Below are 72,089 nucleotides of genomic sequence, written 5' to 3'. Positions count from 1 at the left end.
GAAAATTTAGGGAAACTTAGTGAACATATATTTTCCATATATAAGAGTTTCAACACATGGTCATGTTCAAAATATTGGACAAATCCCTCCAAAACCCTTTCTGTTCATTTCAAATATTTGAAATATTTCTATAAGAAATATTTTCAAATAATTCCAAGGAAACTCTAGCAAATCACACATGATATATGTGATGATCTTGCCAAGTTTCATATCAACCCTAATTGTGTTCGTTCACAAAAATATTCTTAAACCCTCTCTGACCAGATGCAAACTTGAGCAACTTTACATTGCCAAGTGCCTCCATTTGTTCTCAAATTTTGTGGACATGTTCTAATACCCTAACAATGCATCCACACCAAGTGGTGCATCCAGGAGAGCATATCCACTTGTCCAAATTCCCTCAAAACCACTTTTCCTGATTTTTAGAATTGGGGATATTTGCATTGTCAAGTTTTTCCAATTAGTCCCAAACTTTTTGGGTATGCTATAATACCCAAATTATGCCACCACACCAAGTGGTTCATTAAGGAGAATAGAATTGCATGGATGGATATAAGAAAAACATTTCATGTCCGTTTCTAGAGTTTATAGAGTTTACATTGGAAACTTTCATCACCAAATCCGAAAATTTGGTGATCAACCTCATTTTCACCCAAATTTGGTCCTGTTAAATATCATGGCAAGTAGAATCCATTTACTTGCCTAAGACTACATCAAACACCTTCTGGTGATTTAGTAAAAAAAACTGTTTTGACCCCTTTTACTATTCTCCTTGGTCTCAAAATTGTACCAGAGCACATCCCAGTAAGCAATGGCCATGCCCCACACGCCAGAGGCATGCCACGACATACAATGGTCGTGCTTTGGAGTGCGCTACAGTGCCAATGTGCACTGTGGCCACCGCCCAATCTAATGCCCACACAACATTGGAAGGCGGGGTCACGTCCCCCAAGGCGCCCTCTATGTCCGGGATACTCCACCATGTCGCCCCCTCCTCCTTCCCTTCCTATCGTCCCACCTCGCACGCGCACCAGGCACCCGAGGGCTCCAATGAGTAGCATCACACGCTGTGGGGACCCCGACTTACGAGTCGAGATCGCCGAATGAACGTGCTCAGTGATCCCATAGATCAATGCTCACCGAACACACAGAAACTGAATAACAAGAGTCTTACATCCATACATACCGTTTGATACAATAAATGACCATTGCGGTCAAGTCATACATATACATAGGGCCTTGAGGGCCGACACACTAAACTTTGACCAATAGCAGAAATATTGGTCGAAAGCGTGAACCCATGCCATCAGCCTTAACCTACACGCGTTCTGACTGGGAAGCATCCTAGCTCGTAGGAACGTCACCAAGTTACACTTCACCAAATCATGTTCTCTCATACCTGGTCAATGAAATAACTGGTGGCAAGCCAATGAGTACTTTGAATGTACTCTCAAACATCCCATGATATGGATAATGCAGTTGGTATGGTAACAAGTAATATGCAGTATTGGTGGATAGCAGCTTAACTGTAAATAAACATAATCATAGATGGATGTGCAACATAAGCTAGATGGTATTTAGAAGAACATGTTACAGATATCGACATATCTGTTATGGGCTCAACACTTCGGGTTCACCCAATATGCCAAGTCACCAAACTTGGTCATATCATCTCTTACTCAGATAACTCCTTAAACAAATACACACACACACACACACTTGGTTTATGCGTAAACGTCTGGACGTAGTTTAAGCAGCACCACCCAACTGTCCTGGACCATGGACACGACTATTCGAATAACACTCTTTAGAGGTTGTATGTTGTACCCACGAGATCCGGGAAACTTTCGTGCCATCTACGACTCGCGGTATATAACATACCCGAGGTAACTACCCGATCAATGCCTTTCCCTTGACGATACTAGATAAAGAGATCCACTCGATTGGTACCCATCCCACATGATGTACATCTTACGAGCATCGACTCTGGACAGTATCATCCACGCGAGGACCAACGGTGTGCCCGGAACACATAAAAACGACATAGTCGACCTACCTGGTATGACCCCGTCATGAGAGTGACCACATATCACTCCCGCCACTAGTAATGTGGCTCTTTGCTAGCACCAACCAGAGTAATCAACAAAGCCCCGTCCCATAAAGGGGTAACGTGGTCGCACATATAAGGTTGGGACGGTCGACACATCATAAATGTAATCCATTTCCGAAACCACTCACACCAAAATATACCCGGTGCACCACTTATTCACAAGTGGCCACCTAACTCATCATCACCCTCGGGCATTAGTGGCACCCGACGGGTTTTTCATAAACCTTTGATATTTACCATCATCATGCTCATGCTTTTACTATTCTTAGCTCTACTTGCCAACATGTTATTAGTGTGACCCTCATAGGTGGTAGGATCATGCTCAAAACGCAAGTGCTTCGGAGGAGCCATCGAAAACATCATATCGATGGTTTACTGAATATTCATGATCATATGCAACGGGAATATCTTCTCTACTAGCGTGTAATATAATATATACTCAAACATGGTCAAAGGGCTGCTTGACTTCGCTCACATAAGTTCTCGGGGTCTTCCAAGGTCTTTCGGTCCAACTCCGGGTACTCCATCTACTTCGTCCACTATCGTCGGAAACAACACAGTAAGCCACACATCAAGCAGAAACAAAAGTGCTACATAAATAGGAGTTTTATTTTTCTTCGACCTCTCTGGTCATAAGAAAAATACCTGAAGCTTTCCGTCGGAGATTTGGATCATCGGGGAATTTTGAATGTATGAAAGGGGGAATATATGATCTTAAAAGAAGTCTACAGACAATATTATGATAAAAATGAGTGGAGGCACTCATTTAATAGAGCATAATCTTAGAAACATTTAGGAAGTTGTTTCATTGGATTTGGAGGTGAGGTGGATATTCTAGGGATTTCCTAACATTGCATAAATAGCAAAAGGGAGCTTTTTATTTATTGCAACACAAATATGCCAGATAAAAATGTTGACCAGGGATTCAAAAATAGGATATGATATTAGAAGGCTCTGGAATTTGGAATCACTCCATTGGGAGTTGATTTGAATACCATAGGAATTAACAAAGTGGGGTTTAAAATATTCAAATGGGCATTTCAATATTAATCCCACAGAAAGACTTGTGGAAAAATGTGTAATGCACATATATGCATAGGGCATGATTTTAGGGACCTGCAGAAATTTGAATCATCAATTTTGGAGCTCGCATGAATTAAATATGGACTTATGAAGTTCTGACAAAAGGAAAAATGAATAAAAGGGCTCAACCCCAATGGGCTATCCTGCGCCCATGGCGTGAGAGAGGGAGGTGGGCCGGCCCAGCAGCTCTCAGGCGCCAGCAGAGGGCCATGCCGAAGGTGCCTTCGCAGAGGGCGTCACCGCAGTCGGGGAGGCGGCTGGGGCAAAGCCCGCCTCCACTTAAACAGGGCGGGGCCACCTGTCTATGGCTCGGTCTCCGACCAACAAGCGGGGCACGCAGGGCCTCTTCCTCCTTCGCCCTTCTTCTTCCTCGCGATAGGGACAGGGAGAGAGCCGGTCGTCGCGGCTCCGGCTTCCTCGCCACACCGGAGGCCGAGCTAGGGCTTGGGTGGCTGCCCTGCTGCCAGCTGAGCCCAGGGAAGGAGCCCCGTTGCCGCAAGGAAGGCAGGGAGAAGGCCTTGACAGGGGCGGACAGTGGCGACGACCGCAGCTGGCCGGAGGGCCACGACGACTGGGAGGACGGCCCGGGGTGCCAGAGAGATTCGGGTGGTCGAGGGGTTCCAGCAGAGGCGGAAAGGAGGCGAGGACGAGCTCTGGGGCGCGCTAGCCCGAGTGGAGGCCGAAGCACCACCCCGCGTCCATGGGGAAGGGAGAGAGCTCGAGAGGGGAATAGGGAAGCTCTGGGGTTTCTAGGAGGGAGGAGGAGCTGAGGTGGAGCCAGAGAGGGATCGGGGAGGCTTCAAATGGAGGGGGTGGCAGGGAGAGCTCGGATGCTCTCTGTGCATGGCGGCCATGCATGCCTAAGCCACCTTGGCTGCATATTGGCATCAGGGAGGGGTTGGAACGGTCAAGGAGAGGTCCGTGGCACGCTGGGACACGCGGCCATCGATGGACCCGAACCGCAGCAACAGCTCAATATGCAGAGCACCATTTCTGCATGCCACGGAGGTGGTCACCGCGGCCACCTGTGTCTATAGGGTCTTTTCGACCAGTCAAACATGTCCCGTGCATAAGGCACACATGCAGGAAGATGAATCTGGAGTTTAGTTGCATCTAGGGCTGGTTAGGTGGGGTTTTGACTGAGTTTAAGTTTGCAACAACAAACTTAGAGCTAAGAAAAGTGGGTCTCAAATGGGGAGTCTTGGAGAAAATCAATGTCTCACAGTGTTAGCTATGCAAGGACTACAACACTGCCAAGTTTGAGCTCAACCAAAGAAGGGTAGCTAATACTTGTTGTACAAAGCTACATTTCAGCCAGAAATCAACTTGTAGACGTGCTGCTCATTTCCCCACATGAGCATGCCATATCTTGGTTTAAAATGATGTATTGACATATTAGAGATGCCCTGGAAGAATGTGGGAACTTTGGATTAAGCAGAAGCATAGGAAGAGAGGTAAAGAGGGTGCTGCCATGGTGAAAATGAAGGGTAGCTACAAGGAGTCTCCCTCCAATAATAAACGAGAGGCCATGGCAAAGCTACTAGAGGTAAAAGGTAACTAGGGGAGGATGTGGTAGAATTTTAAGCTCAAGGGTAAAAGTGGAAGGGGTCAAAGTAGCCAATATGGTGAGTGCACACAAGGTGTTTGATGACTATCAGGGCAACCACATGGACTTCAATTGATATGAAACTTAACAGGATCAAATAATAGATGAAAATAAGCTTGGACACCAAATTTGGGATTTGGTGGAGAAGTTTTCCAATGTAGACTTGGAAAACCCATGAAATGGGCAGAAATGGCCTTCTGCTTACAAAACTATTCAAATCAATTCCCACAAATCCAATATTTGGTGTCGGGCATTATTTGAGCATTAAAGCATGCCCAAAGAGTTTTGGGTCAATTGGATAAACTTTATATTGTAAAGTTTCCCAAAGTTAAAAATCAACAGAGTGGGTTTTGAGGGGTTTGGGACAAGTTCCTCTATTCTCCTTGATGCACCACTTGGTGTGATGCATTATTGGAGTATCACAACATGCCCACCAAATTTGAGCACAATTGGAGACACTTGGCAATGTAAAGTTGCTCAAATTTGGATCTAGCCAGATAGGGTTTTAGAATAATTAGGGGACTCAAATCAACTTGGATTGAGATGGAACTTGGCATGATCATCACATACATCATATGTGACATGCTAGAATTTTACAGGAATTTATTGAGAATATTTCTTATAGAAATATTCCAAAAGCTTGATATAGGCAGGAAGGGTTTAGAAGGGTTTTGCCTAATATTTTGAATATGACCATGTGTTGAAACTCATATATATGGAATATATATGTCCACTGATTTTCCCTAAATTTTCTCAAATATTTTGAAAGCAATAAAAATAACTTTCCTTCATAAGGGACGATTTGTGGCCTCACAGGAAGGTATTTAAATAAAATAGTAAAATAACTTCTAAAATAATAATATTGTGGTTTTGGGAAGCCATTTTGATAATGGGTTTTCCATAAAATAATTGGTGCAAAATAAATTCCCTAATTTGAGGACTTGTAGCACAAATCCGATCTTAGGGGTTTTGAAAGCTTAATTCAAAGAAATGCTTTTTGGTGAAAATAATATTTGGTAAAAATAGTTTCTCGTCCTAAACACATGGCATGATCATTAGGCGGGAGTTTTGGGCTAAGGAGGTGAGTCTGGAGAGTAACAAGAATTATTGAGAATCAAATACAAGCATACAAGCAAGCAAGCGAACAATAGTCACTTCAAGCATCACAAGCATTCACAAAAAATTTAATTGGTCCTAATTTTTTGGGAAAAGTCAAATCAGTCACGAGAGTTAAAAACAGGGTGTTACAGACCATACCCCCTTAAGAAAATGTCGTCCTTGAGATTTCTAGGCTAGGGGTTGGAGAGATACAAAATCTTGAGTCGGGGGTAGTCTTCATGTCCCCATGTTGCTTCTATGGGTCTTGAGGTGCTTGATGATACAACTTTGAATGCTCCGCACTCCTTGCCTAACTGTGAGCGGGTTCTAGCAATAAGTTAGGCTTGACCGAGGGTCGAGGGCTTGGTGAACTAAGTTCGTGCAAGGTTCTGGCTTGCAAGTGCATTCCAAAGTCTGAATACGTGGCAAGATAATGTGTCTGGGTTTTGGTCTCGGGCTGCTCATGCCAGTTAGTGACATCTATATATCTCGTGTTAGAACATATGGTCAAGGTCTTCACGTAGCTCCCTGCTGACGGGGAAGTCTTTGACTCCCTTAAGGCACACAAGCTATGGTCGCAGATGGTCTTCATCCTCGAGGGTGTTGCAGTGAGTCTTTGATGGCTTCATGTGAAAGGGTCTGGGTCGGGTCTCGCTCATGAGTCTAAGCTCAGAGACTCGGTGTCCTAAATAGGTCCTACCATCTCGGAAGGTTCGCAAGGGGTTCTGGATGAGCTGGCTACCCAAGAGTATAGACCAGTCATCCACTCCCAAGGTCTGCGGCTCGACAAGCGGTGAATCACATTTAGCAGGTTTTCACCATGATCCAATCAATACTCTCGTCCTTGATTTGGATCAAGGACAGGCCGTCTGATTTTCTTGCTATCCAAAGGCTTCATCGGCTTGAATCGTCGAGGCTTCTTTGCATTGTTGATGTAGTCGGTGCAGGATCAGTGGTTGAGTTATATTGCTTCTCCTTCATTGTCGTGGTTTCCCAACCATGGTGGTTCGTCATCTTGTCTTGGGTAGGATAGAATTCCTCTGCCTTGAGGTTGCTTCGAGAATTCTGCCTTCTCGAGATAACACCTTACTCTCGAGGGGCATAGCGATCGGCATTCCTAGGGCTCGTCCAAACAGGACTAAGGTGTTCATCCTCTTATTAGGCGAATAAGTATGTCATCCATGAGGATAACAACATATTTTCCCAAGCATCACATAAGCATAGTGCTTATGAGACAAGTGAGGAGAGCGGGGACTTGCTATGGGCGATCACTAGCCGAGAGGTTCGTGGTCTGACATGATCTAGTTCTTCATGCCCATGTTTGTCATAGACACAATGGGTGGTGATCGGGCGGAGTACTGGCCATATTCCAACGACTTAGAGCCGTTTCTTATGGTCGTAAGCCGACCACCTTATGGCTCGGTGAAGCTTTGGATTTTTCAAGGAACTTAGGTCGTGGATGAACATCTATCATCTTATCGCTAAGCACAATCCTCGGATGCCAATAGTCTGACCTCTAACTCTAGACAAATCACTATATTTCATCAAAGATACCATCTCACATGAGTCAACTCCACACCGCTTATGCTAGTCAACTCCGGGGTTGAGGGAAGGACTAAACCCAAACACCACAAGTATGATATAGCATACATTGCACATGCGTACCAAGCAAGAACCTCGGGGAGGTATACAAGCTCCTAAGCTTGAAGTAAGACACCACAAATCTAATTGTCCGGGTAGATCATCCAATAGACATGGTATTTCATTCCTATATTAAGGAAACACGTAGTATGTCAATCCAAGATCTTGTTCCCTTTCTACGAATCAATCCAAGATCTTGTTCCCTTTCTACGAATCCGATTAAGTGCTCCATCAATTCGGCTGATCATCACTGGACCCATCACTCCTACAACTCCAATACTGATGGGGTTCTATATGATCACTTACAGTCCTCATGTTCCACATATTATTACCAGATCCACGTCATCGTATATCCACCAATGTTCAATACCATGGTAAACTAATATCCGAGGCCATGATTACACTGATTCGTAAGTTAATTCTACAACTCCAATTGCTACTACTTGTTATCCACCGAGAAACATGGTATCATGGTCAATATCGTCTGACTAAATCTGACTAACTCCGAACCATGTGGTCTGTGTCAACATCGATACTCTATTGAGACTACCTATTTAAATCCAAAACTCAAGTCCAATAAGAACTTTTACTCGTTACTCCAAGTCTTTATGGTAAAAGAATCAAACCATGTCAACTACCCGACAAAGACAATTATACCACCAAGAACTATTGCTCGTGATCATAATCATCCTACTAAATCCAAGCTTACTCCAGGAACATGTAGGTTATGCTACTATATCAACTTGTTCCGCCAAATTCACCTACCTTATAAGGGTCTTACGATCCACCAAGATAGTCTAGTTATATCCTCAAGACAACTATCATCATCACAACAACCTTAGTCTAATACTCTTATATCCGAGAACGGTCCTTCTTATGGCATCAGGGTTATGGTGCTAGTTTAAGAATGAAGGATACTCATTCACCGTGATCACTTGTTCCACAAGGAACCTGATGCTAAACAGGGGTTTATCGGGGCTCAACGGGTGTTCTGGCAAATCCATGTATTAGACACGCAACCAGAAATTTGAGCCGGAAAGGCTTGTGGAGGTTAGGCTAGGCTAGGGGGGGTTTCCAATCTTGAGGGAAAGCATAACTCCTACGGGTTGCGTGGTTAAGCATTGTGACGCCCTCGATTTAATCGTACGCTAATCATACACGCAAATGCATACAATCAAACCCAAGGGCTCACGAGAGATATCACAACACAACTCTAGACACAAATATACAATACAAGCTTCATATTACAAGCCAGGGGCCTCGAGGGATAGAATACAGAAGCTCGATAACACACGAGTCTGCGGAAGAAACAATATCTGAGTGCAGACATAAAACATGGGTTGCCTTAGAGAAGGCTAGCACAAAATAAAACACGATCGAACGAGGCGAGGCCTCCTGCCTGGGAACCTCCTAACTACTCCTATTCTTCAGCGGCCTCCATGAAGAAGACACCATCGGGGGGCAGACGTTGGCAGGAAACTCCATCTCCTGGGCTCCATCATCTGGTCGCAGCAACATATCAAGGGGACAAAGGGGGGAGCAAAGCAATGGTGAGTACTCATCCAAAGTACTCTCAAGTCTTACATCAGAACTATTCTAAGTATGCATCAGTATCAAAGAAGGGGGGTGGTTATATGTGGACTGACTGCAGCAAAGCGAGAAATAGAGAGAAGGCCTAGTCCTATCGAAAACTAGCATCTTCAGGGTCTTGCAGCAATAGACGAGAGTAGAACAAGGTAACACAATTAATAGTCATATTGTTACAGTAATATTAAAGTGAGTCACGCCTAGAGATCCTCCCTCGACACCCTGCGAGGAAGCAATCCCGGGGCAACTAAATCCAACTAAGTAACAGTTGTAGTTGTATAAGATCAGGGCACAACTCCAAGTCGTCCTCTAACCGTGGACACGGCTATTCAAATAGATAAGTTCTTCCCTGCAAGGGTGCACAACATATTCCCCGACGCGCTCGATAACACTCTGGTTGGACACACTTTTCTGGGTCCTGCCCGGCCTCGGAATATCGACACGTCGCAGCCCCACGATGTGCACCTCTCATTGGTGTGACACGAAGATAAGCCTTTTCGCCAGGTTGATAGACCATATCTTGATGATGACGGTCATACTGACTCTTCTGACGGGACTGAGCAGCCTTCAGATTTCCATGAATAATGCGGACTTGATCTCCAGCATGTTGGATAATATCTGGACCGAAGAGTGATCGGTACATTGAACGATGGCTCGAGAATTTCATACGAATCCAAGTGTAAGGGATACCTTGGAGTCAAAGATGTACAGGAGAGTCAGGTTTCAATCCTGTGGAACTTTGGGTTATGGGTCCACCATGTGGGCCGAGAGTAGGCATAGGGGTGACATATTATACGGTCTTGGTAGCAAAACATGACAGAGGATAGCCTATCAGTTATGTTGGAACAACATCGGTACCAAGGGCGGGGGACGAATAGAACCATTTTCCTGCTCACTGAAACGAGGCGGACCAATAGGCAAAGTTCTCATCCACCGGCGGCTACCGGAATGTTATCCACAATAGTAAGAGGGTCTTACTGACAGAGTTGTATACCGAGAATTTTACTTAAGCAGGGAATTAAACACTGCTTAGATAAGTTATGCCACAAGAAAGGTCAAACAGACCAATGGGAAGGCAAAATGTGTTCACACACACAAGTATTAGAGTATACCATTTCCGAGGGGAAATAGGGTATGGTATACATGATAGGTCATCAAGTACATAACCTTTTAGATAAAAACGAAGAAGAATCATGATGTTTACCCATACCACGCGGTCTGGATAATTGACCAGGAAGAATTTAGCATTGCGCTTCCAATGTTCCGGTTGAAATTTGAAGTACCACATCCGTGCTTTGAGGTAGCATCGACATGGTCATCAGATAAAGGTTGGATTTGGTTACACAAAGGATTCATCAAAAACAACTTATAAAATAAGCCATTTAGTTTCTGCATGGTAGAATGTCTAACCTTACGTATGGAAGAATTTATAACAATAGGTCCTTCGGCCCGGTGTGCTAGACAAGACATCACCGTAGCAGATTACATAAGACCAAAGTTATAAATATTGGAAAATGTTCCAACCATCATATCTGCCCGAGATTCAAACCTGATTGATGCCGGGACACCTCAGACTCAAGATGCCTGAGAAGAAAGATGAATATGCAAGAGTCTCATGATATTAGCTACACAAGCAATTCTTGAATCATGAGTTCGATTGTAAGACATATGAACACAATGTCAAGACATTCGTGCCCACATAGAATCCTAACCTCAAAATGCAACTGAGTTCTCATTTGGGAACCATCATCGAGTATCACAAGGCCCCATGTGTAAGTCCCGATTAGCTCTTATGACGGAACTTAACTTCCCTTGATCAAATCAGTCAGTGGCTTGGTGTGCTAAGAGAAGTTATATGAAGTGAAGATAACAAATCTTCAAAACACATAACTCTTCGCACATGCGTGAATGATATGGTATTTCCCAAGAGGAAGCGAAACAAAACCTTCACGTATTCACGACGGAAAGAGTGCAAGTGAATTTTGGGAAATACACTTCTTCTACCCAACATATTCTTCATGAGCTAGGCACAAGGATAATGCTTTCAAGAGCTTCATCGTGGGACATGGAGAAGTTGAGGGTGTGGCTGATGGGCTCAGCAACAATCCCTGAAGATTTTCACAAGGATGAATTTCCAAAATTATAACATCAAGGAGATAGCATTCGTCAAATCAAATGGTATAATGTCGTATGCTCGAGGGAACAACAACAATTAAACATTGGTCAAAGGGTGCACTCAGACTGAATGAGTAGCACGACCATTGCTAGAATGGTGAGTCAACAACCAACACACCAAGAATTAAGCAATCAGTTGTTAACCTCAAGGCGATAGGGTTGACAGAAGGATTGGAATCATACATCAGAGTTCACTTGTTGGTATTCTGGTTTGAAACAACACGGGACCAAGAAATGAATGGTGATGGCGAGAAGTATTACTATATCAAGAATTCTTAAGAGGTGTGCAATCCTCATGACATTCTTGACATAAAAGATAGTAATACTCCAAGGTAGAAGATAACATAAGCTGATTTAGCAAGGAACTCAAAGGACAACACAACACATAAACAAGTGTGTGTTGGAGGGAAGGCAAGAAGGTTGCCGATGATAACACAGATCATCGAGGGGCAAGGATGGTATTTCTCAACATGCATTCGATTGATACCCTGCAAGAGCTCGGGGTGCTAATGATGATCACGACATATTTCTCGAGAAGCTTCATGAAGATGTAATCGTTCAACGACGACATCACGCAAGGGAATGATGAAGCAAGAGGTTGTCGGAATCACAGATAAGGCTTCTAGCTTAGAATTGAGATTGCCTTTCAGGACAACCAACATGATGTGGTAAGCTCGATGCAAACTTAACGCACAGTTGGAATTGTGTTCCAGGGATGAAGGGTATAGATAGCATGGTCGAGCTCCAACACGACGATGATGATGTAGCTTAACAACTTGCAATGACATGATCGAGTACAAACTCGTAAACAAGGAAGATTACTAAAAAATTGTTAAATCGCAATGCATACTCGATTCAGTTATCGATGTACTCGTGTGTCCAACAACTCAAACACGAGGAAACTAGAATTAAAGAAAATTATCATAGTTGATGAGGAGCTCACAAGAAGTTATGCAGCTTCGTGATAATTTTCGGGGTACGAGGGATAATACTCAGAGGTAGATCATCATTAAAGCTCGGACCAATGTATTGATCTGAAGAAGACAAGTACTTTAACTCGTCTGAGAATGAAATCAAGGTAGGACAACATGGTCGGAACCACGATTGCAAAGGACAAGATCAAAGATACCAGATTTAAACCATAGAATGAATGATTATTGATACGAGAAGTTTCTATGATAGGATCAACGTTGTTTCCATCGGCATGAACACAAAGTTCAAGGTCGACTCCCACTTCATCAATGTATCACCTTCCATTTACTCCTCGCCTTTGATCAGGTTGCAGCTTGGAAATATTATCTGGCAAAGACACCAGAAGAGCAAGACTCATGAAAACTTTTCGAGTCATATTGATTTAGGAAGGCATAGGTTCAACCCATCGGGGCATCTTAGGAACATATAACGCAAACTTTAAGAGTAATTAACACATTCTTGACAATAGAGCATGGCCGACAAAAGCATGGGATACAGTTTATCAGAGGGAGAAGACACAATTTACCAATGGCATTATGTATCAAGGGAACAATCATAAGAATTTTTGAAAGCAAAGGATGTCATTGGATAATAACTCAGAATGAGTCTCGCAGTCCACAAATGATCTGATGTGAGTATCGGTGCTCAATCAGAGGGAGATAGGATGCAATGCATCAGGTTATAGAACATCTGAAAAATATCGATACTTAATTACCAAAGGAATTAAGATTTCCAGATTGGTGTATCATAATCAGACGCTCCGATCAATTACAAATAAGTAGAATGGACTTAGATGGACAATCAACCAAAGTTGATTTGTCGAGAACTAGCTCTGTCTAGAAGGATGTCTGAGCCATAAAGATAACTTATGAGTATCAACACATGATTGTGCGCATTCACACAAAGGTAGAATCAATAAGAACACAGGAAAATTGCAAAGGATTTTAATGAATACGGCTAGATATATGGATTTAACCATAATGCAAGCAGGTGAGAAAGGTCAAGAGCAATAGGCTACCGTGGATTTCGAAAGATCGAATAGCAATTCGAAGAACTTTCGAAACTCATGACAACTGATGATGGACGAATTCCTGATAAGATAATTTGTTGCATCCCGTAAAACAAGAGCAATTGGGAAGAAAGGTATGAACGACATTTGTACGTTGTCATCCATAGGGGTTGACGGAGGGAGGGAAAATTGCAGAAGCAATGAGCACAAGCTCTCAAGAGAACCTCGAAGAGTAACTGCAATTCTTCTGAGGGATAAAGCCATCGTCTAGAATACGGGGCTCTCCGGGAGGAAATATTTACGAGAACCAAATGTTATAATTAGCAAAAATCTTTAACCCGAAAGAGAAGAGAGATAGAGCCCAGAGCATAGGAAATGAGTAAAAGATACTAATACCACCCAATTGAGATGTGGGCCCGTAAGCCACAGCATCAGTGTTAGTAAAGTTCTTCAAACACTAGACTCAACTTCAGCCAAGGAGTTGGAAAGGGGGCTACCTACAGGCAGTCGGTTCTGATACCAACTTCTGACGCCCTCGATTTAATCGTACGCTAATCATACACGCAAATGCATACGATCAAACCCAAGGACTCATGGGAGATATCACAAGACAACTCTAGACACAAATAAAATAATACAAGCTTCATATTACAAACCAGGGGCCTCGAGGGCTAGAATACAGAAGCTCGATAACACACGAGTCAGCGGAAGCAACAATATCTGAGTACATACATAAAACATGGGTTGCATTAAAGAAGGCTAGCACAAAAGAAAACACGATCGAACGAGACAAGGCCTCCTACCTGGGAACCTCCTAACTACTCATATTCTTCAGCGGCCTCCATGAAGAAGACAACATCGGGGGGCAGACGTTGGCAGGAAACTCCATCTCCTGGGCTCCATCATCTGGTCGCAGCAACGGATTAAGGGGACAAAGGGGGAGCAAAGCAACAGTGAGTACTCATCCAAAGTACTCGCAAGTCTTACATCAGAACTATTCTAAGTATGCATCAGTATCAAAGAAGGGGGTGGTTATATGTGGACTGACTGCAGCAAAGCAAGAAATAGAGAGAATGCCTAGTCCTATCGAAGAGTAGCATCTTCAGGGTCTTGCAGCAATAGATGAGAGTAGAACAAGGTAACACAATTAATAGTCATATTGTTACAACAATATTAAAGTGAGGTCAGGCCCAGAGATCCTCCCTCGACTCCCTGCGAGGAAGCAACCCTAGGGCAACTAAATCCAGTTAAGTAACAGTTGTAGTTGTATAAGATCAGGGCACAACTCCAAGTCCTCGTGTAACCGTGGACACGGCTATTCGAATAGATAAGTTCTTCCCTGCAGGGGTGCACAACATATTCCCCGACGCGCTGGATAACACTCTGGCCGGACACACTCTTCTGGGTCCGGCTCAGCCTCGGAATATCGACACGTCGCAGCCCCACCTAAGCTCAGCAGAGAGGCCAACCGTAGGTCTAAATCCTAAGCGCAAAGGGTTCATGGGCCCACTTCCCCTCCGCGCTCCTGCACGATGCAAGGGCGGCCGACGTCAGTCCTAGCACCCCTTAATCACAAGCGCAATGCACCTTGGGACCACTCGGGCGCGCGCTGCTACATCGCTGACGTCTGAAGAGCTTCGGCTGATACCGCGACGTCGAGTACCCATAATTCTTCCCACGCAGATGGTTAGTGCGTAATAGGGCCTTCCGACCAACCCAGATCAAATACCCAAATCCATTATCATTTTAATTAGGCCATCGACACAATGTCGCGGGAATCCACTCGTCTTAACAACTAATCACCAATGATCCCAGTAACATGGTCGAGTAACTGTGTGGTTGTACATCGGGGGGAATCCAAGGTACCACCCTCGTTGGATTCCGACGAACGATGTATCCGTCAAGGTGGGCTTAGAGGAATCACCCTCGGGGGTCCCACACTTGAGGGGTTGCACGACAGAGGCATTGCCGGGAACGGAGAAAGAGGAATCACCCTCGATAACCACGACCGACTAGTTGTACTATAGAGATATCATCAGGAGTACTTAGCGAGGTATCACCCTCGGTACTCGATAGTATCTCTGTAGCGTCGTACAACTAAGGGGGGTGTATATGCTGTGTCGGGTCTGGCTCGTCAATCAGAGATCGAGATTTGAAAACAAAGCGGGGCAACTGGACTACGGGGTCAGGAGGGATGACTATTCCACCTATACTAAACAGATTTAAAGTATAATACTGAAAGTAGCAGTTCATCAAAAACAGGCTATGCATCAGACATAGGAGCTAACTACAACAGTAGCAAAATTCTAATGCAAGCATGAGGAAGAAAGAACAGGCGATATAGGAATGATCAAGGGGGTTTGCTTGCCTTGGTGCTCTGCGGCAAAAGGCTGGTCGGCAGGGTCGTAGATGTACCCGGCAGCAGCGTCAGTCTTGGGGTCTACCGGTGAGAAGAGGGGGAAGAAACAATAAATGATAGCAACGGTGCAACACAAAGCATGACATGGCAAGATGCAGGCTAGACATGAGCTAACGCAGCAACATCCGTCATAGACGGGTTGGAAGAATATCACACGATATTTTCCGGGCCTCTGGCTACTACCGGTGAGATGGAAAATGATGGAAATGTTCCATGTCTGCTATGCTAGGGACGCGTGACAGACGAATGGACCGTGTATCCTGGTTCGTCTCGTTCTGCTCATCAACTTTCATGTTGAAAATATTTTGATCTCACTTACGGTTAATTTAATATTAGTTTTTAAAGTTTTATTAATTATTTAGGAATTAAAAACAGATTTAACTAAATGTTATTATGACATCAGCATGATGTCATGCTGACATCAGCAGCTGACTGGTCAACTCACCAGTGGATCCCATGCATCATAGACTGAGTTTTTAATTAAGATTAAATAGTAATTAATCAGATTAATTTAGTGATGGACCCACGTGTCATACTCTAATTATTCTAATTACCTATTTAATTTATTAACTAATTAATTAAATAATATATCTAATTAATTATAATAACATATATTTATTTTTATATTTTATTCTTATTATCATTTTTTTAACCGCGTGTGGGGCCTCCCTCTCAAAGACAGTGGGTGGGCTGGCCCCACAGGTAAGTAGCACAATGGCCACACGCACACAGCCACATATATCTATACATAATGCATTATTTTATATACCTGCATACATACATAGTAATACATACATACATATCTAATACATACACATATTTATTATTATTTTCTCTCTTCTTACATCTCTATGTTCATCTCTCTCTCAACAGAGAGAGAGAGAGGAGGCCATCTTCACCTACTCTTCTCATAGGAAAACGACGGTGCCGGAACGAGACGACGAACGTCGGAATGGAACCGGTACGGGAGGGAAAGGAGGATAGGTGGGAGGAGCCTGAAAAAGGGCTCACCGGCGTTGCCGGGGAACGGGGCGGCGAGGCTCGGTGGAGCCGTTGAGGAGGAGGATGAGAAGGCTGGTGGGGCGGTGAAGGTCGCCGGAGGAGCTCCGGTGGGGGCGTCGGAGGTGACGGCGCCGTGGCGGTTCCGGTAGGAGAGGAGGCGCCGAAGGGTCGGTCGTGGCCGGAGGGCGACAGCCCGGTGCGGGGCTGGCCCTGGCGCGGCGGGGCGACGGGGAGGGCACTGCCGTCGTGGGGAGAGGCGGCGCGGTGAGGGAGATCCAGGAGGGAGGGGAGGCTCGGCCAGGGAGGTGGTGGCTGGCGAGTGCATGGGGGAACGGGGATCCCGGGAGATGGGGGGTGGCGAGCGGAATCCAGTGGATTGCGGGGGCGAGGGGGACCTGACGACGGGAGGAGAGGCAGGGCGAGCGGGAGGGGTTCTGGTGCGGTGTGCGAGAGAGAGGAGGAAGCGCGTGGGGTGGGCATTTGGTGGATCTGGCGAGGGGAGAGGGGTCACGAGGGAGTAGCACGGTAGGTGGGGGTGTGGGGGAACGAGCGCCAGGGAGGTTGGTGGCGAGGGAAGTGGGTTCCCTCGTCCCAACGGCGGCGGCAGGAGGGAGCTGGGAGTGGCGTGGCGTCTAGGGTTGCCCTGGTGGGAGTGGGCCAGCCAGGCTGGGCCGATGCCAAAGGGAGAGGGGGGTTTTTTCCCTTTTTTTATTAGTTATTAATTTGCACCACACTTTTGCATTTAGTTCACGTAGCAAACGATTTTTTATAACTGAAACTTGGCACGTAAATAAAGCACAATATTTTGGGGTGCCACAAAAAGATTCAAAGTATTTTGTAAGGTTTAGATATTTTTAGAAATTGAAACGATCAATTTAATTGATGTTGTCCCACGTTAAATTTCCTAGGGGCACTTTGGTAGTTGAGGTGATGTTGTTTTCCTTAACATAATTACCTATGGAATATTTACAACCAAACCAAGATTTTTTTCTTTTACGTTCTGAAGAAATAATTTATTTGAATTGATATTAAATTTGAAATTTGGCTTTGATTTTATTAAGTAACAATCTCACTCAGTTAAATATGAGGACCCAGCATCATTAGGTGCGGTTACTGTAGCTTAACTACCGGGGTGTCACACCTAGGGCGGGGGATGAAGAGAACCGTTTTCCTGCTCACTAAGGTGAGGCGGACTAAATGGCGAGGTTCTCATACACCGGTGGTGGTCGACACAACCTTGAGTATCGTAGTCTTGCTCTTATTATGTCCTGAGTATCGTAGGTGAAGGTGGCATCACTCCTGGACACTGTTGAGGGTGTCGCCATCTTCTGGATCTTGACGTCCTTGTTCCTCATGGAGGTACTTCTGTTGGTGTCGTCTGGTCATAGCGTTGTCATCCTTGTCCTTCAGTACATGGGTGGTCGCTTGGGAAGATTGCTTCCTTCCGAGTTACCCACGAGGATTTTATTTATTTATTTTTGGTAATCTCGTGGTCAGAGGGCATAAGGGTGCTAGCGACCATTTGCAAGTTTTTAAAAAGTAGACAAGAGGTGTCAAGAGAATAAGTGTGGAAGTGCTAAGGCAAAAACCTTGCTTCCTTTGAAAATTTATGAGAGGTGAGAAAGATACAGGTTTTGTAAGTACTTTTAAAAGGTCTGGAAATCAGCTTTATCCTAACTAACGTCCGTGCTAACTAAGGGCTTCCCACAGTCAGGATGGCTCTGATACCTGCTCTATGGGGACCCCGACTTACGAGTCGAGATCGGCGAATGAACGTGCTCAATGATCCCAAAGATCAATGCTCACCGAACATACAGAAACTGAATAACAAGAGTCTTACATCCATACATACCACTTGATACAATAAATGACAATTGCGGCCAAGTCTTACATATATAGGGCCTTGAGGGCCAACACACCAAACTTTGACCAATAGCAGAAATATTGGTCGAAATCATGAACCCATGCCATCAGCCTTAACCTACACGCATTTTGACTAGGAAGCGTCCTAGCTCACAGGAACATCACCAAGTTACTCTTCACCAAATCATGTTCTCTCATACCTGGTCAATGAAATAACCAATGGCAGGCCAATGAGTACTTTGAATGTACTCGCAAACAGCCCATGATATGGATAATGCAGTTGGTATGGTAACAACTAATACGGAGTATTGGTGGATAGTAGCTTAACTGTAAATAAACATGATCATAGATGCATGTGCAACATAAGCTAGATGGTATTTAGAAGAACAGGTTATAGATATCAACATATCCGTTATGGGCTGAACACTTCGGGTTCACCCAATATGCCAAGTCACCAAACTTGGTCATATCATCTCTTACTCAGATAACTCCTTAAACACACACACACTTGGTTTATGCGGAAACGACTGGACGTAGTTTAAGCAGCACCACCCAACTATCCTTGACCGTGGACACGGCTATTCGAATAGTTTGGCACTCTCCAGAGGTTGTACGTTGTACCCACGAGATCCGGGAAACTTCCGTGTCATCCATGACTCGCGGTATACAACACACCCGAGGTAAGTACCCGATCAATGCCTTTCCCCTGACGATACTAGACAAAGAGATACACTCGATTGGTCCCATCCCACATGACGTACGTCTTACGAGCACCGACTCTGGACAGTATCATCCATGCAGGGACCAACGGTGTGCCCGGAACACGTAAAAACGGCATAGTCGACCTACCTGGTACGACCCCGTCATGAAGTGACCACATATCACTCCCACCACTAGTAATGTGGCTCTTTGCTAGCACCGACGAGAGTAATCAACAAAGCCCCGTCCCATAAAGGGGTAACGAGGTCGCACATGTAAGGTTGGGACGCTCGACACATCATAAATTTAATCCCATCTCCGAAACCACTCACAGCAAAATATACATGGACCACTTATTCACAAGTGGCCACCTAACTCATCATCACCCTCGAGCATTAGTGGCACCCGACGGGGTTTTCACAAACCTTTGATATTTGCAATCATCATGCTCATGCTTTTACTATGCTTAGCTCTACTTGACAACATTATATTAGCGTGACCCTCATAGGTGGTAGGATCATACTCAAAAATGCAAGTGCTACGGAGGAGCCATCGGAAACATCACATCGATGGTTTACTGAATATTCATGATCATATGCACTAGCAATTTCTGCTCTACTACCATGCAATATAATATATGCTCAAACATGGTCAAAGGGCTACTTGCCTTTGCTCACATAAGTTCTCGGGGTCTTCGAGGTCTTCCGGTCCAACTCCGAGTACTCCGTCTACTCCGTCCACTATTGTCGGAAACAACACACTAAGCCACACAGCAAGCAGAAACAAAAGTACTACATAAATAGGAGTTTTATTTTTTGGACCTCTCACGTCATAAGAAAAATATGTGACGCTTGCTATAGGAGATTTGGATCATCAGGGAATTTTGAATGGATGAAAGGAGGAATAGGTGATATTAAAAGTAGTCTAAAGAAAATATTATGATAAAAATGAGTGGAGGTACTCATTTAATAAAGCATAATCTTAGAAACATTTAGGAAGTTGTTTCACTGGATTTGGAGGTGAGGTGAATATTCTAGAGATTTCCTATCATTGGATAAATAGAAAAAGGGAGCTATTTATTTATTACAATAGAAATATGCCAGATAAAAATGTTAACCAGGGCTTCAAAAATAGGATATGATATTACAAGGCTTTGGAATTTGGAATCATTCCATTTGGAGTTGATTTGAATACCATGGTAATTTACAAAGTGGGATTTAAATATTAAAATGGGCATTTGAATATTAGGATAGGGATTGATTTTAGGGACCTCTAGAAATTTGAATCATCAATTTTGGAGCTAGCATGAAAATATGGATTTATGAAGTTCTCACAAAAGGAAAAATGAATAAAAGGGTTCAACCCGAGGGGGCTATCCTGCATCCATGGCGCAAGAGAGGTAGGTGGGCTGGCCCAGCAACTCTCGGGCACCAACAGAGGACTACGTCAAAGGCGCCTTCGCAGAAGGCGTCACCACAGCCGAGGAGGCGGACGGGGCAAACCCCGCCTCCACTTAAACAGGGCGGGGCCACCTGTCTGTTCCTCGGTCTCCGACCGACAGGCGGGGCCCGTAAGGCCTCTTCCTCCTTCGCCCTTCTTCTTCCTCGTGATAGGGGCAGGTAGAGAGTCGGCTGTCGCGGCTCCAGCTTCCTCTCCACACCGGAGCCGAGCCAGGGCTTGGGCGGGTACCCCCGCTGCCAGCTGAGCTCGGGGAAGGAGACCCGCTGCCGCAAGGGAGGCAAGACAGTTTAGATTTCTCTAAACCTCAGTCTATACTGTGTCATCTCAACGAAAATACGCGGTGCCCTATTTAAAGTGAATGCGGTTGTCTCTAATGCATAACCCATAAACGATAGTGGTAATTCGATAAGAGACATCATAGCATGCATCATACCAAATAGTGCGTGGCTATGACGTTCAGACACATCATCACACTATGATGTTCCAGGTGGCATGAACTGCGAAACAATTTCCACACTGTCTTAACTGCGTACCAAAACTCGTAACTCAGATATTCATTTCTATGATCATATCGTAGACAGTTTATCCTCTTGTTACGACGAACTTCACTCCTGAAACAGAATTGAACTTTTCAATATTTCAGACTTGTGATTCATTAAGTAAATACTCTTGTATCTGCTCAAATCGTCATTGAAGTAAGAACATAATGATATCCACTGCATGCCTCAGCACCCATTGGACTGCATACATCAAAATGTATCACTTCCAACAAGTTACTATCTTGTTTCATCTCAATGAAAACAAGGCCTCGCTCATGTGGTATGATTTGCATGTCACTAGTGATTCAAAATCAAGTGAGTATAAAGATCCATCAGCATGGAGCCTCTTCATGCAATTTGTACCAACATGACTCAAGCGGCAGTGCCACAAGTAAGTGGTACTATTATCATTACCTCGTGTCTTTTGGCACCAATATCATGAACATGTGTAACACTACGATCGAGATTCAATAAACCATTGAAGGTGATTATTCAAACAAATAGAGTAACCATTATTCTCTTTAAATGAATAATCGTATTGCAATAAACACGATCCAATCATGTTCATGCTTAACGCAAGCACCAAATAACAATTATTTAGGTTTAACACCAATCCCGATGGTAGAGGGAGCGTGCGACGTTTTGATCATATCAATCTTGGAAACACTTCCAACACGTATCGTCACCTCGCCTTTAGCTAGTCTCCGTTTATGCCGTAGCTATCATTTCGTGTTACTAATCACTTAGCAACCGAACCGGTATCCAATACCCTCATGCTACTAGGAGTACTAGTAAAGTACACATCAACATCATGTATATCAAATATACTTCTTTCGACTTTTGCCAGCCTTCTTATCTACCAAGTATCTAGAGTTGCTCCGCCTCAGTGACTGTTCCCCTCATTACAGAAGCACTTAGTCTCGGGTTTTGGGTTTAATCTTGGGTCTCTTCATTAGTGCAACAACTGTTTTGTCGTTTCACGAAGTATCCCTTCTAGCCCTTGCCTTTCTTGAAACTTAGTGGTTTTACAAACCATCAACTATTGATGCTCCTTCTTGATTTCTACTTTCGCAGTGTCAAACATCGCGAATCGCTCAAGGATCATTGTATCTATCCTTGATATGTTATAGTTCATCACGAAGCTCTCACAGCTTGGTGTCAGTGACTTTGGAGAACTATCACTATCTCATCTGGAAGATTAACTCCCACTTGATTCAAGCGATTGTCGTACTCAGACAACCTGAGCACACGCTCAACGATTGAGCTTTTCTCCTTTACTTTGTGGACAAAGAATCTTGTTGGAGGTCTCGTACCTCTTAACAAGGGCACAAGCATGAAATCACAATTTCATCTCTTTAGAACATCACTTATGTTCCGTGACGTTTCAAAACGTCTTCGGCGCCTTGCTTCTAAGCCATTAAGTATTTTGCACTGAACTATCGTGTAGTCATCAGAAACGTGTATGTCGAATGTTCACAACATCTACAAACGACGCTCGAGGTGCAGCACACCGAGTGGTGCATTAAGGACATACGCCTTCTGCGCAGCAACGAGGACAATCCTCGGTTTTACAGACTCAGTCTGCAAAGTTTGCTACTATCAACTTTCAACTAAATTTTCTCTAGGAACATATAAAAACAGTAGAGCTATAGCGCAAGCTACATCGTAATTCGCAAAGACCATTAGACTATGTTCATGACAATTAGTTCAATTAATCATATTACTTAAGAACTCCCACTCAAAAATACATCTCTCTAGTCATTTGAGTGGTACATGATCCAAATCCACTATCTCAAGTCCGATCATCACGTGAGTCGAGAATAGTTTCAGTGGTAAGCATCTCTATGCTAATCATATCAACTATACGATTCATGCTCGACCTTTCGGTCTCATGTGTTCCGAGGCCATGTCTGCACATGCTAGGCTCGTCAAGCTTAACCCGAGTGTTCCGCGTGTGCAACTGTCTTGCACCCGTTGTATGTGAACGTTGAGTCTATCACACCCGATCATCACGTGGTGTCTCGAAACGAAGAACTGTCGCAATGGTGCATAGTCGGGGAGAACACAATTTTGCCTTGAAATTTTAGTGAGAGATCACCTCATAATGCTACTGTCGTTCTAAGCAAGATAAGGTGCATAAAGGATTAACATCACATGCAATTCATAAGTGACATGATATGGCCATCACCATGTGCTTCTTGATCTCCATCACCAAAGCACTGGCATGATCTTCTTGTCACCAGCGTCACACCATGATCTCCATCATCATGATCTCCATCAACGTGTCGCCATCGGGGTTGTCGTGCTACTCATTCTATTACTACTAAAGCTACGTCCTAGCAATATAGTAAACACATCTGCAAGCACAAACGTTAGTTTAAAGACAACCCTATGGCTCCTGCCGGTTGCCGTACCATCGACATGCAAGTCGATATTAACTATTACAACATGATCATCTCATACATCCAATATATCACATCACATCGTTAGCCATATCACATCACAAGCATACCCTGCAAAAACAAGTTAGACGTCCTCTAATTTTGTTGTTGCATGTTTTACGTGGTGACCATGGGTATCTAGTAGGATCGCATCTTACTTACGCAAACACCACAACGGAGATATATGAATTGCTATTTAACCTTATACAAGGACCTCCTCGGTCAAATCCGATTCAACTAAAGTTGGAGAAACCGACACTTGCCAGTCATCTTTGAGCAACGGGGTTACTCGTAGCGATGAAACCAGTCTCTCGTAAGCGTACGAGTAATGTCGGTCCAAGCCGCTTCAATCCAACAATACCGCGGAATCAAGAAAAGACTAAGGAGGGCAGCAAAACGCACATCACCTCCCACAAAAACTTTTGTGTTCTACTCGAGAAGACATCTACGCATGAACCTAGCTCATGATGCCACTGTTGGGGAACGTCGCACGGGAAACAAAATTTTTCCTACGCGCACGAAGACCTATCATGGTGATGTCCATCTACGAGAGGGGATATTCGATCTACGTACCCTTGTAGATCGCACAGAAGAAGCGTTAGTGAATGCGGTTGATGTAGTGGAACGTCCTCACGTCCCTCGATCCGCCCCGCGAACCGTCCCGCGATAAGTCCCACGATCTAGTGCCGAACGGACGGCACCTCCGCGTTCAGCACACGTACAGCTCGACGATGATCTCGGCCTTCTTGATCCAGCAAGAGAGACGGAGAGGTAGATGAGTTCTCTGGCAGCGTGACGGCGCTCCGGAGGTTGTTGGTGACCTAATCTCAGCAGGGCTCCGGCCGAGCTCTGTAGAAACGCGATCTGGAGGTAAAACCGTGGAGATATGTGGTCGGGCTGCCTTAAAAAAGTTGTCTCAAATCAGCCCTAAAACCTCCGTATATATAGGGGGGAAGAGGGGAAGCCTTGCCTTGGGGTCCAAGGACCCTCAAGGGGTTCGGCCGAGCCACGGGGGGGAGTCGTCCCCTTCCAAACCGAATCCAACTAGGTTTGGAAGGAGGAGTCCTTCCCCCTTCTCCCACCTCCTCTTTTTTTTCTCTTTGATTTTCTTCCTATGGCGCATAGGGCCTTCTTGGGCTGTCCCAGCAGCCCACTAAGGGCTGGTGCGCCACCCCAAAGGCCTATGGGCTTCCCCGGGGTGGGTTGCCCCCCCCCCCCCCGGTGAACACCCGGAACCCATTCGTCATTCTCGGTACATTCCTGGTAACTCCGAAAACCTTCCGGTAATCAAATGAGGTCATCCTATATATCAATCTTCGTTTCCGGACCATTCCGAAAATCCTCGCGATGTCCGTGATCTCATCCGGGACTCCGAACAACATTCGGTAACCAACCATATAACTCAAATACGCATAAAACAACGTCGAACCTTAAGTGTGCAGACCCTGCGGGTTCGAGAACTATGTAGACATGACCCGAGTGACTCCTCGGTCAATATCCAATAGCGGGACCTGGATGCCCATATTGGATCCCACATATTCTACGAAGATCTTATCGTTTGAACCTCAGTGCCAAGGATTCATATAATCCCGTATGTCATTCCCTTTGTCCTTCGGTATGTTACTTGCCCGAGATTCGATCGTCAGTATTCGCATACCTATTTCATCTCTTTTACCGGCAAGTCTCTTTACTCGTTCCGTAATACAAGATCCCGCAACTTACACTAAGTCACATTGCTTGCAAGGCTTGTGTGTGATGTTGTATTACCGAGTGGGCCCCGAGATACCTCTCCGTCACACGGAGTGACAAATCCCAGTCTCGATCCATACTAACTCAACGAACACCTTCGGATATACCTGTAGAGCATCTTTATAGTCACCCAGTTATGTTGCGACGTTTGATACACACAAAGCATTCCTCCGGTGTCAGTGAGTTATATGATCTCATGGTCATATGAATAAATACTTGACACGCAGAAAACAGTAGCAACAAAATGATACGATCAACATGCTACGTCTATTAGTTTGGGTCTAGTCCATCACATGATTCTCCTAATGATGTGACCCCGTTATCAAGTGACAACACTTGCCTATGGTCAGGTAACCTTGACCATCTTTGAACAACGAGCTAGTCAACTAGAGGCTTACTAGGGACAGTGTTTTGTCTATGTATCCACACATGCACTGTGTTTCCAATCAATACAATTATAGCATGGATAATAAACGATTATCATGAACAAAGAAATATAATAATAACTAATTTATTATTGCCTCTAGGGCATATTTCCAACAGGATAGTGGCGCCGGCCGCAGCTGGCCGGAGGCCCACGGCAGCTGGGAGCACGGGCGGGGGTGCCGGGGAGATTCGGGTGGTCGAGGGGTTCCAGCAGAGGCGGAAACGAGGCGAGGGGGAGCTCTGGGGGGCGCTAACCCGAGCGGATGCCGAAGCACCACCCCACGGCCATGGGGGAGGGGAGAGAGCTTGAGGGGGGAATAGGGAAGCTCTAGAGGTTCTTGGGAGGGAGGAGGAGCTGAGGGGGAGACAGAGAGGGCTCGGGGAGGCTTCCAATGGAGGGGTGGTAGGGAGAGCTCGGATGCTCTCTGTGCATGGCGGCCACGCGTGCGTGAGCCACCTTGGCTGCATCTTGGCATCGGGGAGGGGTTAGACCGGTCAAGGAGAGGTCTGTGGCGCGCTGGGACACACGGCCATCGATGGACCTGAGCTGCAGCAAGAGCTCAAGGTGCAGAGCATCGTTTCTGCATGCCACGGAGGTGGTCACTACGGCCACATGTGTCTACAGGGCCTTTACGACCAGTCAAACATGTCCCATGCATAAGGCACACATACAGGAAAATGAATCTGGAGTTTGGTTGCATCTGGGACTGGTTAGGTGGGGTTTTGACCGAGGTTAAGTTTGCAACATCAAAATTAGAGCTAAGGAAAGTGGGTCCCAAATGGGGAGTCTTGGAGAAAATTAACGTCTGGCAGTGTTAGCTATGCAAGAACTATACCGCTTCCAAATTTGAGCTCAATCAAAGAAGGGTAGCTAGTACTTGTTGTACAAAGCTACATTTCAGCCAGAAATCAACTTGTAGACGTGCTGTTCATTTGCCCCACATGAGCATGACATATCTTGGTTTAAAATTATGTATTGACATATTAGAGATGCCCTGGAAGAATGTGGGGGCTTTTGATTAAGCAGAAGCATAGGAAGAGAGGTAAAAAGGGTGATGCCATGGTGAAAATGAAGGGTAGCTACAAGGAGTCTCCCTCCAAAAATTGACCAGAGGACATGGCAAAGCTACTGGAGGTAAAAGGTAACTAGGGGAGGCCGTGTTAGAAAGTTAAGCTCAAGGGTAAAAGTGGAAGGGGTCAAAGTAGCCAATATGGTGAGTGCACACAAGGTGTTTGATGAGTGTCAGGGCAACCAGATGGACTTCAATTGATATTAAACTTAACAAGATCAAATAATAGATGAAAATAAGCTTGGACACCAAATTTGGGATTTGGTGGATAAGGTTTCCAATGTAGACTTGGAAAACCCATGAAATGGGCACAAATGGCCTTCTACTTACATAACTATTCAAATCAATTCCCACAAATCCAATATTTGGTGTGGGGCATTATTTGAGCATTAAAGCATGCGCAAAGAGTTTTGGGTCAATTGGAGAAACTTTATAATGTAAAGTTTCCCAAAGTCAGAAATCAATATTGAGGGTTTTGAGGAGTTTGGGACAAGTTCCTCTATTCTCCTTGATACACCACTTAGTGTGGATGCATTATTGGAGTATCAGAACATGTCCACCAAATTTTAGCACAATTGGAGACACTTGGCAATTTAGAGTTTCTCAAATTTGGTTCTAGATAGATAGGGTTTTAGAATAATTAGGGGAATCAAATCAACTTGGATTGAGATGAAACTTGGCAAGATCATCACATACATCATATATGACATGCTAAAATTTTAGAGGAATTTATTGAGAATATTTCTTATAGAAATATTCCAAAAGCTTGAAATAGGCAGGAAGGGTTTAGAAGGGTTTTGCCCAATATTTTGAACATGGCCATGTGTTGAAACTCATATATATGGAATATATATGTCCACTAAGTTTCCCTAAATTTTCTCAAATATTTTGAGCGCAATACAAATAACTTTCCTTCATAAGGGACCATTTCTGGCCTCACTGGAAGGTATTTAAATAAAATAGTAAAATAACTTTTAAAATAATAATATTGTGGTTTTGGTAAGCCATTTTGATAATGGGTTTTAAATAAAATAATTGGTGCAAAATAAATTCCCTAATTTTAGTACTTGTAGCACAAATCCCATCTCAGGGGTTTAAATCCCATCTCAGGGGTTTTGAAAGCTTAGTTCAAAGAAATGATTTTTGGTGAAAATAATATTTGGTAAAAATAGTTTCTGGTCCTAAACACATGGCATGATCATTAGGCAGGAGTATTGGGCTAAGGAGGTGAGTCTGGAGAGTAACAAGAATTATTGAGAATCAAATACAAGCATGCAAGCATGCAAGCAAACAAGAGTCACTTCAAGCATCACAAGCATTCACAAAAATTTTAATTGGTCCTAATTTTTGGGAAAAGTGAAATCAGTCAGGAGAGTTAAAACAGGGTGTTACACATGTGCAGGTTTATGGATCCCTCTCGCTCCTCCATTTCCCATCCGCGGGCACGGACCACGTCCACGAATGCCATAGACACGGCCTAGGGCGCCCCCGTGGCCTATGGCCTTGCCCTCGACCTCGCCTCGCTCCCATTCCACAATGAGCTCGCCCCCAGGATATTTAAGCCATCCTTGAGCACCCCTCGCACCTCTCTCCGCTCCCTCTCTCCTCCATGAACCCCTCATACCACCCACAGCTCTTCCCGTGCCCTGTAATTTGCCCCCGTGGCCGAAGCCATCTGCCGGACACCGCTCAAATTCAAGCCTCTCGGATGCTCCCCCTCTCAACCACACCAGGGCAACCAGTCATTGCATCGCTCCCTTCCCCAACCCCCATATCTCTTGTTCCCAACCATGACACGCTGTCCAAACTCGATGTCGTCGTTGTCTGTCGCCATTGTGGACGATGCTCTAGCGGGACTCAACGTTTGTGCGATGTGAGGATGGAGGTGCCTCGTCCTCTCAATCTTGCCAGCGGCCGGGCCATCGCCAAAGATGGCTGGTGTCACCGGAGCAGGCATCGGGAGCGCTTGGCCTCACCTCCTGACTCCCTACTGATTGCGTTGGTTTCCCTCCAAGCTTACAGGGTGAGTACCATAGCAACGACAAATATTTTCCTCGGTTATGAAACCAAGGTATAAATCCAGTAGGAAGATCCATAAGACTATGTAAGCGGTACCTGCACACAAATAACAAATTCTCGCAACCCAATGTGTGTAGGGGTTGTCAATCCCTCGTGGATAAAGTAAAATGATAGATTGATAGATGCACATAAAGTGATGGCTGATAAAATGCAGCAATTTATTTTTGGGTTTTTTTATATTATAGATGTGAAAATAAAAGAGCAAATAAAATGGAAACGCGAATAGCAAAATGGTGGTTGCAAATAGGTGATGTAAAATAGACCCTGGGGCTATAGCACTAGTCGCTTCTCTCTAGAAATTAACAAGTGGTGAGTAGACAAATTAATGGTGGGCAATTGATATAAAATCAAGTAATTATGACGATATCCTAAACAATGATCATGTATATAGGAATCACATCCAAGACAAGTAGACCGACTTCTACCTACATCTACTTCTATTACTCCACACATCAACCGCTATCCAGCATGCATTTAGTGTATTAAGTTCATGGAGAAATATAGTAATACTTTAAGAACGATGACATGATGTAGACAAGATATATTCATGTAGGAATAGACCCCATTGTTTTATCCTTAATAGCAACTATACATGCGTGTCATGTCTTCTTCTGTCAATGATATTGAACACCGCAAGATCGAACCCATCGCAAAGCACTGATACGTCTCCGTCGTATCTACTTTTCCGAACTCTTTTGCCCTTGTTTTGGACTCTAATTTGCATGATTTGAATGGAACTAACCCGGACTCGCGCTATTTTTAGTAGAATTGCCATGGTGTTGTTTTTGTGCAGAAATGAAAGTTCTCGGAACGTCCTGAAAATTTACGGAGATTTTTTCTGCAATAAAAGAAAAATACCTGCGCAAAGATCCACGTGAGGGCGGGTGCCAGTGGGCCACAAGCCCACACAGCGCGGCCACCCCCTAGGCCGCGCCATGCAGGCTTGTGGGGCCCACGTGGTACCACCGCCGCCAATCTCAGTCCTATATCTTCTGTTTCACCTGGAAAAAATCAGAGAGAAGGTTTCATTGCGTTTTGCAATACGGAAGCGCCGCCACATCCTGTTCTTCATCTGGAGGGCAGATCTGGAGTCCGTTTCGGGCTCCGGAGAGGGGAAATCGTCGCCATCGTCATCATCAACCTTTCTCCATCGACAATTCCATGATGCTCTTCATTGTTCGTGAGTAATCTCATCGTAGGCTTGCTGGACAGTGATGAGTTGGATGAGATCTATCATGTAATCGAGTTAGTTCTTGACGGGGATTGATCCCTAGTATCCACTATGTTCTAGATTGATGTTGCTACTACTTGGCTATGCTTAATGCTTGTCACTAGGGCCCGAGTGCCATGATTTCAGATCTGAACCTATTATGTTGTCGCCAATATATGTGTGTTTTAGTTCCTATCTTGCAAGTTGTAGTCACGTACTATGTGTTATGACCCGGCAACCCCAGAGTGACAATAGCCGGAACCACTCCCGTAGATGACCATAGTATGAGGAGTTCATGTATTCACCGCGTGTTAATGCATTGGTACAGTTCTTTATTAAAAGGAGAACCTTAATATCTCATAGTTTCCATTAGGACCCCGCTGCCACGGGAGGGATGGACAATAGATGTCATGCAAGTTCTTTTCCCTAAGCAGGTATGACTACATACGGAATACATGCCTACATTAGATCGATGAACGGGAGCTAGCCACATATCTCTCCGTGTTATAGCTGTTACATGATGAATCACATTCGTCACACTCATCCATCACCGATCCACTGCCTACGAGTCTTTTACTACTGGTCCTCGCTACGTTACTTTGCCTAGGCTTGTCCCTTGCTACAAAAGGGATTGGGCCACTTTGATGCTACTGCTGTCACTTTGCTGCTACTGCTACTACTGTTCCTTGCTACTCCGTTGTTACTTGTTGCAAGACTTTGTTGGCACTAACATCCCATCAACAAGGCCTTTTCTAGCGCTGTTGTCAGGGATTGCCAAAGCTTTTTCTGGTGTCGTTGCTATCGTACTACCTTGCTACTGATACTTTGCTTACAGACACTAATCTTTCACGTGTGGTTGAATTGACAACTCAGCTGCTAATACTTGAGAATATCCTTTAGCTTCCCCTTGTGAGCGAATCAATAAATTTGGGTTGAATACTCTACCCTCGAAAACTGCTGCGATCCCATACGCTTGTGGGACATCAAGCACCTCTTCCCATTGCAAGATAAAAGATCAAGTTGGACAAACAAAAACCAAATATCCGAGAAGAAATACGAGGCTATAATAATCAAGAATGGATATAATTTCACAGATCTTCTCATAAACTCACAATTTATTGGATCCCAACAAACACACTGCAACAGATTGAGTTACATCAAATAGATCAGCAAGGGACCATTGTATTGAGAAGCAAAATGAGAGAGAAAGACAACTAGCTATTGCCTACGGACCCGTAGATCTAATATGAACTACTCACACATCATGGGAGGAGAACCTATGAGGATGATGAACCCCTCCGTGATCGTGTTCCTCTCCGGACGGGCTCTAGATTGGATTTCATGGCTTATGGAACTTGTGGCGGCTGGAACGATTTTTTGTCGACTCCTCTAGGGTTTTTGGAAAATTGGGGTTTTTATAGAGCTCAGAGGCGGTGGAGGAGGTGCATGAGGCCCCCAATAGCCACCAGACTGCACTAGGGGCCCTAGGTGTCCCCTGGTGCCTAGTGGGCCGCCTGGGCCTCCTCTGGTGATCATCCTTGGTCCCCAAGTTTCCTTGTGGTCCAGAAAAAATCTCCAAAAAATTTCGTGCCATTTGTACTTCATCTGGTATTGGTTTCCTCTGAAGGAAAAAACAAAAAAAACAACAACTGGCATTGGGCACTATATCAATAGGTTAGTCCCAAAAAATGATATAAAGTTGCTATAAAATGATCATAAAACATCCAAGAATGACAATATAATAGTATGGAACAATCAAAAATTATAGATATGTTGGAGACGTATCATCGTCCCCAATCTTAATTCCTACTTGTCCTCGAGTAGGTAAATGATAAAATCAGAATTTTTGATGTGGAATGTTGCCTAACATGTTCATCATATTCTTTTTTTAGCTTGGACATATGGACTTGTAGATGATACAAAGCAATAGTCTATAATTTGACATGAAAACCTCAATACTCAAGCATATCAACAAGTAACCAAGTCTTTCAAAATATCAATGCTAAAGAATGTTATCCCTATCCCATCATGCTCCATCATTGATCCATTCATGCAACACACCAAATATTAGCTACATCCAATGCTCAAGTATGATAATGGTGTTCCTTAGTTGGTGCTTTATAAGAGAAGATGGTGACTCAAATTCAAAATAAAATTGCATAAAGTAAATAGGTAGGCCCTTCGCAGAGGGAAGCAGGGATTTGTAGAGATGCGAGAGCTCAAAGTGAAAAAATTAAAGATATTTTTTTTTGGGTGGTACGCTTTTCCTGTCAATGAAAACGACTAAGATTTACCAATATCTCCCATGCTAAACAAAATCATAGGCGGTTCCCAAAATGAAAATAAAGTTTCTTCCTTTTTCCACCATTCTTTCACATTCCACGGCTAGCCCCATCCACGGGTGCCATCCATACCAACACTTTCCAAGGAATTTATTATTTGACAGCATAAAATAATTTTTATTTGCATTTTGGGACTCGACATCCCTATTACCGCCATACTCTCGGGCAATGACAAGTGAATAAACACTCATCTTGAGAATAACCTATTTAACATGGAAGATACCGGCCACCCCTCACCGCTTAATGAGCGGTACGGGCACACAAAACAAAAGGTTATTTTACACATTTAGAGTTGGCACTTGCAAATTTACTTAGAACGACATTGAAATACCACATAGGGTAGGTATGGTGAACTCATTTGTCACAACTTTGGTTTTAGGATTTGGATGCACAAGCAGTATTCCCACTTAGTATGAGTGAAGGCTAGCAAATAGATTGAGAAGCGCCCAACCTAGGAACAAAAATCATCATAAGCAAACACTAAACATAACTAACACCGAATAATGCAACACAAGTAGGATGTAGTTTCATAGCATAATTATTGACTTCATGTGCATGCATAGAGAATCAAAAACCTTAACACCAATATTCTTCCTAAAGCATAATTACTCATCAACATAACTCACATATCGCTATCTTCATATCGCAAAACTATTGCAAAGAATCAAGTTTACCATCCAATGATCTTCATGAAAGTTTCTATTATATCTTTCCTGGACATCCATCACTTTGGGACTAATTCCATTTAAAAGAAATTGCCATTGCAAATAACAATCTCTCAAACAAGTATAAGTGAAGAATGAGAGCACAAGTTTCTTTAAAATTTACAACTCTCAAAATAGTATAAGTGAAGCAAGAGAGGATTTCTTCAGAATTTTGACTAACTCTCAAAATAATCTAAGTGAAGCATGAGAGCAAATTTCTTCAAAAATAACAGCACCACTGTGCTCAAAAATATAAAAGTGAACCATTTGAGCAATTCCATGGCTCTAAAAAATTTAAGTGAAGCATAAAGAGTGATTCTAACAAATCATAGCATATTTTCGCTCTCTCAAACAAGTGTGTCCAGCAAGGTTTATTATAAAAACTAACCAGCAAAGAAAACAAAGACACATATAATACAAGACACTCCAAGCAAAACTCATGATATGTCACGAATAAAAATATAGCTTCAAGTAAAATTACTGATGGTTGTTAGAAGAAATAGGGAATGCCTTTCGGGGCATCCTAAAGCTAAGTTGCTTGGTACTCCTTGGATATTACCTTGGGGTGCCAGGGGGCATCCCCAATCAAGATTTTATCGTTCCTTATTCCTTCATCCATCGTGATCTCACTCAAAATTGAAAACTTCCATCACACAAAACTCAATAAAATTTTCGTAAGATCCGTTAGTATAAGAAAACCAAACTTTACTTTAGGTACTGTTGAGAACATATTCAAATTTTGTTTTTGCATTATACCTACTGTATTCTAACTTTACCATGGCTTATACCCCCGACACAAACCACAGAATTATCAAAATAAGCACACAACACAAAGAAAATAGAATCTATCAAAAACAGAACTGTCTGTAAAGATTGGAATTTTACTCATACTTTTGTGACTCCAAAAATTCTGAAAAAATGGAAAAGGTATGAAATTTGTATATAAATCTTGTGTCAAAACTTCACACAGTTTTGACGTTTCTGTGAGTTTCAGGATTTTTTATACTGGATGCAAAATTTTATGTTTTTCAATAGGATTGAAGAAACTAACAGACCACATGATCCCAAAGGCTTTACTTGGCACAAACTCCAAATAAAACATAAAAGACACAATTATAACAGTAGAATAATTGTACAAATACTGAAGAAGAGAAAGCAAAAGTGAAAAATAAATTTTATTCATTGGGTTGCCTCCCAGCAAGCACTATCATTTTATGCCCCTAGCTAGGCATATAGCATAGATTCAAGTATTGTTATCTTTGTTGGTTGCTCCATAGGTTGCCCTCATGATTGATTCATATGGTAAGTTAATATTAGTTCTAGGGAAGTGTTCCATACCCTTTCTTAGTGGAAAGTGAAATTTAATATTTCCTTCTTTCATATCAACCATGGCCCCTATAGTACACAAAAACGGTCTACCAAGAATTATTGGGCAAGACGGATTGCAATCAATATAAGAACAATAAAATATATGGGCACACAATTCCTATTTGCAATAATAATAACATCATTAATTCTTCCCATAGGCTTTTTAATAGTAGAATCTGCCAAGTGTAAATTGAGAGAACATTCTTCAATATTGGTAAGACCAAGCACATCACAAAGAGATTTTGGAATTGTGGAAACACTTGCACCCAAATAACATGAAGCATATCACTCAAAAAATTTAATCTTAATATTAATGGTGGGTTCCCATTCATCATATAATTTTCTAGGAATTGAAATCTCTAGTTCTAACTTTTTTCCAAAGATTTTATTACCACATCTGAAATATGTTTAGTGAAAGCTTTGTTTTGTTCACAGGCATTGGGTAAATTTATCATAGATTGCAGCATATAAATACACTCAATCAAGGAGCAACTATCAAAATTAAAGTTTTTGTAATCCAAAATAGTGGGTGCATCACTAGCTAAACTTTTGACCTCTTCAATCCCACTTTTATCAATTTTTTCAATAGGATTTTTACCCTCCAAAACGTGGGAATGCCCTCTAGCTAAATTTGACTCTTATTCAGTTCCCTCATATTAGTTTTAACATTACTAAACAAGGAATCATTAGAATAAACACCAATCATTTTAATCTCTTCATCATTTTTATGAAAGCAATTGGGAAACGTTGTTTCTAGAAATTCTCTTTTAGCTTCTTAATTTCATAAATGGAAACATATAAAGCTTTAATTGATTCTTTAATATCAACCTTAGGAAAAAATATTCTTGAGATTTTCTACATCATGCGAAATTATATCAATGCTTCTAGACATATCATCAATCTTATTCAACTTTTCTTCTATCGTAGTATTGAAAGCTTTTTGCGCATTGATAAACTCCTTAATATTACTATCAAGATCATCGGGCATCCTAGCATTATTCTTATGAGAATTACCATAATTATTTTACGAACTTCTAGGATACAGCCTAGGATTAAAATTGTTCCTATAAGCATTATTATTAAAGTTGTTTCGCGAGACAAAATTCACATGTACGAAATCATTATTTTTCCCAATCAAAGTAGACAAAGGCACATCATTAGGATCAATAGGAGCATGCTTACTAGCAACCAATTTCATAAGAGCATCAACTTTATCACTCAAAGGATCAATTTCTTCAATAGAATTAACCTTTTTACTAGTAGGAGCTCTTTGTGTATGCCATGTGAATAATTAGCCATAATATTATCAAGCAATTTAGTAGCATCACCCAACGTAATTTCCATAAAAGTACCTCCTGCGGTGGAATCTAAAATATTTCTAGAAACAAAATTCAATCCCATATAAATTTTTTGTATGATCATCCACAAATTCAAACCATGAGTTGGGCAATTTCTTATCATCAATTTCATCCTTTCCTAAGATTAGGCAACATGCTCATGCTCAAGTTGTTAAAAATTCATAATATGATTTCTAAGAGAAATAATTTTCACGGGAGAAAAATACTTCGTTATAAAAGCATCTTTCCACTTGTTCCAAGAATAGATACTTTTTCGTGGCAAAGAAGAAAACCAAATTTTAGCACGATCACGCAAAGAGAACGGAAATAATTCCAACTTAACTATATCATTGTCCACATCTTTCTTATTTTGCATATCACACAATTCTATGAAAGTGTTTAGATGGGACGCGACATCCTCATTAGGAGTACCTGAAAATTGTTCCTTCATAACAAGATTCAACAAAGCGGCACTAATAGCATATGACTCCACACTAGTGGATGGAGGAGCAATCCGAGTGCTAATAAAATAATTGTTATTGGTATTGAAAATATCACACAACATAGTGTTTTCTTGAGTCATCTTGACTACACAAACAAGAATACGAGCAAACAAGAGATCAGGTAAAAAAATGACAAACGAAAAGAAGGAAAATTTGTGTGAAGTGGGGGGAGGAAAATGAGAAGCAAATGACAAATAATGTAATTGCAAGGAGATGAGAGTTGTGTGTAGGAACCTGATAGATCTTGACTTGATCTTCCCAAGCAACGGTGCCAGAAATCTTGACTCTCCGCTGATTGCGTTGGTTTACCTCCAAGCTTAAAAGGTGATGTAGCACAGCGACGACAAGTATTTCCCTTAGTTATGAAACCAAGGTATCAATCCAGTAGGAAGATTCACATGACTATGTAAGCGGTACCTGCACACAAATAGCAAATCCTCGCAACCCAATGTGTGTAGGGGTTATCAATCCCTCGTGGGTAAAATAAAGGATAGATTGATATATGCAAATAAAGTGATGGCAAATAAAACACAACAAAGTATTTTTGGATTTTGGATAATATAGATCTGAAATAAAAGAGCAAATAAAATGGAAACGCGAATAGCAAAATAGATATTGCAAATAGATGATGTAAAATAGACCCGGGGGCATACGTTTCACTAGTGGCTTCTCTCTAAAAAATAGCAAACGGTGGGTAAAAAAATTACCGTTGGGCAACTGATAGAAAAGCAAATAATTATGACAATACCCAAGACAATGATCATGTATATAGGCATCATGACCAATGTTGGGAAAAGCGTTATTAAGCGTACGCCTTGGCGCGCTGAAGCGCTCAGCGACAGCCCATCGCGTAGCCTTGGGCCTAATCGATGATCTAGGCGGGCCCATGGCTAAAGCGGATCTAGGCGTGCGACTAGCTTGTTTGGGATTGCTCTGCTCCTTAAAATTCAGCTCTGTTCCAGAAAAGACAAGCCAAACGGGGTAGCTCCACGATATGCTGCTTCTAAAAAAACTAGAATTTGGTATACAACTTCAAAGTTTTTATGAAGCTCCTCAGAGGGTGCTCCAAAAAACTCTAGAAGCTGAAGTTGAGGGAAAATTACCCACCACTGCCACCAGTAAGTGGATACCCCTTCATTTCTTTCCCCTCAACCAATCAAATAGATTCTTTCCACCAAATTTTCTATTCTTGAAGCTGGAGCTAGATGGAAGCCAAATATTCTTTTGATAGTGCTATAGCTTCTGCATGAAACTGCTATTTGTGTATTTCTCCTGCTACTCATAATTTGACGGAGTGAAGTTGATTTTGGTGAATTGAAGCAGTCCAAACATGGCCTAAGCACGCTGAAGCGGAGAAAAGCGGCGAGCAAGCGGCGCGAGGCAGACCAAAGATGGAACGGGAGAGGTTGCAAGGCTGGGAGGGAAGGTGGCGAGAAGGTCGCGAGAAGAGGGAGAACATTGCGGGGAGTTTGCTGGCTGGAGGAAATGAGAGATTAGGCTGCTTTGGATATATATACAGACAAAAGGGGTGGCGGCGGCTCGATCTATTCCGGCGTCGCTTCGTCCTCCGGTCGCCGAGACGAAGATTCAGCCCATCCTCTCACCACGCAGCCATGACTTCTTCCTGCTAGCCATCCTTTTGCTCGACCACAATCTGAGGTCCGGTCTTCTTCGGTTCTTCCCTGCTGTAGGTTTCGCCAGTCCCTTCTCTTTTCGTGTATTCACTGTGCATGTGTGCTGCCTGTACATCATCCCCTGGATTGCTAGTTGGCTGCTACTTGATACTCTGTCCCTCCCATGAAATCACTTGATCTGCAGTTTATATATTGGTTTTAGTTTACCTAGATTGCTAATTGGATGTTGTTTGATCCATCCCTCACGGGCGGATCTAAGATTTCAGCAGAGGGGGCGCCACTATTTTTTTTTTGCATAGATCTCACAATTGAAATGTCATGTAAGCATCACAAATCCACGTGGGAGTACCATAATCGATTGAACAATAGAAACAATAGTTATTTTGTTCGATCTGCAACTGATTTATACATGCATTGATGTTGTTGTGGCTGAATTTGCTCATTATTGATGTTCATGAATTTCATTCTATGACTAATGAGGGTTTGAGAAACTGAAACTGAAAATGACACCTACTATAACCTGAAATAACTACTAGGTGATAACAGTAAAAATGACACCTACTTAAAATCTAAGACTAATGAGGGTTTGAGAAACTAAAACTGAAAAAATGAGTAGCAGGAGAACTGAAAACCGATATAACTGAATTATGAATCTGTTATAGAACTGATGGAGACATACAAACACTGATCAAATAACTAACATAACTGAATTCTGAATATGCTAACTTATAACTGATGGACACGAACTAGCACTCACGAAAACACCCCTGCCATCATTCATTGCTTAGCACACACAGAAACAGTGGATCCCATTTACAATGGAATTGACGTGCGCCCCCATTTACGATACATATGAGGTGCGCGTACATCCAAGAACAACCTCCCCAACATGCCCTCCAACCACTCGAAGTGTGAAAATGAATAAAACATGAGAAAGAAGAACCTGCAAGTTGAAATCAGTGAAAAATACTCTTGTGTGCGGTGTTTTTCCTCCAAAAGAATAGCTAGTTCATATACCGAATTCTTGTATGCTGGATGTCAGCCTGTGAGAAAAATCTTGCGTAGGTCCAAAGCTGGTTCCCATATCTCCATTATCTTTTTATATGTGCAGGGACAAAAATAAAATTCAGAGAAACTAGATCACGGGGCTCTAATTTTTTACTATTCGATTGACCCTGAGTGCAAAACATAGTGACACTTAAACTCTGTTTAAACCAAATGTTGGTGAAAGAAAAAGAGTATTCATTCTATGACTGTCTCAATTAATAAATTATATACGTGACATGATTGCCAAGATGTGATACTGGACAATTCTATGATTGTCTCAGTTAATTTATATTGCTTTTATTCGGATGTGGACATATGCATAAATGTACAGACATAATTTATTGTGTTTTTTGCTTTCATTATTCTCTGCATTTATGCCTACTTGTGGGCTGGACTTCGTTAGAAATTACTGAGTTATTGCTTGTTGTGTAATTGATTATTTGCAGGATGACCGGGACAGATGCAACAACAACATCGCAGGAAGAGAACGTCCTTAAGAGAAAGTCAGATGATGTGGGATGGGAGTGCGAGAGTCTAGCTGATGCTTCCAACAAGGATAAAGTGAAGTGTATGTTTTGTAACCATGTGAGCACTGGAGGTGTTTATCGTCACAAGCAGCATGTGGCTCATGTTGGTAATGGTGTGGTAAAATGCAAGAAAATCTCTCAGGAAGCTAAAGACAGGTGCAGGAAATCTCTTGAGGAGGCATCAAATAAAAGAAGGGAAAAGATTGTCCATGAGCAAGAGCTCAGACAAAGTGTGAACATTTCTCGCATTGGAGATGATGAAGCAACGTGTATGGAAAGAGCGGAGCCACAAAAGTTAGGTCCCATTGACAATTGGGCACGGCCTATTGATCCTAAATTGACTCACGCTGAAGCCTTGCATCAATAGAAGATAAACAAGGAACTCTGGAAAAAGAGAACACATGAAGTGCGACAATATGTGGCTAGATGGGTGTACAATGATGGTAATTAAATATATATGTTTACCCACACTGCCATTTATTATTTACTTTGTAATTTTCAATGTTGGTTGCCTTGTCACTCACTAATTTTGTTCGTATTGCATTTGTAGCTATACCATTCAATGCTTGTGACAACGATGATTTCAAGTTAATGTGTGAAGCCATTAGGAGCTTTGGTCCTGGATTTGAACCGCCATCTAAACATGACCTTCGAGAGCTTTGCTAAGTGAGGAACATGCAAGAGTGAAATGTTTGCTGCAAGAACGTGATGCTGAAAAGATGAAGAATGGTTGCTCCATTATGACTGATGCTTGGTCAGATAGTAAGAGGAGAAGCATAATGAACTTGTGCACAAACAGTGATGATGGTTCTAATTTTATAAGGTCGAGTGAGATATCGGCTGTATCGCACACAAGTGAAGTCATCTTCCAGTTAGTCAATGAAGCAGTTGAGGAGGTAGGTCCTGAACATGTGGTGCAGGTAGTGACGGATAATGCTTCTAATAACATGGGAGCAAAGAAGATGTTGTTGGAGAAGAGGCCAAACATTTTTTGGAGCTCTTGTGCGATGCACACCATTAACTTGATGTTGCAAGGAATTGGCAACCTACCAAGGTTTAGTAAGGTACTTGAAAAAGCAAAAGCATTCACTATCTTTGTCTATGGGCACACACGGACCTTGGACTGCATGAGGCACTTCTCTTCAGGGAAAGAGATCATAAGGCCAGGGATCACTAGGTTTGCTTCTGCTTATCTAACTTTGGAAAGCCTTCTAGACAAAAAGGATCAACTCAGGAAGATGGTGGTTGATGGTAGATGGGATAAGCTGAGAGAAGTTAAATCAAAAAAGGGAAAGGCAGCAACAGCTACGACGATGAGCATCACTTGTTGGAAAGATTTGAAGCTTTGCTTGAATGTCTTTGAGCCTTTGGTAAAAGTCCTTCGTTTGGTTGATGGGGATGTCAAGCCATCTATGGGTTTTGTTTATGGAGAAATAGTTAAGGCAAAGAAACAGATCAAGGAGGTCTATGGCAATGTGGAGTCACGTTGGAAAGATGTGATTAATATTGTTGAGAAAAAGATGAAAGATCGACTTGACTCACCATTGCACTTGGCTGCGTACTTGCTGAATCCATATTATAGCTTTGCCGATACTAATATTTTTTATGATGGAACAATAACGGAAGGGTTCATTAACTATGTGGAGACCTTTTATTATGGTGATGATGACAAGCAAGATGAAGCTGTTAATTTCGAATTAAAGAAATCCCAGAATAGAGAAGGATCATTTGCAAAGAAGCTTGCGAGGAGTTGTTAGTATTTTGATTTTAATGCAGGTATGCATTGTGATTTTGTGAAGTCAACTTATTCAATATATTGTCAGAGTTTATGCAATACATTGTTAACTTGATTCTCTGCTCTCATTCATAGCATCTTGGTGGAGGCTTTATGGAACTGAAGTACCGTCTCTACAAAAGATGGTTGTGAGAATCCTCTCATTGACCTCAAGTTCTTCGGCATGTGAAAGGAATTGGAGTACCTTTGAAAATGTTAGTCTCCTAACTCTCTAATATCAAGTCTAGATTAGTGAGTCACATGTCAAAACATTCTTTGTTCTTAATCCTTATGTTTTTACCTGTTGCAGATTCATACAAAGAAAAGAAATAGGCTAACTACAGAACATCTAAACTCTCTTGTGTTTATACAATTCAACTCGAGAATGATGGCCAAGAAGCAAATGATCAAGGAGAAGAAGATCATTGATGTCCTCCTATCTGTCGAGACTACTGAAGTTCAAGGTTTTCTTTTCGAGGGTGGAGATGATTATGCAGATGTTGTCTATAGGGATGACGATGAGGAGGAGATGGATAGTACAGAGATGCCAGGGAGTGGAATAGGAGAGGCAATGGGAGGCGATGAATTGCTGGAGCCACGTAGAAGTGCAAGACTAAGACAACTTTATGAAGAAGAAGAATCCGATTCTGAAGAAGAGGAGTTTGATGATGAGGAGGAGATGCATTTCGAGGATGAGAATGACTATTGATAAGTGAAAGATCCAAATGCATGAGTGTCCGTTGTTACGTACTTTTTCTTTATCTTATATGTCTTTGACATCATGTGTCGAACCGTTCGTCTGTGTGTGTTCTTGTGGAATTTCCTCTTTTTAATTTGTGAGAGAAGTCTTCCATATAAGATACTAGAAATTAAGAACTTCATTTTGAAGTGTGAACTGTTGGACATATAATCTATATTGCTATGCCAATTGGGTCTTGTGTGAAGTTTGCATCTCCTCTATTTGAATACTTGATATTTTTATGGGCTTGCTACTTACCATCGAATAGACTATATTTAGTTTTCTTTTGGCAGCCTTTTAGTTTGACAGTCGACTAAATTTAGTTCTTCACATTGTGTGACATATTTTATTTTTGTCAAAAAATTGTCATTCTAACCTCTTGTAGTACAAGTTCTAGGCAAATAATTATCCTCCTGACCTCTTACCATACAAAACGCCTTGGCCCGCCTAGGCAGTCTAGGCGCTAGGCAGAGGGTCACAGCCCGCCTACCGCCTAACGCTTTTTTCAACATTGATCATGACCAAGACAAGTAGAGCGACTTCTGCCTGTATCTACCTCTATTACTCCACACATCGACCGCTATCTAGTATGCATCTAGTGTATTGAGTTCATGGATAAATGGAGCAATGCTTTCAGAACGATAACATGATGTAGACAAGATCTATTCATGTAGAAATAGACCCCATCGTTTTATCCTTAATAGCAATGATATATGTGTGTCATCTCTCCTTCTGTCATTGATATTGAGCACCGCAAGATCGAACCCATCACAAAGCACCTCTTCCCATTGCAAGATAAAAGATCAAGTTGGTGACACAAAAGCCAAATATTAGAAAAGAAATACGAGGCTATAATAATCAAGAATGGATATAATTTCATAGATCTGATCATAAACTCACAATTCATGAGATCTCAACAAACAAACCACAAAAGATAGAGTTACTTCAAATGGATCTCCAAGAGACCATTGTATTGAGAAGAAAAACGAGAAAGAAAGCCATCTAGCTACTGCCTATAGACCCGTAGGTATGATATGAACTACTCACGCATCATAGGAAGAGCACCAATGAGGACGATGAACCCCTGTGTGATCGTGTTCCTCTCTGGAACGGGCTCTAGATTGGATTTCGTGGCTTCTGGAACTTGCAGCGGTTGAAAATATATTTCATCGACTCTTCTACGGTTTCTGGAATATTGGGGTATTTATAGATCTCACATGCAGTGGAGGAGGTGCCCGAGGCCCCACTAGCCACCAGGCCATGCCAGGGGCCCTAGGCGCGCCCTAGTGCCTAGTGGGTCGTCTAGGCCTTCTTTGGTGATCATCCTTGGTCCCCAAGCTTCCTTCTAGTCTAGAAAAAAATCTCCAAAAAGTATCGTAGCATTTGGAATACATATGGTATTGATTTTCTGCGAAGGAAAAAAACAATAAGAAACAACAACTGGCACTGGGCACTATGTCAATAGGTTAGTTCCAAAAAATGATATCAAGTTGCTATAAAATGATCATAAAACATCCAAGAATGATAATATAACAGCATGAAACAATCAAAAATTATGGATACGTTAGAGACGTATTAGCCTCCGCCATGCACCTGCTCAGCCCCGTCGCCACGCCGCCTGGACCTCGTCGTCGGATTGGATACGGTGGGATCTGGCGGATCCCCTCGCCACCCGTGCCCCAAACCGCTGGATGTCCCACCGATGTTGTCCCCTGTTGCCACATCGCCGCCACTCGAGTGCCTCACCCGCTCGGTCCCCTGCTCGTATTGACCTGCGCCTGGGCCAGCGCCCGCGCGTGGGCCCCAAGCCGAGCCGACCCATCTCAAGTCGCCAGCGCCCCGAGCCGGCCCAGCAGAGCGGCTCGGCCAGCCCCGCTGTTGACCGCATGGACCGGTCCAGTTAGCACTGGCGTGCCTAGCTCCTCCATCGACCTTGGGCAAGCCCGCTAGGTGAGCGCCTAGCCGAGCCCCGCAATTCCCGGCTCGTGCATTTTTTTGCTATGTGATGCTATGCCTATATGTGATAATGACTGATTTTGCATAATTGTTTGTGGCATTTTTTTTGCACTTTAACATATTCATGTTATATATGTCTTTGGGGTAGAAAAATTTATAGAATCCATCTACGCAATTAATTTTGTTATTGGAGCAAGTTTGTGTGCATGCTATTTTGTTGTGATGCCCTTTTGTATTTTTGTGGGATTTAATCTGTGCATCGAAATTAAACAAACTTAATATAAAAAAGTTAAGAATTTTGTGTGGATTAATAATATCCCACTTTCACCCATGTTAAAAATATTAAACTTGTTGTTTGCATTGTTTTGCGTAAATTCCATGTTAAAATGATTTATTTCGTAACAAATAACCTTAGCTCCGATTTAAACAAACTTTATATGAAAATGTTTGTGCTTGATATGCTCTACGTGATTGTGGCATTTGCATCCATAGTAGGTTGCATCTACATGCTCGAACCTGTGTTTCAAGTGCTTCATGTATACGACTCAACTATTATTTTGTTCAATATGGCGTGGATGATTGCATCTAGCCCGTAGGTCTTTTGCATATGATTCCTCCGTGAGAATTGCTCTAGGATATGTCTACTTTGATGCCATGCCTCTGGTTACCATGTAGATTATCATTAACATGCTCATTTTTTGCTTTCAAGGTGCTATCATATTAAAAGCTGCAATCTATTTTCGTAAAGTTCCATTTCACGTAGCTCGAATTAAGCAAACCATGCCTCTTTTGATTGTGTGAACCAGAGCGGTTTGTTGTAGGTTATGCCTAGTTGCTGTTAGTAGGTTTCCCATGCCCTGTATGTCATGATTAGCTGTAGTTTTCATCATGTGAACATGCGAAGATGATGTTCTTGTTTGGTAGGGTCAAATATTTCTAAGTCTCAGAATCTGATTATTTCAGAATGTCATGTTGTGTTGATGCTAGTTATGAATGTATGCATATTTAGACCTTGCGAGTGTGGAATGAATTGAAGTGCATCATGCCTACTACCATGAAGTAAAGTTTAATGCCATTATATGACCCATAGCATATGTTTTTCTTGCTGTCAATATGCCAACATAATAAAACTGCTATGGTAAAAACGGATATTTTCACTAAGTCTGAAACTGTGTTTAAGTAGCCATTTTGTGAGCTCATTTCCTAGTGATCCTTGCTTCTATTCAATTTGTCGTTAGGATTTGGTTGTTGTGCATATTGTCCACTACTGCCTCATGTCTTATTTGTGCATTTTAGATTCCTGTAGGTGGTAGTTTTGGGGTGTATAAAATGTCATATTGCTGTTTTTGACAGATTATAGCTATAACTTGTGTTGGTTGAATTTGTTGAACCGTTGCTCCAATATGAACGTGCCATATATGAAACTTGCGTAGTATCTCATGCAGTTTCATAATATCTTGTTGCATCCATGATTTAAAATACTTGTGACTGTCATTTGCACACATTTTGCATTCATGGCATGCTATCTTGTGATGGTCATAACTTTTAGACCGTAACTCCATTTTAGATGGTCTATATATGTAAAATGACTAGAACGACATGTAGAATCACATGGTACACTTTATTTTGCTGTTTAATAAATATAAAATATGTTTAGTTCAGCTCTGGAACAATTTTGAAATTAACATATGGGGTCACTCAGAAATACTATAAGTTGTTTCCGACCTCATTTAATATCCCTAGATAGTGTAGTTTGTTCACCTCTTGCCATGTTTAACAACATTTAACATTGTCATGTACCTAAGCGGGAGTGAACTAAGTAATTCAAATATGGAGTTTCGTCAATATGGAACTCATTGCATATGGAGCTTCACTTAATGTGTAGGAGCTGATTGTGGTGCTTTGCCATACCATGCATAATTAAAATGGACATGCATCATATCATGAATATGTTGTGGTGCTATCGTATGTTGATTGTTTCTTTCCGGGTTGTTTCTTCTCAATAGAGTTCCGAAACTACTTCGTAGTGTAAGGATTCATTCGACTACATGGTTCATCCACTTCACGGATTCATTCTCCTTCCAAGAGGGATCTCAAGCAAGATGATCATTTACTTAGATACCACTACTATCATTGCTATGCTAGTTGTCTCGTTTCTATTGCTATGTCTCGCTGCCTACCACATGTTATGTCAAGCCTCCCAACATTGCCATGAAAAGCCTCTAAACCCCTACACATCCCAGTGAACCCTTGTTTGGCTATGTTACTGCTTGCTCAACCCTTCTTATAGCATTGCTAGTTGCAAGCGCAGTTGTGTTCCATGTGGCAACATGGATTCCTTGTTACTATTTAATTAAATGCGCCTATATACTTGGTAAAAGGTGGAAGGCTTGGTCTTTTGGCTTGGTCTTTTGTTCCATTTTGCCACCCTATTTACTTGTGTACCGATGTTATGTTCCATAATGACCACACCTAAAATGCTTGGGGTTGTTATGCGGACCCCATTGATTTTTGTTTTGGGATAAAACTCTTCTCGTAAGGCCCAACATTGGTACTACATTTGCCTAATAACTAATAAAACTTGCATAGGGACTTTCCGGAACCCGTGGATAATTAATCAACAACCCGGGACAGTGCTTCTCATGAGTGTTGGTCCAAACAAAGCCACTTGTGTGGGCCACCCGGGGCAACTCGAGGGATTTCTATCTGGCCAGATACGTACTGCTCATCTAGTAGTGCCCTGAGAAAGAGATACACACGTCTCCTATTGGGATATCGAGGATACCTGGAGCACCCCTTCAAGGTTAAATCTTTCACAAAGCCGTGCCCGCGGTTATGTGGCAACTTGGAAACTTTGCTTAACACCCGTCATAGCAAACTAGAAGTAAACTCAATTAAAATATGCCAACTGTGTGCGTAACCGTGACTGTCTCTACTCGTGAGTTCTGAATCCAAGAGAGGACACGATGGGGGTTATGTTTGATTCGTAAGTAGGTGGTCATGATCATTTCTTGATCATTATTAGTTCACATCCGTTTATTTGTAGATCACCCCCCTCTTATTCTTGTACTCGTAAGGTAGCTACTCAAATAAATGCTTAGTGCTTGTTGCAACCTCACCACTTAACCATGCCTCACCCATTAAGCTTTGCTAGTCTTGGTACCTTTGGAAATGAGATTCCTGAGTCCATGTGGCTCACAGATTACTACGACAACAGTTGCAGGTACAGGTAAAGCGATACTTTGACGTGAGCGCGATGATTGTTCTATTTGGAGTTTTTATCGTTTGATTTCGTCCGTAGTTGGACCCTGCTCTTCTGACTGGTGACTGGATGTATGGTTGTATTGAGATGATCATGATTAGCTTGTGGCGAGTGCAAGACAATTTCATATACTCATCTCTTCTTTGCATGTACTTGTAACGATATCCATTCTTGCAAAACGACGAGATGCGCTTCTATCCCTACCGAGGCCCTCGTGCCAAAATAAGGATAGGATCGCATCTTGGGCGTTACAAGGCACTGCCCAGATCAACGCGGTCAGCGCCGCCATGTCCCCGCGGTCCTTGACCATGCCCTCGCCGAGCATGGCCTCCTAGAGGCCCTGAGCATGCAGATTGATCTACATGATCAAAGCCCACTCGATGTAGTTCGTGAAGGTCAGCTGCTCCGCTGTCGCGTCTCTATGCGCTCTTGTAGCGTTGCCTCCCAGTCGCGGGCTTGGGCATCCGTGGCTGGCAAGTCATCGATGGCTACCTCTCTATTGCTTGCCATGGTCCCTCGTCGTCGGTGACTCTGATGCCAATTGTCAGGCGATCTGCTGGGATCACTCGTGTTCTCTCTCGCTCGCGACGAACTCAGGAGGACTCAGACAATCTTTTTTCGCAGCGCACAACTTGCTTCTTTTTCTCGGGTTTTCACTGCCTCTTATTCTGTTCGATCCTAACAAGAGTGCCCGGTTCACACGCCGCGACCGCGCTCGTGTTGAACGTGCTATCACACGTTCGCGAGGTGGGCTTGCTCACCGCAGCCACCACCTAGACCTAGTCATGCACGACGCGCACAAGTAGCGGTCTCTGCGCCTTATTCCTGGCGGAAACAAAAGAACCGAGAAAACAGGTCCAACTACGGTTCAGAGTTTAACTAACAAGGAAGCAGTGGCTCTCACGATTTTTTTTGCAAGGAGTGGCTCTAACTGATTTTTTTTGTAATCTAGAACTCTCTAGTTCAGAATCACATCACTCTTTATTGATCACAATTGAAAACTAATCACTGTTGAACTTCTTGGCCACTAAAGCATCAACTGATCATAAACAAGCAGTGGATCTAAAATGTTCACCGAACTGATCACCGCTAAGTTTTATAGTTCCAAAAGATAAACAGGAAACTAATCTGATAATGGGCAGGATCTTCTTCCCGATGAACATGGAGCGGCAGGAGGTTGAGCTTGAGGATGTATTTCCGCTGGGAGCTCGGGGTCAAGGTCCACCGGGAGCTCCAGGTCTCGCGCTTGAGATCGAGGCGCACGCAGGTCCGGGCGACGGTGCATGCCCTGGGCGTCACAAGGGCATCACGGCGGCGCAGTCCTGGGCTGTTGGAGGGCGGCATAGCCCTGGGTTGTAGGAGGGATTGCAGAGGGAGGGGATAGCGACGGGACATCATCCTTCACCCGTAGAACCGTCGTCCGTCGAGGTGGTCGCCACGTAGGAGCAGGTGGGCGGTGGCGCAGGTCCCGCACCGGAGTGGGTGGCTGCGTTAGGCACGAGGAAGCAGTCGTGGACGACGAGGAGGTGTCGCTTGTTAGCCATGGAGCTGGTGCCCGTCGAGGTGTCGCTCCCCGTCAGTCGTGGAGCCGTCGCTCGTTGAGGTGCGCGTAGTTAACGAGGAGCAGCACAAATTGGCGGCCGCGGCACAGGTGGACGACAGGGGAGGCGGTCCTTCGTCGTCGGATGAGCCCTACGGCGGATGAGGCGCATGGTTCGTATAGGAGACGGTGGGTGGGCGTGCGGTGCAGCGATGACGGGAGGTTCAAGAAGCAGACTGAGTTGAGTAGCAACAGATTTAAGAGGATAAAGATTTTTGACAAGATTACACATGAACTAGGTTGACGACAACCTTTTCGGACGAAGGGAGTACCTTGCAAGGGCGGAACGAAAACAGCTCGTAATCGAGTCATTAAAGGTATAGTTATCGCTTAATGCCAATCTTGAAAACAACCAAAGGCATTAGATCATTTCAGCACGTTTCAGTACAAGCCGCAACTGTGTAGCAGCACAACTATCAAAGGACTGCATTTTGACTCCAACATTAGCCACAGCTTGCAACCTTAAGGAGCATTAGCTGGAATCTCAATTAGTGACATCCCCCAGTAGCAACTGTAGTGTGAGAGTGAGTGGTATCCAACCTCCTCTCCTGGTACTTCCGCTTTCACGAACAGCAACGGTCGGGGACCAGCTCGCTGGGCTCTGCCAGGCAGTGACTCGGGAAGATTTGAATTCCCTACCCTGCTCTGTCCACTCTCTCTCATCAAAGCTCCACACTCCTCTTTTTTTTTTTTACTACGAACTGGGACCCTCCTTAATCATCCATCCCATCCTCTTCTTTAGTTTGAACCAACGCTCCACCTCAGACACTGGCCACCGTCTCGACTCGCGCATCCCACCTAACGCCGCCCGCCCGCCCGCCCGCCCGCCTGCGGACTCGGAGCTGCCGCCGTCGGAGCACCGGGATTCGATGGGATTCGACGGGCTGGTCGTCGTGTCCGATCCTTACCTGCAGCGCCGCTTCACGCAGGCGGACCTCCGCGCGCTCCAGGCCCAGGTACGCGCTCTCTGCCCTTCGTCTTCCTTGGCACTGACGGTGGTGTTTGTGACTGCGTTTTTCGATCTTGTTTGCTAGTACGCGGGGCTGCGGGACACGGCGCCTACCGGCAGGCTGCGGCTGCGGGACCTCCCGGCCGCGCTGACCGGCCTCGGGAGCCCCACGGCTACCGCCGGCGGTGAAGGGGGAGCAGTGCGCGGGGGCGCCGGGAAAGAGAATAGCTCGCCGCCCGAGCCGGTGCTCACCGACGAGGAGTGGTCTTCTGTGCTCAAGGCTGTTTCCCGCCCCGACGACAAACCGCAGCTCGACGTCAACTTTGAGCTCTTCCTGCGTGTCTACGCCGAGATGCAGCTGCGGCTCAAGGGCGGGAAGAAGGCGCGCGAGCGCGATGGCGGCCAAGGCATTAAGCGGTCCTCCTCCTCATCAGCCGCCTTCCTCACGGCATCCACCACGACGCTGCTGCACACCATCAGCGAATCCGAAAAGGCTTCCTACGTGGGCCACATCAATGCCTACCTCGCCGAGGATCCGTTCCTCAAGAACGCGCTACCCGTCGATCCGGCCACCGACCAGCTCTTCCACCTCACTAAAGACGGCGTGTTGCTATGGTGCGGTCCTGACCATTCAAATTTATGCTTTCGATCTAATGGTTTTATTTTTTGCTCTGATCTGATTCCTAACCTTTTCGGCTTTTTGGTCCAGTAAGCTCATCAACTTGGCCGTGCCAGGGACGATCGACGAACGTGCTATCAACACCAAGAGGCTGCTTAACTTGTGGGAGAAAAACGAGAACCACACCCTCTGTCTCAACTCTGCCAAGGCCATCGGCTGCACTGTTGTCAATATCGGCACGCAGGATCTGGCAGAGGGGAGGGTAGGACTCTCCCTGTTTCTATTTTTCTTGCTTTTCTTGCAAGTCGCGTTACTTATTTATAATAAAGGTGACCTTCCCTCAAAAAAAAAAAGTTGACCTTTTCAGTCGATTCTTTTTTACTTGGATACTTGGCCCTGTTTGGTTACTCTAACTTGGCTAGAGGTTAGAGTTAGTTTTTAACTCGTGACTAACCGTGAACTAACTCTAGCCAAAGGTGGTGTTTGAATGACAGGGTTAAATGCATTTTCCAGTTCTTGTGTGGTCGGATTTGATGCGGTCGACTCTTGTGTGGCCGGATCTGGTGCGGATAGATAAGAGGGAAAAAAGTAACTTTTTTGTAGGCCTCACCACAACTAGCTCAAATTAACACCTCTTGGATGGGATAGTTTTTTTGGGTGGGTTAGAGGCAACTAGCTCCAATCTAGCCCTCATGTTTGGATATTTTAGGGCTATTTGAACCCCAACTAGCTCAAACTAACTCTAACACATGGATCCAGACAGGGCCTTGGTTCATTCGGATGTTGTTGAGGGACACATTGGAGTGAAGTCCATGTGATGTACACGACTATAAAGCACCCTGTGTTGGTTCTCTCTACTTTTGTTGCTTTATACATGCACTTACTGGTGGTTATCATTGGAACACCATGGAACAATCATTTATATCAAAAAAGTGGCGAGGGGTAACCGATGGTTGATTTGATTGTTCCTGTGCCCTTTTATTATGACTGACAAGATGTTGAAATTTGTGGTGCAACTTGCTATGAAAGAATAAAACAAGTTCAGTCCGTGTCACACTGATAATTTGGCACACATGACATGCTTCATTTCTTCCAGTGCACCACTACATTCTACTTCAGGACACGGAAATACTCGGCATAACTCTGTGTTCTTATTTGTTGCCATTGAACTTATTTATTACTACGTGTCTATACCCCTGTACATCCTCTACTTAATTGTTTGTTCAGATTTAAGCTCTGGTTCTAGCATGTATTTTTCATCTGTAGTTTTATCTTTTCACTCCTTTTTTACATGAAGAATTCTTGTATAATGAGCTTACCAAAGCTTTCTCTTATTACTTGCAGCCTCATCTTATCCTAGGGTTGATATCTCAGATTATCAAGGTAACTTCATATCTTTGCTATATTTCTGTATCTATGTGCGCAACATTGTGTCTGTTTTATGTATGATACTCTCTGTGATAACGTGTTGTTACAATGACTACCAGATACAACTATTGGCAGATGTAAACCTGAAGAGCACACCTCAGTTGGTCGAATTGGTTCAAGACAGCCAGGTAGTCCTAGTTTTAGTTCATTATAATGCACTTTGGAGACTATTTTGGTATGTTTAATAGGCTAGTGAGAGTAACACACCGTCAATGGTTTCATGTACTATTACAGGAGATGGAGGAGCTTATGAGCCTTTCTCCTGAAAAAATACTACTAAGGTGGATGAACTTTCAGCTGAAGAAAGGAGGTTTCCAGAGAACAGTAACAAATTTTTCATCGGATATAAAAGTATGCTCATGTTAGCTGCTAGACCCCTTACACATTTAAATATTTAACACATAAATGCAATTCTCAAGCTGTGCCACATATGTTCCATAAACTATATAACTGAGATATTTCACTTCTTTTTTTGGAAGATCATTTCACTTCTCTTTCAACTAAGTCCTTATGGTTCTAATAATCACCATTGTGGAAAATATAGATGGCTAAATATTGTGTTGTTATGTGTTGATCTGACCCTCATATGGGGTATATATAGAATACATGAGAGGGTAGAGACTTGGAGTACAAGACAAGTCATACATGGTTTAAACCTATTCGATCTCTACTCCTTATCTCTATCTTTAAACCTATACTCCCTCCGTCCGGAATTACTTGTCGCACAAATGTATAAAAATGGATGTATATAGAACTAAAATACATCTAGATACATCCATTCCTATGACAAGTATTTTCGGACGGAGGGAGCATTATATTCTAACATCCCCCCTCAGTCGTAGCGGGAGTGAAGTGGACGATTGCGACTGAATTTAAAATCGTTTCCATTGTCTTCTCCACTGCGTCATCATCAACTGCGTCTCTGATGGGTCGGCACTTAGGGCGGTGACTCTGTCCCATTGTGGTGCCTTCCTATTCCCTCCTGCAGTCACAACGGGAGTGGCGTTGATGCCGTCAACGCCGTCGTCGTGAATGACGCTGTCGATGCCGTCGTTGTGAATGACGTGGTCGATGCCTTCGTCGTGACATGATCATTGTCGTCGTCGTGGTCGCCTCTTACAGTAAAGTCTGACAGAGGACGCTAGGTGTCCATCTTGTGAACGAGGTAGCGGCGGTGTGTTGACGATGATGGTGATGAAGACCACTTTGATGAAGACCTTGGCGATGTCGGTGATGGTGTCGCAGCGACGTGTCGACGATGTGTCGCTTCAAGGCGTCCCTTGCAGCGACGAAGCTTCGAGGCTGTATCGTGTCTGAGAAGTCGATGTACATGTCGAAGTCGCTTTTGTAATTGCGCTCGACGAAGTATATTGGCTCGTAGCCTAGCGCAGTCGTGCAACTTAATGAAGTGGTTTGGCTAGATGTAGTTTGACTTGATGCAGTGCAGATCGCTGGCTCGACGGTGGACGGCGTATCCGTACCGGGACGGGGCCGTGCCGGATCGCGAGGTGCGTCGTCCTGTGTGCGCTCTACACGGCTACACCGGCCGGTTCACGAAAACGGTTGCACGTAGGAGCGACTGCTGCTTGAGGCTGCGTGTGTGCGAGGTTGCCCCTGCAGGTATTTGTCGAGGCTGCAGGGCCCCGGCGCCCCGCAGCCGGTCGATGACAGCCGAGAGGTCCGCAGGCGGGAGTCCGTCTACCCGTGATCCGGACGTGTGTGTGGTTGATGTAGATCACTCGGTGTAGTTGTACGTGCCTCGAAGTAGACTCGTCGGCCCTTCCGGAGTCCCGCGATGTGAGCTGGCTCGATGAAGAAGTAGCGTCGTGGATCGGATCGCTCGCAGACGGTGCTACATGGAGTTCATGCAGTCATGCTCGATGTCGTGGCGGAGTCCGACTCATAGTTGTCATGTTTCTGGTACGGTGGGAACGAGGAACGGGAACGAGGGACGAGAGTCGGTGGCTGAAAAAATAGGGTACAACGGGGGTATACATCTCTCGAACGATTTTTTTTACAGCGGGAACGCGATCCAATCCATTTGGGTACGATGTACTCGGTACGGTATCATGGATCGAGGAACGCGAATCTGAAAGTTGAATATCTAAACTCTGAAGACTGAACTCTGCGCCTTGTGTCCTTGCCTCTGCAACTTCTGAATTTCGACTGCTGCTGGCCGGCGTCTCTGGCAGTCCGGCCACTGGAGTTTGGTGGTGCTCATTGGGCTCATGGCAAGTATTTAAAGGAATAAATCAGTGAAAAATGAACAGACCTGACTGTCAGCATTCCTTGCAGTTAATGGACTCGAGGAAGAACGAGGAGAAAATTGGATATTTGCCACTTTAAACATCTGGCTTCGCAGAACTGCCACTCTCAAGATGGGCTTCGCAAAAATGCCACCTGGCTCGTGGACACCTTGATTACCATGCCATTTTCCCTCTTTTATTGATTTTCCTTTTGCTTTTCCATTTACGTGCACCTAAAAGGACTAGACTGCCCTGTTCGTGCCGAAGCCCCTTCTTGCCTGCTCGTCACTCTCATCTTCTCACCGCCGCAACTCGCCCTTGCATGCTCGCCGTCACAGCTCACCTCTGCTCCGCTCGCCCACACTTGCGCTCGCTGCTGCAGCTCGTCAGGTGACGTGCTGAAGGAGTGGCGGAGGCAGGCACGAACACAAGCATCAGTGATGCAACAACGGCAATAGCTAGACCCTGTTGTACGTTCTTGGAGGAAGGAGAACAATGTACGTGCAGGTAGTGAAGATAAATTTTGGCAGCGTCGAGGCGGTCGACGGCGACGGCGCCCGGGGAATCGGCAGCGCAGCGGAGTTAAGGAGTTTACAGTGGCCACGTACAGGAGATCAGCGTCGGCGATGTCTAGGCGATCGGACTTGGCTAGGCAATTAGTGACTGCACGGTGTTCTTTGTTGTTGTTGTGTTGGCTAGCTATCCGTGCGTCTGTACAATTAGATCAGGTACGTGTACACATCCAAGGGTAGTGTGGTCTATTCAGGTGCACCTAAATGCAAAAGCAAGGAAAATCAATAAAAGAGGAAAAATGGCATGGTAATCAAGGTGTCCACGAGCCAGGTGGCATTTTTGCGAAGCCCATCTTGAGAGTGGCATTTCTGCGAAGCCAGATGTTTAAAATGGCAAATATCCAATTTTTCAAAGAACGAGGAGTTTTTGAGAAAAGAAACAACGGCTTGAGTAAATTGTTCCTGGCGTTTTGGCTGCTGACCGCGGAACCTGAATCGAGGAGAAGGCTGTGGGGACGCCGAATCTTCATCGAATCGTACTGAATCCAACCTCGTTCCCAAATCCGATTTCGAGCCGATGAATTGGGATCGAGGGACGGCCTACCGTTCCCCGTTTCCGGCTACTATGGTCTGACTCGCCCAGAAGGAGGCGATCGATCGGATCCGAGTTGAAGATGATGGCGCGATCGGAGTCGAGGGCGGGTGGCGCCGGTCCATCTTGCTTCCCGGGCCATGCCTGCTAAGTGTTTGCATCGGCCGGCTGCTCCAGCGCGTGGCCATGCATGCAGCTCCTGGATTGCTTGCTGCATGTGCTCCGCCGGCACGTCGTACTTGATTTTTTTATCACCGGATTTGAGGGTGGTCAGGTTTGTTTGTGGCTACGAAAAACTAATCTAATAGATCTAAACTACGGACCAATCTAATATTTGATTGATCGGATGCCTCGCCCCGGGGAGAGAGGATTAATCTCCCTGGGGGTGGCGTGCTGCGGAAGTGGTGAAGGAACCTAGGATCGGCGTCATGAGACTAACCGCTCTAATACCATGTGAAAATTGTGGGATGAATGAATATCGTGTTGTTATGTGTTGATCTGACCCTCATATGGGGTATATATAGAATACATGAGAGGGTAGAGACTTGAAGTATAAGACAAGTTATACATGGTTTAAATCTATTCGATCTCTACTCCTTATCTCTATCTTTAAACCTATGTTATATTCTAACAACCATAACTTTCAAATATTTTTGCCCCTTCACAATTGATCTCATTTTTTATTCTTGACTTGAAATTCTATCTGGTCACGGGGAGTATATACTATATAGTAAGAATGTTAATAAATGAATGAAGATCAATCCATCGATCATGCTTTTAGTTTGAACTGCGCCCTGTATAGGGAATTAATATTTGTTACCTTGGTCAATGGAAACCCAGGACAGTGAGGCATACACTTGCTTGTTAAATGTCCTGGCTCCAGAATGCAGTGCTAAACCATCGCCAATGTCAGTAAAAGATCTTCTTCATAGAGCAAGATTAGTTCTTGAGCATGCGGATAGGATGGGCTGCAAAAGATATCTGGCCCCGAAAGACATAGTTGATGGTTTACAAAATCTAAACCTTGCCTTTGTGGCTCATATTTTTCAAAAAAGGTATGTATTATGAGCACCCCTTCAGCTCAGAATTTATATACTTAAGGTACAGTTTGCTGAAGAACTCACATTTCCATTGATGTTTATCACATTGAGATACCGAAGATCAATTTTTTCTAAGAACTGCTGTTAGCATGTGATAGTTATTCATCCTGTAGTTTTGCTTTTGTACAGTCCTTGCCATCTGCTACTGTTCTTGGTAACATACAATGACATTGACTTCAAAAACAACATCTTGTGCAAACTGGTAGCGTTATGTTGTTAACGTTCTCTCACCTGTACAGCACTAGTTCCTAGGAAAACTCTCAACTCTGAAGTTTTCCTTTTATTGCTGATAATGAAAGTGAAAGAATGTATGTAGGAAACAGTCAGCCATCAGAAGACAATAGAACCATTTTTTCTTGATGTTTTTCTTATTGATTGAACAATGTGTGCTCCTACAAAAAAGAGATTGTTTTGTTACCATGCACATGACATATTATTTTGTGCATTAGAATGACACCCACACAAAGATTTCGAGAGAAGGGCCCGTTTGCTTGCAGAAGTTTCTCTAGCGCAGAAAAGGATTGTGAAGAATCAAGATACAATTGTCCTTGTGCAAGACAACTGAGCAAGCTGAGCACGGCAAACATTGTAACTAGATAATGCACAAATATTCCTGGCCAGTAAAACCATATGAAGTACCCCGTCACCGCTGTAGATGTGCTATTATTATGGGCCCATTCAGCAAATACTTTGGTCATATCTCTTAACTAGGGAGTGGCAATGATTACCAGTACTACAGCTAGATACACATGCTACAGAAGCCTAATGAAAATCCGATGCTTGTACTTAGTAGTGCACTGGACAGTCTAAACTCTATAATTGTTGTCCTTTTATTGCAGGAATGGGTTGTCGAAACAAATGAAACAAGTTTCCTTTGTGGATGGAGTATCTGATGATGCTCAAGTTTCAAGGGAAGAGAGGTCATTTAGGCTATGGATTAACAGCCTTGGAATTTCGACATATATAAACAATGTATTCGAAGATCTCAGAAACGGGTAGGCCATACCTCTGATCATCTATATCTTACTCTTCTTTTAAAATGAAGCTGATTCTATCTTTCATATTTCCTTGTGGGACAATAGATGGGTGCTCCTCGAGGTCATGGATAAGGTTGCTCCTGGTTCAGTTAATTGGAAGTTTGCAAACCGACCCCCAATAAAATTACCATTCAGAAAAGTGGAAAACTGTAATCAAGTTCTGAAGATAGGAAAGGAAATAAAATTTTCCTTGGTGAATATTGCTGGTCATGATATTGTGCAAGGAAACAAGAAGTTGATATTAGGTAAGTGGTTTTTTCATTCTGTTGCAAATAATAAAATATACTTAGATTTTGCACATAACTTGGATGTAACTTACCAATAGGGCCATTATACCTATACAAATAATCGTGCCTTCAGAGATTAGTAAAATTATAATAATCAACTAGATATTCATGATATGTGTTAATTTTTGGTTGATTAAATGGTTTTGCTGAATAGCCCCCGCTGTTTCCGCAAGTATGTCACATAAATATGATTTTTGATGAACTGCTATATGAGCCGTTCTTTCTTGGAGCATGCTGACCAGTTCCAGGATGGAATGACTTTCCAAATTGATGAGGCTTGCCACAATAAATTGTTGGAAGTGATAATCGAAAACAGAGAGTAAGGATGCGATCGAGAGAGAGAGTGGTTTTGCGCTGCTACAACTGCTGCAGCTTTTCTGCTTCGTTTCTTTTATTCAGCGTTACAACGACCTAACTGAAAAAGAGATAAACCAGGCGATGCCCGGGTCATGAGCGCTGCCATCCCAGCGTTCCCCGCATGTCGCTCGTCTAACGGCCTCGACCATCTACTTCGTGCCATCCCACGATCAAGTCAAGGCCGCATGAAAAGCTAACAAACTACGACCGAGACGCAACTCGGTTTATTCTAAGTGAAGAAGGAAATCGACACCTGATTAACTGTCGAAACTGAAACTAACACACGCGAACTGTCGAACCTGACGAAGGTGAACTTCTTCTGACGAGACTGAACTTCTTCTCCAGCAGCTGTTAGAACTAAAAATCTCCCCCTTAATCAGCTGCTGATGTTTACCATGCCCAGCTCCTCCCGCAACTCCTGAAACTTCTCTCGAGGCAATGCCTTTGTGAGAATGTCAGCTAGTTGCTCGCCGGTGTGGACGTAGTCGACGGTGATCCTTCCGTCCTGCACACACTCGCGAACGAAGTGAAACCGAGTCTCGATGTGCTTGGTTCTGTCGTGAAAGACAGGGTTCTTGCAAAGTTGAATCGCAGACTTGTTATCAATAAGCAGCGTGGTCTTCCTTCGAGGTTCTCCCAGAAGGTCACCAAGCATCTGTCGGAGCCAGACACCAGTGCACGCAGCTGTGGTTGCTGCCATGTATTCGGCTTCACACGAGGAGAGGGCGACCACTTTCTGCTTCTGAGATTGCCAACTGATCGCACTCCCCCCGAAGACGAACATTGTGCCTGACGTGCTCTTCCTGTCATCAACATCGCCGGCGAAATCTACATCGCTGTAACCTACCAACTGTGGCTCCACACTTCCTTTCTTGTATCTGCATCCAAAATTCAGTGGTCCAGACACATACCTCAACAGGTGCTTGACAGCCGCCCAGTGCTCTGTCGTGGGAGCCTCCATGAACCTACTGATGTAGCCAACTGCGAAAGTGATGTCAGGCCTTGTGTGCACCAAGTAGCGAAGGCTCCCGACAATGCTGCGATAGAGTTTCTTCTCTGCCGACGGGTTTGTACTCTCCTTGCTCAGCTTCAGCCGTGGCTCCATTGGAACGTGCACAGGATGGCATCCCGTCAGTCCCCCCTTGTCCACAATCTTAGCCGCATAGCTTGCCTGTTTGAGAGTGATGGCATCGTCTCCCTGGTGCACCTCGATGCCAAGGTAGTAGCTTAGCAACCCGAGATCACTCATGGAGAAGATGGACTGCATCTGTTGCTTGAACCAGTGGGTGGCCTCCTTGCTTGATCCGGTGACTATGAGGTCATCGACGTAGAGACCCACCAGCAGTCGCTCGTCGCCGTTGCGCCGCATATAAACGGCGTGTTCGGACGGGCTCCGTTGGAAACCGAGTGACACCAGCGTCTCGTCCAGCTTGATATTCTAGGCACGCGGTGCTTGGCAAAGGCCGTACAGAGCCTTGGAAAGGCGGAGGACCTTCTCTTCTTCACCAGCACGCTCAAAACCTGGTGGTTGCACCACATACACCTCCTCCTGCAGATCTCCATTCAAGAAGGCCGACTTGACGTCGAGATGATGAACTTCCCAGCCTGCCTGTGCAGCGATCGCGAGTAGCAACCGCACGGACTCCAGCCGTGCCACCAGAGCGAAAACTTCGTCATAGTCTACCCCCGGTCGCTGCGCGTAGCCCTTCGCGGCGAGCCTCACCTTGTACTTGACGATCTCCCCATCAGAGTTCTTCTTGAGCTTGAAAACCCACTTCACCCCGATCGCCTTCTTGCCCGGGGGGAGAGTGGTGAGTGTCCAGGTGTGGTTGTCGTCGATGGACTCCATCTCATCCAGCATGGCCGCCCGCCACGCTGCGTGCGGCTCCGCCTCCTCAAACATGTTCGGCTCTTCTCCAGCCACCAGGAGCAGCGTGGCTGCATCCAGTGCACTAGGTTCCGCCTCCTGGAGAACAGCGTCGAGCATGCGGTAGCGGCGTGGCGCTTCATCGCCACCCAACTCCGCATCAGGTGTAGCTCCTGGAGGAGGAGAGGCGTACTGCCTCCTGGCTTCGTCTCCTTCTTCATCGCCTCGCGCAGGAGTGTGTGCGTGCACCGGAGTTGACGGGCGTACTGCAGACGTGGGTGCTGGCGTAGCCGGATCCCCAAGCTGTGACAAGGGCAAAGTTGGAGTGAAATCGATGACGAACGAGCCGTCCGCTTGGACCGGTGCCTCCCAGTCCCAGTTCGTCGTCTCGTCGAAGATGGCGTCGCGAGTAACGTGAACCTGCTTGCCCACGGGACATAGACACGCCAGGCCTTGGACTGCCCGTGCTCGTTGCCGATGAAAGACAGTCCGAAGACTGCGATCATCGAGTTTCTTCGCCCCTGGCCGGATCACCTTGGTGTAGGCGATGCATCCGAACGTGCGGAAGTATCCCACCGCCGGCTTCTCCCCGTGCCACGCCTCGTACGGGGTCATGCCCCGCACAGCTTTCGTCGGTGCGCAATTCAGTAGATGGACGACGGTGACCACCGCCTCCCCCCAGAATTCGTTTGGCACGCCCTTTGACTTCAGAAGGCACCGCGCCGTGCCCACGACAGACTGATTCCGCCGCTCCACCACCCCGTTTTGCTGTGGCGAGTACGGGGCGGTGAGGTGCCGACGTATGCCACGGTCGGCGCAGTATTCCCCGAACTCTGTCGAGGTGAACTCGCCACCCCTGTCGGTCCGCAGTACATGGAGCTTGATGGAGGTCTCAACCTCGACTCCAGCTTGCCAGAGTTTGATCGCCGCCGGGGCTTCATCCTTGCTACTCAGTAAAACAACCCACATAAAACGCGATTTGTCATCGACCAGTAACAGGAAGTACCTCTTCCCGCCGTGCATTGGTGGAGTGATAGGGCCGCAGAGATCTCCATGGACCAAATCCAGGCGATCACCGACTTGATAACTGGCCTCGGTAGGGAAGGGGGCGCGCCTCTGCTTGCCGACGAGGCACCCATCGCAGATCTGATCGACATGTTCGACCAGCGGCATCCCGCGCACCATGTCGCTCTGGGCCAGCTTGCGGAGGGAGTCGAAGTTGGGATGCCCGTAGCGCTCGTGTGCGACGAAGACCACCGTCCCTCGCCCTTCGATCTCCACCACTGACCCATCGCCGAAACGGATAGTGCCGCCGACGTGCCGGTCCAGCTCGGAGAAGACAGTGGGGTTCCCGGTCATGTGGTTGGATGCGCCAGTATCCAGGTGCCAACGGGGTTCCTTGACATCCCCGTCAGCCCCAAGACACACGTCGGTGCGTTCCTCGTCTAGGTGCACAACCTCGACGCCCGGTGCCTCCTGCACGAGCTCGTCAGGGAGTGGGATCACCTGTGCCATGAGGAGCGCAGGATCTTCATCTTCTGTAGCCACAAGGTGCGCCTCGCCACCGCCGCCCTCCTCCTTCAACTTCTTACGGCACTCGCGAACCCAGTGGCCGCTAATACCGCAGTAACGGCAGTTACCCTGGCGTTTGGGGGCAGGCTTGCCGCCGCCAGGGCGGGCGACAGTCTTGCCACGGTCGCCGGGAGCCTTCCCGCGTGTCTTCTTCCTGCCGTTGGCCCCCCCATTGGAGGACCCTCCTTGATCACCGCGCCCGAGGCGCGCGTTCCACTCGTCCAGAGTGAGCAGGAGCTTGCTGCCGCCCTCTTCTTCGGCGTCCAGCTCGTAACGCTCCTCGGCCGCCTTGAAACGGCCGATGATTTCCTCGATCGTCGTCGTGTCCAGATCGACCAGGTTGTCGATGGAGACTGCGAGCTGTGAGTATCATTTGGGGATGATCCGCAACCACTTCTGGATCACGCGTTTGTCGCTGATCTCATCTCCAAGTTCGCCGAGCCGTGCGCACAACCCTGTGAGGCGCATCGCCAGATCGTCAATGGACTCACCGGGCTTGTGCCGCAGCTGATCGAATTCCCCCCGCAGGGTTTGGGCTTTGGCGTCCCGGACGCGTGCGGATCCTGCACGCATGGCCCGGATCGCCTCCCAAAGTTCCTGGGAGGTCTTGTGCTTGCGCAGCATGGGTAGCATGTCAGGGGGCACGGATCGGAGGATGAACTCCATCGCGCCCTTGTCGTTGCGGTAGCCGTACTCCTCGTCGAGGTCTTCCGCGCCCTCGATCGCGCGCCACATCCCCCTCGCCTGCATGCCGATCTCCTTGAGGAGACTCCACTCGGCGTAGTTCGTGCGGGTCAATGGCGGCACGTTGGCGTGACCCGACGTGACCGGAGCAAACTGCCTCGCCAGTGCCAGCTCGCGCCCTTGGCCGGCTGCGTACCTCGGCGAGCTCTTGCTACCGTCGTCGTCGGCGTCCCCCACCTTCTTCTTGCCTACATCACCAGCCATCACAGGGACCTGAACCCTCGCTCTGATGCCACTTGTTGGAAGTGATAATCGAAAACAGAGAGTAAGGATGCGATCGAGAGAGAGTGGTTTTGCGCTGCTACAACTGCTGCAGCTTTTCTGCTTCGTTTCTTTTATTCAGCGTTACAACGACCTAACTGAAAAAGAGATAAACCAGGCGATGCCCGGGTCATGAGCGCTGCCATCCCAGCGTTCCCCGCACGTCGCTCGTCTAACGGCCTCGACCATCTACTTCGTGCCATCCCACGATCAAGTCAAGGCCGCGTGAAAAACTAACAAACTACGACCGAGACGCAGCTTGGTTTATTCTAACTGAAGAAGGAAATCGACACCTGACTAACTGTCGAAACTGAAACTAACACACGCGAACTGTCGAACCTGACGAAGGTGAACTTCTTCTGACGAGACTGAACTTCTTCTCCAGCAGCTGTTAGAAGTAACATAAATTATTTTAATTTTCTTTAAATTTAGGACATTTTAAATTATCAAAGTTACCATTGTTGTTTTGTACAATTCTTTGCATACACAATATTCCATTTAGCATTCCAGTTGATCATACAATGACATCGCACATGCCCCCCCCCCCCCCCCCCCCTCTTCCCCCTCCACAACAGCTTTTCTCTGGCAATTGATGCGGTACAACATCCTGCAACTGCTGAAGAATCTTAGATTTCATTCGAATGGGAAGGAGATCACGGATAATGACATACTATTGTGGGCTAACAAAAAGGTTAAGGATTCTGGAAGACAGTCTCGAATGGAAAGTTTCAAGGTTTGTATACTTCAATATATTTTATTAATGCACTTCATGCTTTAAGAATATCGTGCCATTTTACAGTCTGCGAAGTTGCTTCATCATTTGTTTCTATGAGTTTCCTACAGAATATTCTTCATTACAATGATATTTTCGTATAACTTACAGATATGAAATATGTACTCATAAAAAATACATATTCTAATCAGGGCAGTCAATTGAATTATGTGCTTGGGATGAGTTACAGTTTGTTCTTAAAATAGTATGAAGGCATGAACTCCATTGCCGCATGCACTAATGCTTTTTTCTAGGTCCTATCATAAATCCAGAATAATCTTGAGAGTGGATTTTCGGAGCTCGTGATGAAATAAGCTTTGGTGTGAGCTGCACAAAAAAAAAGTTAGGGACTTTTATAAAGAATAGTGAATGTGCTAGAAATACATGATTTTTTGTGTGTAGCTTTTATCATCATGAAAATTTACAGAGATGTAGTATACATCCCTAGGTTCATGTGTGTTTTTTTTCAGAATTTTTTGGAACTTGAAAACAATACGGTTTTTGAATTTTTTTTTCTCTTATAAAAATAGGAGCTCCAACAGGCACTTATGCTATATTTCTATGTTAGGTTCTACCATAAATCTAGAATAAACTCCTACTCTGTTCACTATTATAAGATGTTCAGATGTATGTAGACACGTTTAATGTGTTTGTTCACTCATTTCAGTCCGTATGTACTCAATATTGAAATATCCAAAACATCTTATAATAGTGAATGGAGGGGTATTATTCAGTTGTAAGCTATCACCCCTGTTCCGAATTACTCCCTCCGTCCGGAATTACTTGTCGCAAAAATGATAGAAATAGATGTATCTAGAACTAAAATACATCTAGATACATCCATTCCTCGGACAAGTATTTTTGGACGGAGGGAGTATAAGATGTTCTAGATATTTCAATGTGGACTACATACAGACAGAAATGAGTGAACAAACACACAAAATGAATATGTATACATCCGACCCAGAAAAAAGCTAGAACATCTTATAATTCGGAACGGTGGGAGTACATTTCAGTTATGTCACTCTGAAGGGTAATAATGCTAGTCTGAAGGGCCACTATTTGCATGAGGAACTGCTGTCACTATCACTTCTAAAGATATGTCAAGTATCATAGTGTGCATATCGCTGTATCTTCCCCTAATTTACTAATTGCAGGATAGAAGCCTTTCAAGTGGCATATTTTTTGTCAACTTACTAAGTGCTGTGGAGCCTCGCGTTGTGAATTGGAGCCTTGTAACCAAAGGGGAAAAAGGTTGGATGTCTCATGTCCCTGATGTGTCCAAAAATCTCCTATCAATTTTTCAATTAAGAAATGATATTGCATAGAAATTCAGTATATCTTATTTTTATTATGAAAGTATATACCATTTTTATACTCCTTGTATTACATCCTCACAGTCATACATTTTATAGACACGCTTCCTTATTTATATCGCCAGAGTATTATAGGTAGATAACTAGATTTATTAGTACTGTGTATGCTTTTCAGAGCTTCTTACCTAAACTTCTAAATGGTTTCGGCACAGATGAAGAAAAACAAATGAATTCTTCCTACATCATCTCTGTGGCTAGAAAGCTTGGTTGCTCCATCTTCTTGCTGCCGGAGGATATAATGGAGGTGAGGCATTTGATTGAATCTTGGAAGCCAAAACTAGTTTCATAGTGTTACTTGCAGATTGAGTTTGTGAATGTTTATCATGTTTTAAAACAGCTGTAAGTAACACTAACTAGTTTCATAGTGTTACTTGCAGATAGTGTACAAAACAGCTGTAAGTAAGCTGAATTACACAAATGTAGGGAGTTCAGTCTATATTGCATTTTTTTGAAAGAAAAAACTTGGAACTAGATCATTTTGGTGGTGTGATGCCCCACTTGCTAGTCTACCCAAACAGCTTCAAGTAGTGCACCATGCTGAACCCTATTCCCTTGTGATTTCAACCAATTAACATCTGCAATGTGATTTCGGCAATTTGTCACAGGTCAACCAGAAGATGGTCCTGACTTTGACAGCAAGCATCATGTATTGGCATTTGAAAAGGCCAACATCATATTCACTGGACCCTGAAAACAGTAGTTCGTGTGAGACAAGTTCTATCTCAACTTCAGATGATTCGGCATCTGAATCATCAATTGATGATAGCGGAATTAGATAGATGAAATTGCATGGTCTGACTGCTATTTCAGGACTCGAGATTATATATTCTTGATTCTTTGCTATAATTTGGAGAGCAGATGCATTCAAGAATGAAGGGGAGAATTGTGAAAGAGTATTGTTTGTTGCATTTGAGGTTTTGTAGTGCGCAAATTGATTTGGTGAGTGATGTACAACATCCTGTAAATATTGACACAAGTAGCAAGTATATGTAACATCATAGTGGCAGTTTTTTTAATTTAAAATCCAACCACACTGATTAGTTTGTTGAGCAAGTTTGCTTAGGTGGCGTCGGTGACTCATGTAGTTAGGCAATAATTTAGCTTGCTTTGTTTTGTGTTGCTATCCTAGCTATGACCGCTATGACGCTGAAGCAGTTACCTTATTAGTGTACAAACGACCGAAAATAGCATGCAATCATTTATACATGTAAATTTAATCCAAAACGACCACATATGCAACTTCCTTCGTTCCTAAATATAAGTCTTTTTCGTTCCTAAATATAAGTCTTTTTAGAGGTTTCGCTAAGTAATTACATATAGATGTATGTAGACATGTTTTAAAGTGTATATTCACTTATTTTGTTTCGTATGTAGTCCTTTAGTGAAATCTCTAAAAAGACTTATATTTAAAAACGGAGGGAATATAACACTAATCTTTCTAAGATTGAAGGGCTGAGTATCAATTGTGGTGTTCAATTTTGATTTTGATCTTTTGATTTTTTAGTGGGTCGTTCCGCTGTTGGGTCTCGAGTGTATCAAGTCGGCGCAGTTATCCATCTCCTCGTGTGAGCCGTGAAAAAAAAACTCTCTTGCCCACACCAATCTGCTCCTCCACAGCTCTATCCTCCCGCCACGGACCCCTTCTTCACCCCTGCCCTGCCTGTCGCTGCCACCCCTCCTCCTTCCCAGCTCCCTCCTCCTCGACACTTCATCAACCCACCCGACCAGTGGGATTGGAGGTGGCAGCTTAGGTAGTGTGGAAAGTATTGGATATAACTAGAGATGGCGTAAGCAGTATGCTATTCTACAGATTATAGACATGGAATTGTATTAATCGTGATCAAAGATGCCAAAGACCGTAAAGAAAATTTAATAATCCGGTCTATCGCTATACATATGTATTTTGTTTTTATGTCTGTTATAGCAAACAGTGGTTTAGGCCCTGTTTGAAATCACAATAGATTAAGATTATGATAATCTGGATTATGAAGATAGATTATATAATCTGGTTTATGAAAATAATCTAGGTGGACATGTTTGGAGGTCAGATTATATAAACTGTAATCCAGGTTTTACTTTAAAAAAAAAGAGGAGGATAGCGGTGGCAGGAATGTAATTATCTCCAACTTTGCAAGGGTAATGGGTCATTAGCAATCGATAATTTGATTTTAGCTGGGGTAGAGTAGATTCTGAGTTTTTAATAATCTGTCCATCTAGTTTTTATAATCTATACCATAATCTGTCCTGTTTGAAGACAAAATAGATTATAAAAACTGGATTATATAATTTGAGTGGTTCCAAACAGGGCCTTAGATATTATCTTTAAACGATGGTTCCTTGATGTCTTTTCACATGCTTATACGGCTCATGTTTTGTGTATTGTACATTGAGTCCTGGTTGTTAAAGGAGTTATTATTTGTACCTCTGCGTTTTCATTGAAATTTGGTATGCCAGCTATTCAGCATGTTTTCCCTTTTTGTATTATTGTGTCCACCTATTAATGAAGATCACTTTGATATCGATGAATGTCATACAAAGTGCGTTTCTATTAATTTTGCCACTTTTTATAGTCTTATATAGAGAACTAATTAGAAATTTGTGCCTTCATGTTGCAAGATAAAGCCCCTCTGTTGAAAGTGATAACCCACAAATGTAGGGGATCATTTGTTGCCTTTTTTTGATAAGAAAGAGTGTTAAACCCAACCAGAAACTGAAGTTAGAATTAATATTCTCTCAAGTTCTATCGATCACCGATACAACTCTACGCACACACACGCTTACTTTACCTAGAATAAGTATGAAACTACTTTGCGGGAAGGAAACTAGAAGTACTTAGTGTGGGGATCCTGACTCAGAAGTCGTGATCACCGAATGCACGTGTACAGTGATTCCAGAGATCAATGCTCACTTTACACACAGAAGCTGAATAACAAGAGTCTTACATCCCGTACATACAGTTTTATGCAGATATGATCTTTATGGCCAAGTCTTCATACACTCGCAACGGAAATCTTCAATGATAACCTGGACCCATGCCATCTGACATAACCCTACAGACATTCTGACTGGGAAGCGTCCTAATTCGCATGTTCGTCACCAAGGTACTCTTCGCCATATTCCCGCCTCTTCCATGCTTTGCCAATTAAATAACCAGTGGTAAGACAATGAGTAATTTGAATGTACTCGCAAGCAACACATGTTTGGAACAAGGTAAACAATGCATGGCAAAACACTAAGTAGCTACTTTTGCGGAAAGGTAGTTTTAAATGCAATATCATGTCCTACCATTTGTAAGGCATGCATCAAAAGGTTGCACATATCCAATATGGACATGTTACAGATATCAATATAAGTAGAGCATCTCAACTCTAGTTTCATCATCTCATCAAGTCATCTGACTTAGCTCAAGTATCTATTTTGTCTCACACACACACCAAGTTTTACGAAAATTTATAGACATAGTCTAAGTAGGACCACCCAACTGTCCTTGACCGTGGAGACGACTATTCGAATAGTTTTGCACTTTCCAGAGGTTGCACACTTACCCGCGAGACTCGGGGAACTTCTGCGTCATCCACGACTAGCGGTACCTTTAGTACCCGAGGTATGCACCCGAACAATGCCTTTCCTTTGATAACACTAAACAAAGAGTCCACTCCTTGGTGCCATCCCTCATGATGTACATCACACACACCATCCATGAGCCAGGGGCGGCCCGGGGGGGGGGGGGGGGGGGTGGGCGGCCGCTCTAGGCCCCCGACAACGAAGGGGACCCCAATATATATGTACTCCTATGCTCTGTTATGTAGAAACGTAGCCTGCATGCACCCTAGGAAAAAAACTATGCTATGGTAACAAAGACGCTGAGTAATTAGCGATCATTCTGTTTCCGGAAAATTAGCGATATTTTGATTCGATAGGACTGAGGCATCCGAGGTAGGTGCGGTGCATTCCCTAAAAATGGTAGGTGCGACGCATAATGCATCACACCAGGCTTCTTTTCATCTTTCCCGTGCTCCTCTCTCGTGGCTGCACCTTCGATTATCATCTGGTCTCCGCCACCTCAGAATCATGTTTGAACGTGTGGCAATGCCAGCAGCGGCAAGGCCGAGGCTACGATATAGCTCCTATGTGCGACATAAGCAACAACGGCGACCTTTAAAATCTACGTCGCAAACTAGGGCTTTGTGACAACCAAGTGTACAAACGCACCATACCTTTGTGCTTGATCTTGGGCATTTTTCTCTGTAGTTTGCATGTAATCTTAGAAAAAGGAAGAAAATATATAAGATAGCACAACATGGTTTTTTACATGAATTTCTATCACTAGGTACTATTGTGGCTATCATCTGGTTTATCTAATTAATACCCATGGGTTATGCCACATGGTTCATTTGTTGAATTGTGCGATCGATAACTTCACATATATTATTTTGAAAGGCTCTATGAAGTATCTGCGAATTAAGAGTGAATTCCACTTTTTTTCCGTAGTTGTACATTTGCGATACATATTACCCCATTTAGTGGAGCTTTTATCGAAATATCATATTTTGAAGACTTTAAACACTGTTTTATTGTAGTTTTGCATTTTGCTTGTTTATGTTAGATAGAATCGGCATGTTGCATCAGTGATTTGTAAAAAATATGTAAAGAACGAATGGTATCATTGACGATCATGTCCAAACTTCCCTTGTCTGTCTATTCCATTCCTTGTCGTTCTTCAGATATTTTTGGACCCTGGGCGTCACCTTACACCTTGCCTAATGAACATACATAAAAAAACGAGGGTCCAAAGCTTCTAAAGGGGGTGTTCTAGACAAATTTGCACCCGATGTGGTATTAGTGTCACAAATGCATATCTAAGGGGTAAAATGTGGAATTCACTCATAAATTAACTAAGGTTGGCCCCAACATTTAGACTACTCCCAATCATCATTTCTAACATACGCTCTCCAAAATAGGTATCACCCTCATAGTTTTAGAACAGCGGGCTATGCAAATAAGAGGCGGTTTTTCAAATAAAGTATAACAAGGCTATACCGGCTATCCAAAACTTTACCCAACAATTGTACATGAACACACTTCAGACCCCTATAGCGGGGCTCTGTAAATATAACTTTATCACCCTTGATTCTCATGCCATAGTATGCATATTAAGGGGCCCGATTTCTAGTTCGATCCCTCATGATGTACATCACACACACCATCCATGAGGGCACATAAAGGTGTGCCCGGTGTCTGGGGAAAGAGCCCATGGTCATCCTATGAGGCACGACCCCGTATTGAGAGAGTGACTCAACTCTTTTGCCACTAGTAATGCGGGCTCTGTGCTTGCATCGACCAAAGTAATCAACAAAGCCCCTTCCCATATAGCGGTAGCGTGGTCGTACATGTAATGTTGCGACGATCAGCAAATCTCAAATCTAGTCCTTTTTGAAAACACACACGCAACTTGCCTCGGTACACCACTTCTTTCTCAAGCTCAACACACACTCCAGATGATTCCTGATATATTTCATTATCGTCGTGTGATTTATTTGAGTGCCACATTCTTTATAGCATCATCCGAATCATTCGCATTGCATCGGCACTCCATTGCCTTAATTTTTCCCATCTTCCTTTCGTCCATAGCCGTCGGGTCTCTCCGTTCTTGTCGTAGACTGTTTCGTGGCCAACCACACACGCGCACGCGGGGCATTGTAAAATATTGTTTTTAAAATGCATATAAAACTATCTTCGAATAGGTTGAAAGTTGGTGTGCGGTCATAATTTATTGTAGGTGGACCGCCTGCCAAATTTTGTTGCATTCTGAGTCTGTTGGATACCCGAACCGTTAAACATGTAGCGACACTATAGACAATTAAATCTCATACGTTTTTCGGTATTTACAAACCTGTTATTGGGGTGCCTGCATTTTCCCTCTCTCTCATGCCTAGACCCTCTGCACAGTGCCCACATCCCTCGAGTGCACCCGATAATTTCCCCGAACCAGAAATATTTGTCCGTAACCGTTGGATCTAAATCAACCCCGAAATACCCTAAATCATCATCAGTTTTTTAATTGGACTTCCTAACCTATCTTTCCCGATCATACAATCGAAATCAAAGTGTCCCTTTTAGCACTAAGCTAGCCATCCTACCTATATAAACAGTGCAACCCTAATTCCTAGACCTTGTTCCATCGTCCCCGTCGCCACTCTAGCTCTTCCTCGGGATCCCCATCACTCAAATCATGCAATTCCTTGTTTCCCCATCGAGCCAATCCCCTCCACCTCGCAGCAGCCAGCCGTAGTGCCTCCCTCCTAGATCTTATGCACGAGGATGCCCCCGACCTCACTCCTCTCGATCCATGGCACCTCTGCCTCGAGGCGCCCGCAACCACTAGAGGAGCACCAAGATCTCGCCTCTCCCTCATGTTCCTTCTTACTCTATCATATCTTTTTCTCACCCTGATCTTCCTTATCTCTGTGCCTATAGGAGCTCCATGATGAAACCACCTCATAGTCGCGACCATCTTGTGGAATGAGCACCTCCACTGCATGCATCCGCGAGCACCTCCCCAGGATCCTCCTTAACGCATGCCAGGGAGAGGCACTCCTGTGCGTGTCCTGCCCCAATGAGAGGAGCTCCTCAAGCCTGTCACATATGTGTCCGACCTCTTTCACCGACCTCGTCTCCTCGTCACCGGCAACTTGCACCGCTGACTCGTCCCCTCAGTCTCTCCAAGCCCATCGATATCAGGCTCCCGGTGTCGCGTCTTTGGTGCGGTGGAGCTCCAACGGTGGGTGCTGGCACTGTTGCAGGTGCGCTGGCCTAGGTCAGAGGTCTCCCTCACGTGGATCTGACACAGGGGACGCCTTATTTTGCCTCTGCCTGTAAGATCTGGCCAGCGCGGACCAGGGCTGGGACCCTATGTCTTCAGCTACCCCTGTGGTAAGTCCTCACGGCTGGTGGGCTGGGGCTCGCCAGATCTGCCCTGATCTGGATGGCGTGCTCCTCCCCCTATCTAGGTCTGCCCGTGTGTCACGCCCAAGATGCGACCCTATCCTCAATTTGGCACGAAGGCCTCGTCAGGGATAGAAGCGCATCTCGTCGTGTCACAAGAATGGATATCGTTACAAGTACATGTACTGAAAAGATGAGATATATATAGAACTGGCTTACACTCGCCACAAGCTACATCAGAGTCACATCAGTACATTACATAACATCAAGAGTAAGAGCAGGGTCCGACTACGGACGAAAACAAACGAGAAAAATAAGAACGACGTCCATCCTTGCTATCCCAGGCTGCTGGCCTGGAACCCATCCTAGATCGAAGAAGAAGAAGAAGAAGAA

The 72,089-nt window shown here is 44.2% G+C and overlaps 2 protein-coding genes across 3 annotated transcripts; both read left to right on the top strand.

The window, feature by feature from the left end:
• Positions 1 to 37,591: 37,591 nt before the first annotated feature.
• LOC123443587 lies at positions 37,592 to 42,419 on the top strand. 2 transcript variants are annotated; one of them, XM_045120021.1, is made up of 5 exons: positions 37,592 to 38,152; positions 39,621 to 40,144; positions 40,252 to 41,477; positions 41,572 to 41,690; positions 41,786 to 42,419. In XM_045120021.1, the coding sequence occupies exon 3, from the start codon at positions 40,421 to 40,423 to the stop codon at positions 41,456 to 41,458; it is 1,038 nt and encodes a 345-aa protein (XP_044975956.1). In that variant the 5' UTR covers positions 37,592 to 38,152; positions 39,621 to 40,144; positions 40,252 to 40,420; the 3' UTR covers positions 41,459 to 41,477; positions 41,572 to 41,690; positions 41,786 to 42,419. The 2 variants fall into 2 exon arrangements, with proteins under 2 accessions (XP_044975956.1, XP_044975955.1); XM_045120020.1 differs by having other exon boundaries at positions 37,592 to 38,180.
• A 7,448-nt stretch (positions 42,420 to 49,867) lies between these two features.
• On the top strand, positions 49,868 to 65,800 carry LOC123443586 (fimbrin-2-like). The gene is made up of 13 exons (XM_045120019.1): positions 49,868 to 49,988; positions 50,067 to 50,596; positions 50,691 to 50,862; positions 51,945 to 51,983; positions 52,088 to 52,156; positions 52,263 to 52,379; positions 56,219 to 56,433; positions 57,318 to 57,473; positions 57,561 to 57,760; positions 63,179 to 63,336; positions 64,533 to 64,629; positions 64,904 to 64,995; positions 65,357 to 65,800. Exons 1-13 carry the CDS (start codon positions 49,902 to 49,904, stop codon positions 65,528 to 65,530), a joined length of 2,106 nt encoding a protein of 701 aa, XP_044975954.1. The 5' UTR covers positions 49,868 to 49,901; the 3' UTR covers positions 65,531 to 65,800.
• Positions 65,801 to 72,089: the final 6,289 nt, after the last annotated feature.

The sequence above is a fragment of the Hordeum vulgare genome, chromosome 3H (genome assembly GCF_904849725.1).
Source record: "Hordeum vulgare subsp. vulgare chromosome 3H, MorexV3_pseudomolecules_assembly, whole genome shotgun sequence".
NCBI lineage: Eukaryota > Viridiplantae > Streptophyta > Magnoliopsida > Poales > Poaceae > Hordeum > Hordeum vulgare.
Note: the sequence above shows the minus strand (reverse complement) of the source record. Positions and strands in the feature narration are given on the sequence as shown.

Bases quoted from the DNA above. Each gene is read 5' to 3' on its own strand.
- LOC123443587 (XM_045120021.1), top strand. From the start codon at position 40,421: ATGAAGAATGGTTGCTCCATTATGACTGATGCTTGGTCAGATAGTAAG.
- LOC123443586 (XM_045120019.1), top strand. From the start codon at position 49,902: ATGGGATTCGACGGGCTGGTCGTCGTGTCCGATCCTTACCTGCAGCGC. The intron at 49,989-50,066 runs GTACGCGCTCTC...CTTGTTTGCTAG, and splicing joins TCCGCGCGCTCCAGGCCCAG to TACGCGGGGCTGCGGGACAC. The intron at 64,996-65,356 runs GTGAGGCATTTG...AATTTGTCACAG, and splicing joins TGCCGGAGGATATAATGGAG to GTCAACCAGAAGATGGTCCT.